The sequence below is a fragment of the Oryctolagus cuniculus genome, chromosome 1, assembly GCF_051225735.1.
Source record: "Oryctolagus cuniculus isolate XC-2025 breed Fujian yellow rabbit chromosome 1, ASM5122573v1, whole genome shotgun sequence".
NCBI classification, from domain to species: domain Eukaryota; kingdom Metazoa; phylum Chordata; class Mammalia; order Lagomorpha; family Leporidae; genus Oryctolagus; species Oryctolagus cuniculus.
The window spans coordinates 208,607,628-208,679,716 of NC_142867.1; the positions used below are offsets into that span (position 1 = coordinate 208,607,628).

General features: G+C 37.2%; 3 protein-coding genes across 3 annotated transcripts; 1 reads left to right on the forward strand and 2 right to left on the reverse strand.

Moving 5' to 3' along the window:
* Positions 1-7,408: 7,408 nt before the first annotated feature.
* LOC100358573 (olfactory receptor 13C4) lies at positions 7,409-8,467 on the reverse strand. Its single transcript, XM_089306774.1, is given in 6 exon segments — positions 7,409-7,557; positions 7,560-7,613; positions 7,616-7,756; positions 7,759-7,952; positions 7,954-8,383; positions 8,386-8,467. Coding segments are annotated over 6 exon segments (1,050 nt in total).
* An 8,890-nt stretch (positions 8,468-17,357) lies between these two features.
* LOC149128841 (olfactory receptor 13C4) lies at positions 17,358-18,311 on the reverse strand. Its single transcript, XM_089304918.1, has one exon. It carries the CDS (start codon positions 18,309-18,311, stop codon positions 17,358-17,360), a length of 954 nt encoding a protein of 317 aa, XP_089161044.1.
* A 32,007-nt stretch (positions 18,312-50,318) lies between these two features.
* Positions 50,319-51,409, forward strand: LOC100358056 (olfactory receptor 13C8). Its single transcript, XM_002708136.5, has one exon. The coding sequence runs from the start codon at positions 50,319-50,321 to the stop codon at positions 51,261-51,263; it is 945 nt and encodes a 314-aa protein (XP_002708182.1). The 3' UTR covers positions 51,264-51,409.
* The last annotated feature ends 20,680 nt before the right edge of the window (positions 51,410-72,089 follow it).

Below are 72,089 nucleotides of genomic sequence, written 5' to 3' on the forward strand. Positions count from 1 at the left end.
TTTAGAAGACTGGATTGATTTTCAGGTTACTGACTTCAGCCTGGCCCAGCCCTGGCTGCTGTGGGCATTTGGTGAGTGAAACATCAGAGAGAAGATATGACTGTGAGTCTCTATGTGTCTCTCTGTCTCTTTGCCTTTCAAACAATAAAAAAAAACTTTAATTAATTTATTTTTTAAAGATTTATTTTTTATTTGAAGGCAGAGTTATAGAGACGCAGAGACAGAGAAAGAACCATCTGCTGCTTCACTCTCCAGATGGCCGCAATGGCCAGAACTGCACCAACCTGAAACCAGGAGCCAGGAGCTTCCTTCAGGTCTCCCATGTGGTGCAGGGGCCCAAGAACTTGGGCCAACTTCTACTGCTTTCCCAGGCCATAGCAGAGAGCTGGATTGGAAGTGGAGCAGCTGAGACTAAAACTAGCACCCATAAGGGATGCCAGCACTGCAGACAGTGGCTTTACCCGCTGCATCACAGTGCCAGCCCCAAAACCAAATTTTTTAAAGAAATTTATGCCTCAAGATCAAAGTAATATTTAAGTCACTGTAATATATCAAACACATGTTAAAGGTAGATCACAAAACTCAGCACTCGATAACTTAAAGGTCAAAATAACTAGCATCCAACACTAACTTATAAAACATGCAGAAACAAAATAATCTTTTCCATAGCCAGAAAAAATAATGTCCATGAATCATAGATCTGAAAATGATAGAGACGATGAAACTAGTAAATGAATTATTATAAATTGTCTAGCATTTACAGAAAAATAAGAATATGATGAAGAGAACAGATATTAGAAATAATTTCTGAAGAAGTTGGAATATAAGATATGCAAAATGAAAATTTTACTAAATGGGATTAATAACAGAAAGTCTTGCTGAAAAATATAAGTGAATTTGAAGAGATAGTACAAAAACTATTCAAAATGAAGCATAAAGAGAAAAAATGGGAAAATAATAAAAAGCTCTAGTGTTATATAATATTACACATCTAACATAGACAGATAATATAAGTATTTGACACTTCAGTTGCTGAGAAAAAAGACGAAGACTCAAGAGAAGAAAAAAAGTCAAAAAGTTTTCAAATTTGAAGAAACCCATAGATTCCAAAATTTCAACAAACAACGAACACCACCACATACACACACACACACACACAAACTATATCACATCATAATTAAGTTGGTGAAAACAAGCACTAAAACAAAAATCTTTAAAGTAGCCAAAGGAGGCCGGTGCCGTGGCTCACTAGGCTAATCCTCCATCTAGCGGTGCCGGCACACCGGGTTCCAGTCCCAGTCGGGGCGCCAGATTCTGTCCCGGTTGCCCTCTTCCAGGCCAGCTCTCTGCTATGGCCAGGGAGTGCAGTGGAGGATGGCCCAAGTGCTTGGGCCCTGCACCCCATGGGAGACCAGGAGAAGCACCTGGCTCCTGCCATCGGATCAGCGCAGTGGCAGCGCGCCGGCCGCGGCAGCCATTGGAGGGTGAACCAACGGCGAAAGAAGACCTTTCTGTCTCTCTCTCTCACTCTCACTATCCACTCTGCCTATTAAAAAAAAAAAGTAGCCAAAGGACGAAACCATTAGAGATAATTACGGATAATTCTGGCATATAACATAATTGAAACAATGCAATACAACCCAGAGAATGCAGAAACATCTTTAATGTGCTGAAAGAAAAACAACTCTCAACCTAGTATTATGTTCAGTAAAAATACTCTTAAAGGATGAAGATGAAAAAATAAAGGCTAGAAGAAATAATTACATAAGACTATACTTAACAAAACAGTTTTTCTAATGGATAGAGAATTATATCAAAAGAAAACATGAGTCTATACCAAAAAATGAGGGTTAGAATGAAGAGTGTAACAACAAAGTTTGTGTTAACTGAATAGACTCATTTCTCATTATTTTTAGTTTCCTAAAGGTAACTGACTGAAGTGAAAGTGATAACCAATTTTGAGGTATAAAGTGGATGTACATTGACAAATAGGATTACATCAAGCTAAGAAACTCTGTACAGCAAAGGAAACCAACAAAGAGGAGAGGCAAACAACAGAATGTGAGAAAATATTTGCAAATTGTACATTTGAATAAAGATTCATATCCAGGATATGTAAGAAGCTCAAAAAACTCAACAACAACAAAACAAACAATCCAGTTGAGAAATGGGCTAAGGATATTAACAGGCATTTTTCAAAGGAGAAAAAGTCAATGACCAACAGACAAATGAAAACATGCTCAGGATCACTCAGGGAAATGCAAATAAAAACCACAGTGAGGTATTACCTCATCCCAGTCAGAATGGCTATCATCCAAAAATCAGAAAATAGCAAGTGCTGGTGAGGATGTGGAAAAAAAATATACCCTAATACACTGATGGGGGGAATGTAAACTAGTACAAATTTATGGAAGATAGTATGGAGATTCCTCCAAAATCTGAAAATAGATCTACCAAGCGACCCAGGCATCCTACTCCTGGGAATTTACCTAAACAAAATTAAATCAGTATATGACAGAATTATCTTTACCCCACATTTATAGCAGCTCAACTCACAATAGATAAGATAAAGAATCGATACAGATGTCCATCGACTGATGACTGGACAAAGAAATTATGGTATATATACATGCTGTAACTACTCAGCCATAAAAAAGAATGAAATTCTTTTACCACAAAGTAGATGCAACTGGAGACTATTATGCTCAGTGAAATGAGCCAGTTCCAAAAAGACAAATATCATGTTTTCTCTGACTTGTGGTAACTGATATATAGAGTACAAAAATGTAATGTATATGAGTGAAATTGACATTTTGAGATTCAATTATTATTTATAGCCCTTATCTATACTCTTGAGGAATGGTGGTTGCTCTACTTATCACTTGTTGAATTCTTTATGTAGTGGAGGATTAAGCTTGTGATTATAAAGTAAATTGAAAATATAGAATTGCAAAAATTAAAAGAAAAATAAGAGAGGAAAGAGGAAAGAGGAAAGAGGGTGGGAACAAGGGAGGGAGGCAGAGTAGAGTGGGATGAATCATGTTTTTAAAACTATATATGAAACATATGAAATTTGTTCCCTTTAAATAAATGAAAATTTGCACATTTAAAAATAAATGTATGATAAAATATCACAGAATATGAGGGGAGAATTGAAAATATATTGTTTTTAGGTTCATAATTATACTTAAAATAGTAAAATTTTACTAAGATTTGGTGTTATAAATTTAAAAATGCAAGTTTTAATCTCTATCAACAAAAATATAAACTGAGAGGCATAGTTAATAAATAGCAATGAAGACAAAGTGGAATTATTAAAAACTCTAAAACTTTGGCCAACGTTGTGGCACAGTAAGATAAGCTGTTTCGTTTATTGCCAGCATCCAATATCAGAGTGCCAGTTCAAGTCCTGGTCCTGCCAATTCTGATCCCACTCCCTAATAATGCACTCAGGAAAGAAGATGGCCCAGGTGCTTGGGACCTCTGCCATCCATGTAGGAGACCAGGATATTGTTCTTGGTTCCTGGATTCAGCCCAGCCCAGCTCTGGTTCTTGTAACCATTTGGGACTCACTCACTTTCTTTTTCTCCTTCTCACTCTATGTCACTTTGCCTTTCAAATTAATTAACTAATTATTTTTTAAAAGAACTGTAAAATGAATCCAAAACATTATAGGAAAAGAGAAAAAAAGAACCAAAGAGTCAAATACAAATATAGTAGAGCAGATATAAGCAAATTATAATAAATAATAATTTCATTAAATTTAAATGCTGTAAACAATAAATGACAGACCATAACAGATTGGGGTAAAAAATGAAACTTCCCCAAAGGCAAGGTGTGTGTGTGTGTGGGTGTGTGTGTGTGTGTGTGTGTATATATATATATATATATATATATATAAAATTTCCTATTAATTTTGCTGTGAGACTAAAACTACAATAAAAAATATTTTATAAAAACTGTTCAGGGGTCAGTTTGTGGGGCAAAGTTTATGCTATCAGTTGCCACGCTAGCATCCCATATGAGCTGCTCCATTTCCAATCCAGCAGCCTGCTCATATACCTGGGAAGGCAATGGATGTGGGCCCTGTCACTCATGTGGAAGACCCAGTTGGGGTTGCAGGCTTCTAGCTTGGCCCACCCCTGGCAGTTGTAGCCACTGGGGGAGTGAACTAGCTGATAAAAGACATCTCTTGGGGCTGGCACTGTGTTGTAGTAGGTAATGCTGCCATCTGCAGTGCTGGCATCCCATACATGTCAGTTTGAGTCCTGGCTGCTCAACTACCAATCCAGCTCCCTGCTAATGTGTCTGTGAAAGCAGTGCAAGATGGCCCAAGTGCTTGGGCCTATGCCATCCATGGGAGATCCAGAGGAAGTTCCTGGCTTCAGCCTTGCCCAGCCCCAACCAGTGCAGCCATTTGGGGAAGTGAACCAGCAGGTGGAAGATTCATTCTCTCTCTCCCTTTCTCTCTCTCCCTCGCTCCCTCTCTCCTTCACTATATTTCTGCCTTTCAAATAAATGAAAATAAGTCTTTAGAAAACAGATATCTCTCCATCTCTCTCTCCCTCTGTCTCTGTAATTCTGACTTTCCAAATAAACAAATTTTAATAAAAAATGTTAGAAAGAAACCTACTTTTAAGTAAACATGTAGATAGATTAAAACTAAAAGATATACCATGCCCATCTTCTCTTAGACAAAAATATTATTTCACTTCATTCAGGGAGATACTCTTCCTAAATACCAAATTCCAGTTTACAGAGTTTTTTATCCTTTCATCATCTTAAAAATATCATTCCACTGACTTCTGTCTTGCCTACATAATTTCTGACAAAAAGTCTGCATCACAGTGGGCATTGTGGCTCAGCAGTTTAACCTGCCACTTGGAACACCTGCATCTCATATCAGAGTACAAATTCAAGTTCATGCTACTCCACTCAGATCCATCTTCCTGCTGATGTTCCTGGGAAGGCAGAAAATATCAGCCCAACTACTTGGGCCTCTGACACACACATGGGAAACCGTCATAGAGCCTATGACTCTCGGCCTTGGCCTTCCTCAAACCCAGCTGTGGAGGCCATTTGGGAAGTAAACCAGTGGATAAGAAATCTTTGACTCTTTCTGTCACTCTGCCTTTCAAATAAATAAATACTTACTTAAAAATAAGTCTGCATTATTTTCTTATCAATACTTTTCTGCTATGTCTTTTTATCCTCATGGTTTCTTTAATTTTTTCTCTTTATCACTGATTTTCAGTAATACAATCATTATAATGTTTAGTTGCTGTGGTGGAGGTAGTGGTCTATCCTTCTAGTTCTTGGTCCCTGATGTCCTTCATCTTTAAACTTATAGCTTTAATAAAATCTGAGAACATTTCAGTCATAATCTTCTCAAATATTTTGTCTGCACCTTCTCTTTCTTCTCCCTCTGGGACTTCAAATATATTTATATTAGATTTTCTGATACTTTTCACAGCTCATTGAGGCTCTATTCATTTTATATTCAGCCTTCTTAGTTTTTATGGTTCATTTAGGATATATTGCATTGTTACATCTTTGCTTTCACTGATCATTACTTCGCTGTTAGCCCCATTTAGTAAAAAAAATCCACATACTCAAAAATTAAAATAAAAATAGGGTATAATGAAACTTTTAACTTTAGCTAGTGTTTGATCTTTTTCCCATCTTCCTTCACATCATATTGCTATTTTCACCTACACATATCAGCACATTTTATTGTACTAGCTCGTTTAAGTTCCTTGTCCTCTAATTCCAACCTCCCCGCCATCTCTCAGCTTCTTTCCATTGAACTAGGCTATATCAGTTAACTTCTTTGTATAACTTGATTTTTTTATGCCACATATTATGAAATTTACTGAGTACTGGGTTTTGTTGTATTCTTTTAAAGAATGTTGAATTGTATTTTGTTTTAGTAGGCAGTTACTTGCAAAGTTGCCTGAACCTTTTTCTAGACTTTTTTTAAAATTATCTATTTTAAAGGAAGAAAGAGAGAGACAGGGAGGGAGCGAGGGAGAGAATCTTCCATTCACTGGTTCACTACCCATATGCCTACAGCAGCCGAGGCTTAGCCAGATAAAATTCGGGAGCCCAGAACTCCAGCCAGGCCTCTCAAGTGTCTAGCATGGATCAAAGTACTTGGACCATTACCCAGTGAGTGCCTCCCCAGGTGCATTAGCAGGTGGCTGGATCAGAAGCGAAATAGACTGGACTTGAACCAGCATTCTAATATGGGATACAACTGTAACAAGTGGTGTCTTAAACAGCTGTGTCACAATGCTTGCCCCCTTTCTAGACTTTTTAAAATAATTTTTAGGGCAAATCATGAATAACCTATTACATAAGGATACTTTAGCCTCACAACTTAGGTAAATACTCAAGTTTAATATCCATACAATTTTCTTGTATAATCAGTATTTTTTTTAAATTTTCAGTTGTTTAAAAATGTAAACAACAGTGTTAGTTTGTGGCCTAGGTTTTTCCCAGGGTCATTTTTGCTGAATGCTAGAATAAATAATAGTATGAAATATTTCTATAAGTTGGCAATTATATTCTGGTTATGGTAAAATGATTTCTTTGATTTTAGGAAAGACAATGCAATATATTTTATGAAGACTCAAAAATTTCTGTTTTCTTTCAGCCTTAAGATACTCATCACTCAGCTCTGCTCCAGGCTAACTTCTCTGCTAGTGCACAGCCTAGAGAAACAGCTCAGCAATCCTCCATTCATAAAGCTCAATATCAGTTTCTCTTTCTTTGCAGAACCTCTATTGGTTCTTCTGAGGCACTTCCTCACTTGACTTGGATTACAACAAATTCCCAGTTTTCCAAAGGAACCATGCTCAATACTTTCTTCATAAAGATATGTAGGTCAAGGGACAAGGAAGAATGGCATTTTATTATAAGTCTATATTAATACAGACTTACAAAAAGATACCTGACCTTAATAACTGATAGATGACAAAAATTAGAAATGCTAACGTCCTTTATCTTCAATTTGGAATCTGTATCAATTCCCAAATATGGGCTCAATAACAAAACTCAATTTCAACCTTCTCTACAAAGTGGGCTACTATGAAATTGGCACTATTCTGGGAATTGTGCAATTTACTGAATCTTATCATAATAGTAGTAGTGTTTATTTACTTCCTTCTTGAAAATAACAAAACTACAGATTAGAACAATCTGACAAAAGCCAAGCTGAGCAGAGCTAATGAAAGCAAAACATAAAAACCATCTCTCCATATTTTTCTTTCCCCAAACAAGATCCCAATGATTTCCTAATGATATCATTTTTATTCTTTTTGTTTGCTTTAAGATTAAAATTTTATATACTTATGGTGTGCAACATCTCTTAATATACATGTATTAATTGTGAAATAGCTAAATCCATTTAATTATACAGCAAAGACATACATTTTCCTTTGTTATTAATTAATAGCTTTTCAGTCAGCAGATATTTCTTAATAGCTTTTACATCTTTATTTCTCAAGTTATAAAATATAGGATTTAGCACGGGGGTCACTACCCCATAAAAATAAAAACAAGTTCCTCTGTGACTTGCAAATGATCTTTTCCAATCAGGTCCTGTGACTTGCATTTGCATACATGAAGATGATCGTGCCATAAAATATGATCACCACAGTCACATGAGCTGAGCAGGTAGAAAAGGCCTTGCATCTTCCTCTAGCTAAGTTCAGTCTTAAAATGGTGTAGAGAATGAACATGTAGGAGAAAAAATTACTAAGAATGGAAGAACCAGGAAAGCCATAATTGACACTACTAGGGTAACAATGTCGATGGATATAACAGGACAAACTAACTTGAGAACAACTAAGATCTCACATAAGAAATTAATAATGTAATTCCCACAGAAAAGTAGTCTCATGGCAAGTGAGGTTTGCACAGTTGAGTTGATTCCAATGGAGAGCCACAGGTACATAAACCGCCTTGCTCATGAAGATGGGATATCTTAGAGGGTTACAGATGGCCACATAGCGATCAAAAGCCATCATGCCAAGGAGGAAACATTCTGTTGACCCCATTGCAAAGCCAAAGAACATCTGCACTGCACAGCCATAAAAGGAAATGGTTCTTTTCTTTGAAATTAAGCTCACCAAAGTTGAGGGAACTGAGGAGGATGTGTAGCAGATATCCAGAAAAGAGAGGTTTCCCAGGAAGAAGTACATGGGTGTGTGAAGACGGGAATCACAGATGCTTGCTATGATCAGAACACCATTGCCAATTAGAACCACCAGGTACATAGCTAGAATCATGGCAAAGAAAACCATTTCAAGTTTTGCGTAACCAGAGAGTCCCAGAAGAATGAATTCTTTCACAAATGTTTGGTTTAGTCTATCCATGTTCCAGCTTTCAGGTTGTCAAAGGAAGTCCAAACATAAAATCTTTTCACAGCCAAACAACAAATATAACAGACGTCTTGAATAATCATTACTCTAGGATGAAAGAGTATTTGTTTCAAAGCTCTGCCATTGTGTTATCTGCCACAACATTTGTTTCTGGAGTACAATGACCAATATATAGAAAGTTTTTTTTTTTTTTTTTTTGGACAGGCAGAGTGGACAGTGAGAGAGAGAAAAACAGAGAGAAAGGTCTTCCTTTTGCCGTTGGTTCACCCTCCAATGGCCGCTGCGGCCAGCGCACTGCGACAGGCACATCGCGCTGATCTGAAGCCAGAAGCCAGGTGCTTCTCCTGGTCACCCGTGGGGGTGCAGGGCCCAAGCACTTGGGCCATCCTCCACTGCACTCCCGGGCTACAGCAGAGAGCTGGCCTGGAAGAGGGGCAACTGGGACAGAATCCGGTGCCCCAACTGGGACTAGAACCCGGTGTGCCAGTGCCACAGGCAAAGCATTAGCCTATTGAGCCATGGTGCCGGCCCAATATATATAAAGTTTTATGTCTTGTTTTTTTTTTAAACTTTTATTAATAAATATAAATTTTGAAAGTAAAACTTTTGGATTATAGCGGCTTTTCCCCCCCTTAACCTTCCTCCTACCCACAACCATCCCACTCTCTCTCCCATCCCATTCTTCATCAAGATTCATTTTTTAATTATCTTTATATACAGAAGATCAACTTAGTATTTACTAAGTAAAGATTTCAACAGTTTACACCCACACAGATACACAAAGTATAAAGTACTGTTTGAGTAGTAGTTTTACCGTTAATTCACATAGTGCAACACATTAAGGACAGAGATCCTACATGGGAAGTAAGTGCACAGTGACTCCCCCATTGTTGATTTAACAATTGACACTCTTATTTATGATGTCAGTAATCACCTGAGTCTCTTGTCATAAGCTGTCAATACTATGGAAGCCTCTTGAGTTCACAATTCTAACCTTATTTAGACAAGGCCATAATCAAAGTGGACGTTCTCTCCTCTCTTTTAATTAACACACAATTATTCCTAGGTGTTTAACTGAAAAGTGATCCCTGTTACATATAATAGTGAGAATAAGAGAGGGAGGAGATGTACAGTTTGGCACATGCTCAATCAGACTTACCCCTAATGGCAGAGCTAGAAATGTGCCCAGGGATTCCAAATCAATCCCATTAAGGTGGCATGTACCAATGCCATCTTACTAGTCAAAGTTATCAGTTTTAGTTCATAACTGATTATAAAGACAGGATTAAGTATCAAAGAGATCACTTAAACAAGACTAGTATCTGCTAATAATAACTGATAGAATTAGAAAGGAGAGAATGATCCAATATGAGAAGTGAGAAGCGGGATACACAACAGACTCATAGAATGGCAGATGTCCTAAATAGCACTCTGCCCTCAGAATCAGCCCTTAAGGCATTTGGATCTGGCTAAAGAGCCCATGAGAGTTTCTCAGGCATGGAAAGCCACGATACTGTGGAAAAAAATGACCTAAATGAAAGATCTCTGTGAGATCCCAGTGGAAAAGACGGGCCATCAGAGAAGGAGGTACCTTTCTATGTCTTGTTTCTAAACTGTGAAGCTCCACCTAGGACTAGAAACAAATTCAGAAGCAACCTTTTCTATTTCTAAGAACAACCTAAATTGAGTTTTTTAAAATCTTTAATGTATTACAGACATCCCATATTATTTTTTTACTTATTCAAGCCCGTGGAGTATCCCAGAGGGAACAACACATTGAGCCACAATGAGGAAGAGCAGATTGGCAGTATCTATTTTCAAATAAGGGAATTTCTGTGGAGGAATGACAGCATCAACATCTGAAAATGTAAATAATTCAAGTATTCAGGGGTCTGTAGAAAATTCATATGATCTTTTAAAAAATTATTTGGAAGGCAGAGTTACACAGAGACAGGGAAAAAAAACAGAGGGAAAAAGATCTTCCATCCACTGATTCACTTCCCAAATGGCTACAATGGCTGGGACTTGGCCAGAGACAAAGCCAGGAAGCTGGAACTCTATCTGAGTTTCCCACATTGGTGGCAGGGGCCCAGGTACTCAGGTCATCTTCTACTGCTTTCTTGATCATGTTAGCAGGGAGTAGAGTAGTGGGTATTTGAAGTGGTGCTCATATGGGATGCCAGCATCACAGGTTGTGGCTTAATCCACTGAATCACAACACCAGCCACTTCATGTCATCTCTTAATTGCATTTTCCAGCAAACTTAATTGCATTTTCCAGCACCTTCCAATTGCTGTTTCATTGCTCAAATGCCTAGATTGGCTGGGGCTGGAACTGGGCTTACTCAAAGACTGGACTCAATTCAGGCCTTCCCATGTCTAAATAAGATCAGAGTTGGTGAATTCAAGAGGCTTCCATAGCCTTGGCAGCTCATGACAAGAGCCTCGGGTGATTACTGACATCATAAATACGAGTGTCAATTGTTAAATCAACAACAGGAATCACTGTGCACTTACTCCCCATGTAGAATTTCTGTCCTTAATGTGTTGTACTATGTGAATTAACGGTAAAACTACTACTCAAACAGTACTCTATACTTTGTGTGTCTGTGTGGGTGCAAACTGTTGAAATCTTTACTTAGTAAATACTAAGTTGATCTTCTGTATATAAAGATAATTGAAAATGAACCTTGGGGGCGGCGCTGTGGCACAGTGGGTTAACCCCCTGGCCTGAAGCGCCAGCACCCCATATGGGCTCCGGTTCTTGTCCTGGCTGCTCTTCCCATCCAGCTCTCTGCTATGGTGTGGGAAAGCAGTAGAAGATGGCCCAAGACCTTGGGCCCTTGCAACCATGTGGGAGACGTGAAAGAAGCTCTTGGCTCCTGGGTTCAGATGGGCGCAGCTCTGGACATTGCAGCCATCTGGGGAGTGAACCAGTGGATGGAAGACCTTTCTTTCTCTCTGCCTTTCCTCTCTCTGTGTGGCTCTTTCAAATAAATACATAAATCTTAAAAAAAAAAAAAAAGAAAATGAATCTTGATGAATAGGATGTGAGAGGGAGTGGGAGATGGGATGGTTGCAGTGGAAGGGAGTTTATGGGGGGGAGCCATTATAATCCAAAAATTGTACTTTCAAAATTTATATTTATTTATTTTTTTTAAATAAAAGTTAATAAAAGAAAAAAGAAAAATAAACATAAACATGATAATACAAGTCATTTCTGATCATGCTCTTTATTCTCGTGATAGCAAACTCTACATCTGAAATTTAGAAAATATATTTAAGCGCTCCCTTAGACACTTTGATGATCAATGGCTAAAATGATGTTTTATATTTTTATGTGCTTTTCATCAAGTAATAAAGTTGAAATTTTCTGAAAAAAAATTCAGGTATTCCACTAGCAGGGCATGAACCCAATTATTTGAGCCATCTCCAGAGCTTCCTCAGGGCTTGCATTAGCAGCAAGCTGGAGTCAGAGCTAGAGCCCAGTATCAAACCTAGATATGAGATGCAGTCACCTTAACTGCGAGGCAAACCACTCACCTCTCCACAAATTTTTGAAGTCCCCTCATATACAAAGATCCAATGGTCAGGCAAAGAAATTAATACTTTATATAAAAAGGGGACCCATTATTAGAAAACAGCAACACAAGGTTAGGGTTTAGACTCTGTGACTTTAGCTACCCTCCAAACTTGACATCATATAACTATTTTATTAGGTTTTTGAACAGATACGTGACATGAGGAATTAAGATGCTTTATTAATTAGATTACCAGTGATTAATACCTGGGACAGATACACACACACACACACACACAAACACACATACACATACACATACACAAATCAAGTTTTGTAATCACCACCAGTCTTCAGATTAACCAAAATTGCATGCTCATGTGGTCTAATATTTTTGGGAACATCCGCAGAGGGTCAACCCCCACTCTAAAACATAGCTTTTTGTACAAGAAGTGGGAAAATTTCTGTTTATGTGTAATGTCTTAGAATCAGGAGTCAAACTAAACAGTGGGATTCTCACTTCACCAACAAATTACTTAAGGACTATCAAGTGGAAAGTTCAGCCTTGAAATAAAGTATAGATGATAGAGTCCTGAATTTCCAAGTTAAGAAAATTGAACATCAATGGAATTTTTTATTTTAAATTTATTTAGTTTAAGCCAATAGTATCTTTTTAATAAAAACTTTTTTGTTAATTTAAATGGAAAAATTATGATATGGACTCTAATATGCCAGAATGGTGCTTGAAATTAGCTCACTTGGCTGAGATTACATAAACTAATAATAAGCAGCAGCAAAGTCCAATGCAAATTCTCTTTCCACTATTTCCATATCTAAAAGGTAGCATCAAACTCTATACAGAAATTATGTGTCAACAACAGAGAATTGTCATTGAGAACCTCGTTGAAATCATAAAGTCAAAACTTGACTCTATTCAATGAATGTACAAGGAAATGGTTAAGTCTTGAGGATTTAACTTTAATCATAGAAAAAAGTTCATATCTGCAGGATGCAGTCACAAGCCTCAGAACACTCCATGACATATGAAACGATTCTACACTCACCTTAGATTACTTCTTAGGCTAAATTAAAATTCTCCTCAAGTGGAGATCAGAAATTGGTCAGGGGTTGCCTTATATGGAAGTCATGAGTACACTGAGCAGCTCAGTCATGAATGTAAAAGGAAGACAACAAAACATTGACTTACTGGGACACATACAGGTGTTCCAGGTGAGGCCCTTTGGGCGTCCAGGACAGGGGAGAGCTGTTGGCTTCCCCTCCTATACAAAGGTAATGACAATGTATCCTAGGCTACCTAAAGTGCTTTTCCTTTCCACTTGATTTAAATTTCTCACTGCTAGGCAGAAATTCCTTCATCAATTCAAATACATCTTGAGTCAGGGCTATCTTGCTGCCTTTGGTTCTCTTCTGCTCCCAGCACTTGAAATTATTAACTTGTACAGTGGAAAATAACAAGAGACATGGGGAAGGAGCTTGTCTATCTTGGTCATCATCCTATACTTAAAGTCTAGCAAAGCAGCTACACATAACAGATGAAATTTGACCTAATAAGTGAAGGTTTACTTTTTAGACTCTTAAGCAATTTGCTCGTGCTGTGTAAGTGAATTAATAATCAGGACTTTAATATGCAGAAATTATTTATCTGCAGCATGTTCTCAGTTTTTTAAGGCAGCTTTTTATTAGTACTAAAAAGCTGCCATCTTATACAGAAATTAATCAGTTCATGCATTTCAAATATAGAGAGATCACCTAACAGTTGCATGGATTTGGTCTGGGACATTAAAAACAATAGATGCCTTTTTCTCTAATACATAGCTTTAGTTTTTTCATCTGTAAAATAGTCAAAGAAATACCTACCTTAATTTTTTCATAAGTTTGTTTTGGGAAAAACACAGATAGCATATGCAAACTACTTTATAGACTAGCCAACACTGTACAGATTAAAATGGTGATTATATTATCATAGGTATATTTGATAAAACCTCAGTCATTTTATTAATATTATTTACATTATACATTCATGCTTAATAATCAATTTAATTATAAATGGAAAAGTACTCTTTCATGGTATTCAGGACTTACATTTATACTGATAAATTATGTCCACCTCTTAAGGAAATCTGCTCCTTTGTTTTTAGTATTTATGTCACCACTCTGAATTAATGTCAAGTTAAAAAAATAATATTCCATTCAACTGATGCGGAAAAGTAAACATTTTTATGCAACAGTTCCCAGTTCCATCCCTTCACTTAACCTATCCTACTGATGCAGGTATTTGAGAAGTGAACCACGAAATGGGAGCACTTTGGCACATTCTTGCACTCACTTACTCTCTCATTTAAAAAAAATTGTAGGACCAGTGCTATGGCATAGCCTATTAAGCCACTTGTGATGCCAGCATCACATATTGGCACAGTTTTGATCCCAGGTGCTCCACTTCTTATCCAGCTCTTTGCTAATATGCCTTTGTAAATAGCAGAAGATGACCCCTGCCACCTACATCAGAGATGTGGATGAGGCTTTCGGCTCTTAGCTTCACCCTGGTTCAATCCCAGCTATTGCAGCCATGTGGGGAGTGAACAAGGGGAGGGAAGATCTCTCTCTGTCTCTTCTTCTGTCTCTGTCTTCAAAATAATAAACAAATATTTTAAAAAATTACAAGAGAACTTTGTTAAGGCTTCATATAAAGCAAGATCATGTTATACTTGCATTTCTGTTGTTGGCTTATTCTACTTAATGTGATGACCTCAGTTCCATGCATGTTGCTACTAATGACAGGATTTTATCCTTTTTTATGGCTGAGTAGGATTCTATCACATATATGTACCACACTTCCTTTATGCATTCATCAGTATATGGACACTTGTTTCCATTTGTTGCCTATTGTGAATGGTGCTGCTATAAACATGGGAGTACAGAAAATATCTTCATTGAAGTTAAAAATATAATGGGGGGTGCTGCTGGCCCTTTGGTATAGAAAGTTAAGCCTCTGTCTGCAGTGATGGCATCACACATGGGTGACAGTTCAAATCCCAGACATCCATTTCTTTTTTTCTAAGATTTATTTATTTATTTGAAAGTCAGAGCTACAGAGAGAGAAGGAGAGGCAAAGAGAAAGAGAGAGAGGTCTTCCATCCTTTGGCTCACTCCCCAATTGGCTGCAATGGCTGGACCTGTGCTGATCTGAAGCTAAGAGCCAGGAGGTTCCTCCGGGTCTCCCATGGGGGTGCAGGAGCCCATCTGGAGGGAGTCGGAGGACTACATATTTCTCATACTTTTTTGCATTTGTTTGAATGCCTCCAGACCCTCCCATTGTTATGTCATCAAGAGACCACCTCCAAAGACAGGATAAAGGCTACCAGTTTTTGGTACTTTTTAGGCCCTTTCTGAATTCAGAAGGGAGGCTTTATAATAGACACAAAAATGATCCACTTTAATAATCTTTCTTAAGTTCTGTAAATTAAAGTCTGTCACAACTTACCACTCTATTTATGTGTTCTTCATCTTCCAGTGTTTTAAGGCCTACATTTTCTGGCTACATTTTTTTATTCCACTAGCCATCATTTGAGAATTGATAAAAATTCATATAGTATCATTATTGTCATTATCTCTTTGATGAGTTGGGAGGTTGTTCTTGATCCTTTTTTTTTGTCTGTGTTGAAGTCATATTACCCTCACTTTTATATCCCTATGGAATGTTTACACTCTCTCATATCTATAGAATATTTATTAGTCCATCATGATCCAAGTGTACATACTTTTTGTGGGGAAAAATTGTTAGAAGCTAATAGCTGATGAGAAAAAATAATATTTTTGCATTCCCAAAGGCATGTTGTCATAAATCAAAGGTTGAAGGCATTAAACAAGGATCACATACATATGTAGCCTTTCTGTTGAGGAGGAAGGAGAGGTATCAGAAGTTCAAACGCCATCATCCACATTGTCTTACACATGCTTTTGGAAGAGAAGCAAAAGAATTGCCAATCGTGTAATCCAACCCAAAGAAGAAACCAGCATCTAGAATCTCTGTGGTGACAATATTCCAGTTCTTGTTGGACAATAGCAGGACAGCAGGGTTTAATGGCCAATAATTTAGGCAAATACCTGAGTCAACAGAAGGAAGTAGATTGGCAAAGAGTAACAATGTTTGAGAAAGAGATATGAGTTGATATAGACTCCAAAACAAATAGTAAAGAGGAAAACTGAGTTGGAAACTAATGCTGAATCCAAAAAGCTGGAATAAAATACTAAAAGACTGTGGGAAATCTAGATGTTGTAGCCTAAGGATACCTTGTGCTCAGCTCAGCATTGGCCTTCTAGAGATATAGTCTACAGAAATATGTGCATATATAAAATTATGTTATATATGTGAGTTTCAACTCATTAGAGAATGACACAAAGTAATTTCTTTCCCCAGTCATCATTGTTTTTATCACTTTGAGTCTGTGGAAATATTTTTGACCTAGAATACCCACCTTCCTTCCTCTTCCAGACTAACTTCTCTGCTAGTCTGTGGTCTCCAGAGCTCAGCAGGGTTCAATTCACCAAGACAGACACCAGACTGGCACCCAAAACTCTAAAAAGCTCTCTTGAAGCACCTCTTCATTTGGTTTGAATTGGAACAGAGTTTCCATTCTTTCACAGGAACAACAGTCAAATGCATCTCACTGTTCATTGCTCACCATAAAATAGAACATTCATTGAATACTTCTTCTCCTAGACTAACCTTTCTTTATATATGTGTGTGTGTATGTATATATATATATATATATATATACATATATATATATGAGAGGAAGGATAAGGGGAGTATGATTTTATATTAATGGAGTTATCATTAGGGAGAAATAGTATTCTAGTAATTATTAGCTTACAGTAAAAAAGGTAGCGACTTAAGTTCTCAATTTAGAGTCTGAGCTTCAGTTCTGAAATTTTAGGTCACTACACTATTTCTAAGTTAGTAGTATAGTAGGTATTTCTTCAACTTATTGGAAAGTTAAATGACACTGGAACCTGACTTTTAATATTTATCTTATTATTAATAAGATAATTAGGGGTTATAAAAGATGAACAGTATCATTTTGACAGGATAATTAGAGAGTTGTTACCCTTGCTTCTCAATTTCCATAATTTATGTGTGATTATTTTCCACTATATTTCTACACAGTCCACTGGAAATAGTGATTTCATGTATCACCAGGACTATTTTCCAATGGAATTCATTGTGGTTGTGAGATCTGGATAAGGACAGGTTAGAAGCTGAATTTGTACCAAAACTGTAGTTCTCAGTACTTCTAGCTGAGCAGGATTAGTAAAGGCAAAGAATAAAAATATCTCTTCCAAACCATGATTTCTCAAGAAAAAAAAAGTTCCTATTGATTTAGTTATGAGTCCATCTTAATAGCTGTATACAGAGATCTATACTTCCTGATGTTACCGAATAGGCTTTTGGTTAAGCAGATATTTTACAGCAGTTTTTACATCTCTATTCCTCAAGCTATAGATAATAGGATTCAGCATAGGAGTCATTATCCCATAAAATAGAGAAATGAGCTTGTCTGAAGTTTGCAGATTGTCTTCTCCCATCAGGTCTTGAGATTTGGGTTTTGCATACATGAAGAAGATGGTACCATAAAATATAATCACAACAGTCAAATGAGCTGAGCAGGTAGAAAAGGCCTTGTGTCTCCCTGTGGCTGTGTTCATTCTCAAGATGGTATAGAGGATGAACATGTAGGAGAAAAAAATGACCAAAAGTGGAATAACTAGGAAGGCTGTATTTGATATTACCATGGTGATAATATTGAGTGATATATCAGCACAGGCAAGTTTGAGAACAGCTAAGATCTCACATGTGAAATGATTGATAATATTATTCCCACAGAAAGGCAATCGCATGGCAAGTGAGGTTTGCACAACTGAATTGATTCCACCGGAGAGCCATGACACAGAAGCCATCAGTACATAAACCACCTTGCTCATGAAGATGGGATATCTTAGAGGGTTGCAGATGGCCACATAGCGATCAAAAGCCATCATGCCAAGGAGGAAACATTCTGTTGACCCCATTGCAAAGCCAAAGAACATCTGCACTGCACAGCCATAAAAGGAAATGGTTCTTTTCTTTGAAATTAAGCTCACCAAAGTTGAGGGAACTGAGGAGGATGTGTAGCAGATATCCAGAAAAGAGAGGTTTCCCAGGAAGAAGTACATGGGTGTGTGAAGACGGGAATCACAGATGCTTGCTATGATCAGAACACCATTGCCAATTAGAACCACCAGGTACATAGCTAGAATCATGGCAAAGAAAACCATTTCAAGTTTTGCGTAACCAGAGAGTCCCAGAAGAATGAATTCTTTCACAAATGTTTGGTTTAGTCTATCCATGTTCCAGCTTTCAGGTTGTCAAAGGAAGTCCAAACATAAAATCTTTTCACAGCCAAACAACAAATATAACAGACGTCTTGAATAATCATTACTCTAGGATGAAAGAGTATTTGTTTCAAAGCTCTGCCATTGTGTTATCTGCCACAACATTTGTTTCTGGAGTACAATGACCAATATATAGAAAGTTTTATGTCTTGTTTCTAAATTGTGAAGCACCACCTAAGACCAGAAACAATTTCAGAAGCAACCTTTTTTATTACTAAGAACAAGAGAGGTTTTCCAGGAAGAAGTACATGGGTATGTGAAGATGGTAATCATAGATGCTTGCTATGATCAGAACATCAGAACATCATTGCCAATTAGAATAACTAGGTACATAACTAGGATCAGAGCAAATTAAATTATCTCAATTATTGGGTATCCAGAAAGACCCAGAAGAAGAAATTCAGACACTGATGTCTGGTTACTGTCACCCATGTTATCGTCTTTCAAGCTGTTAAAGGAAGATCTAACATAAAATAAATGTACAGACAAGAATCAAATGCCACAAATTACCTGAACAATCATATTTTTAGAATGTACTAGAAGGAGTACTTACTTGATGACCTGATATCCAGTTATCTTCAATAACATCTTTCCAAAATAGTAGAATACAATGAAATTGGGAATAACAGAAGTACCTATGTCCCATTGCCAACATGTGAAGCTCTACATATGATGAGATACACATGTAGAAATAACCTTTCCTGTTGTCGATAATATATTCTTGACTTGAAATTTCCACAAACCCTGCTTAATTGTCCACTTTAAGTCTACTTCTTCATTTCAATTTCCCCAATAATAAAACAGTATAGAGGGCAAAAGACTACACAACAAGTACTGGAATTTTTAATCAGTAATTAATAAACAGGAAAACTTATCTTTTAATTAATTCTTCCACAAACTTTTAAAAGTCATCTCATATATGCTTTATTGAATATAATATATGATATAATATATCAAATATAGTCTATGCTTTAATCAAATATAATATCTCAAATATTATCCCCATTCTTTCTATTAGCAAGATGGAGCTTGACAACAGGTAACGAGATAAGTAAATAAGAAAGTGGATTAGAAAATAAGGTCTTTGACACTAAGTTTGGCTCATGGCTTTACTTTTTACATATACATGTGAAGCTCTTGAAAACCTTCAGATTTTGTTTTGGTGTTTAGAGAAAGGCCAGTGAATCTGCATTCCTTATAAACACCTAGCTGATGCTGACATAACTAGTTTTGAAAGCACTTGATTCACAAAACTTTATCCTAAGCTGGCAGACCATCTAAGTGTTTCTGGTTTAAATCAATTCTCTTTTGCCTTATTAAATAAGTTGGTATAACAACCTAAAAAAAGTTCAAGAACATAATTATTATATTTTAGAGAAAATCTATATTGACATCATACTGTTAAATATTCTTTAAAATATTGTTGAAGGACACATATTTTAAAAACAGAATAATAGTTTAAGAGTATTTCTGATAGTCTAGCTTACACCTAGTCATGTTCAGATCCCAATAAGAATAAATAGAAGAGTAATGTAAAGTGTTGCCATTACAAAGTCTACAATCAGGATTATGAGAAAATATATATTAAAACACATGTCATAGATATAATTACATTTGTGACTTTGGTGAAAATCATTGATTTTTCTCAGAAAGAAGACGTATATGAGAAATAAATCATGTAAGGGGGAATTTAGGAAGACTGAAGCTAGATCTAGAATCTAGAAGTATCGATAGGATTAGACATATTTGAAGACAAGATGGTATGTCAAAAGTGAGTCAAGTCAAAATTATCATTAAGCAGATTAGCCGAATACTGTTTTTGAATAGGGGAATTTCAGGGAAGGGTTGATGGCAAGTACATCTGAGAAAGTGTACCAGGCATGGAAGAAAACTCTAAAATGAAGTAGAAAATTTGGAATACCTTTAGATGGGAGGTGGGTCCATAATTAGAAAACACAAAACATCAAGTTCTTAGCTCTGTGCCTTTAGCAACCATCCAAACTCAACAACATAATTTATGATTTTATGAGATTTTGGAGCAGGAATATAACTCAAAGAATTAAGATATTTAGATTAGTAGGGTTGTCACTGATTGCTCACTACATGTGAAAACTTTTCTTTGCATAATTGTTACCAAATCTGGCTTTAGTAAAAACCACAAGTTTAGGCCTTATGTGGGTAAACAGTTCTTGAGAATTTCGGCATAGCAACTCTGTGCTGTGACTCATTATTCCATGATGACTGTTGGATAAGTTACCATAGACTAGATATTACTTAGAGTCATAAGTCCAATGAATGAAAGTATTCCCACTAATAATTTAGTTATTAATACATAGTAGAAATAAGTCAACTGTGAATAGAAAGGAAAGCAAGGAAATATACAAAGTAAACCTTAGAGATGAAAAATTTACCTCCCCCCCAAAAGCGTAATTTTGATTTCTTCAGTCTAAGGCCAGAATTTCCCTTTTGAGACAGGGAAGAAGCTCCTGGCTCCCGGCTTCGATTGGCTCCACTCCAGCCTTTGCGGCCATTTGGGGAGTAAACCAATGGATGGAAGACCTTTCTCTCTGCTTCTACCTCTCACTGTCTGTCACTCTACCTCTCAAAAAAATAAATAAAATATTAAAAAAAACTTTCCTTTCAAAGTGAGAAAAAGGAAGGAAGAATCTTTGTGCTTTAAGTTCTCTAGGACAAGATCACATGGATTATACAGGACAGTGGAGAAATCCAAAGCCTATTTGCCTCTTTAACAATTACTATCCTGACTGACTGATAGCACTAGAATCTGTATAGAAATTACACTCCAACAATAAGGAATAATCAGTGAGGACGACACACATGCACACACACACACAAACTGGGATCACAAAGAATTGATTGTGCTCATTCAACAGTGCTCATAAAAAAAGGGTCAATGGGCCGGCGCCCGTGGCTCACTAGGCTAATCCTCCGCCTAGCGGCGCCGGCACACCGGGTTCTAGTCCCAGTCGGGGCGCCAGATTCTGTCCCGGTTGCCCCTCTTCCAGGCCAGCCCTCTGCTGTGGCCAGGGAGTGCAGTGGAGGATGGCCCAAGTGCTTGGGCCCTGCACCCCATGGGAGACCAGGAAAAGCACCTGGCTCCTGGCTCCTGCCTTCGGATCAGCGCGGTGCGCCAGCCGCAGCGCACCGGCCGCGGCGGCCATTGGAGGGTGAACCAACGGCAAAGGAAAACCTTTCTCTCTGTCTCTCTCTCTCTCACTGTCCACTCTGCCTGCCAAAAAAAAAGGGGGGGGGGGGTTAATGATCCTGTCCTTATTCCACCATTATTCTACACTTCTTGTGATAAGTCAAAATTCTCAACAGGAGTTCAGAAATTAGTCAGGGAGTACATTGGATACGGGACATGAGCACTCTGATCAATCCAGTCACAAATGCAAAAGGAAGAAGACAGCAAGATAGTGAGAGACTGGGACAAATGCAGATGTTCCAAGTCAAGCACCTTTGGGTGCAGTCCTGGGAAGCCTGTTGACTTCCCTTTCCAAACAATGTAATAACATTGAGTCTTGGGCTTTCAAAACTGTTTTCCTAATGTTTTCTCCAAACTTTCTCTTTCTAGGCAGAAATTCCCTCACCAATTCAAGTCCAATTTGATCCACACCAGTCTTGCTGCCTTTGATCTGCTTCCAACACTTTAAATTGATTAACCTCTCTCAAGAGACAAGATACATAGGGAAGCAGTTGTCTTTCCCATTTTTCTACACTAAGGTATAACTCAACAGCTATACAAAATAAGCTTGCTGTGACTGAATTGGTGAAGGTTTACCTTATAGACTCAGTCTTTCCCTGTGCAGTATTTATGGATTCAAACAGAGCAACTTAATATTCACAAAAGGTGCATTTATATCAGTCTTTATCTTTTATTAGAGCATCTTTCCATCAATACTAACAGGCTTCATTCTTATATAGACAATTAACAGCTTAAGCACTATATATACAAATGGGTCACATAATGCTCACCTGAAAATAAATTTATATATCACATGGTTTATCATGGTGAAAAATGTCTCAAAGAATCAGCCTTTGGTTAAAGGCTCATTGCTTATAAATTTTAGCATCAGTTTTTTTTATTTGCAGAGACATTATACAAAAATAATAAGATACTATATGGAAATTGCCTTAAAGAAAAACAGGCATTATAAAAATAATAATGAACTACTAATTCACAGTTGTTTATGGTCAAAATAAATTGGTACCTGTATTGCTTGAAGTTATTCATATCACAAATACATGTTCACTAATGGCTTTAACTATACCTTGAGTTTAATTAAAGTACAGTTTTCAGCATTCAGGTCTTACCTTTATACAAATAAATTATTTCTACCTCTTGGAAGAACCAAGTGCTTTTTCCTATTATTTATGTTAGCATTCTGAATTGAGGTCAAATACAACAAATGATGCCCAATTCCACAGATGTGGAAGAGTAAATATTTGCTATGCAACAGTTACTGTAATTGTTCCCCAATTCCCAAAGCAATTTAAAGTTGGAGTGAGAGATCCGTGAAATGGTGAAACTTCTGATGCATCAGGGACAGTGTCCCACAAACACAATTAAGAGCGGTATTTGGAATGTATTGTGACTGAACTAAAGCTCAAAAAGGAAGAAATATCTTCTTTCTATGTACCTTTTAAAAACAAGCAAATGTTCATCAAACTTCATGAAATATGAGAGCTTTTAGTTCAAAAATTTGAGTGCATCTATGAAAGGAAAGTTAATTCAAAGTAAGAACTTTAAAACACATTTGTTAAATGTCTTTAGCTAATTGCTAAAATGAAATGTTACAACTTAAATGATCTTAGCAGATAGTATAAATGGAATAAAATAGATATTTGCTGGGAACTAAATGTATAATCATTAACTTATGCTTACTTTATCTATACTCTTTTTGATAAATTAATTCCATGCAAGATGATATCACTAACCTTTTGTGGAATGCAAAATATGGATACATAATGAAATGAAATAAATCCACAGAACAAAAATAAGCATTTATATAAGGTTGCTGAAGTTTAAAAAGTTCATGACTGAGTAATATTTCTTTCTGTCTATTACAACATTTTCTATATACACTCATCAGTGGATGGACATTTAGTATGTTTCCATTTCTTGGCTATTGTGAATAGTGATACAATAAACATGAGAGTGCAGATGTCTCTTTTATAGATGGATTGCATTTCCTTTGGATATGCAATCTGGAGTGTGATTGATGGATCATAGAGTGGTTCTATTTTCAATTTTTTGACAAATCCCCATACTGTTTTCCATGATAACTGTACTAATATATATTCCCACCCACAAAGTGCAGTCCTTTACCTCCATATTCTCACAAACACTTGCTATCTTTTGTCTTTTTTATAATAGTCAATCTAACTGAAATGAGGTAATATCATGATTTTGATTTGCACTTCCATGATGACTAGTGATACTGAGCACTTTTTCATGTATCTGTTGGTCATTTTTTGTCTACCTTTTAGAAATATCTGATTAGATCTACTGTCCAGTTTATTTAAATGGACAAAATCTTGTCATTTGCAACGACATGGATGGACTGGTGATCATTATTTAAAATGAAATGAAGCAAGCACAGAAAGATACCACTCTTATGTGGTGTGAATCTGGAAAACATCATGCTGAGTGAAATAAGCCAGTCCCAAAGGGACAAATATCATATGTTCTCCCTGATCGGTGACAACTAACTGAGCACCAAAAAGAAAACCTGTTGAAGTGAAATGGACACTACGAGAAACAGTGACTTGATCAGCCCTTATCCTGACTGTTGATGAATAACTTAATACTTTATCCCTTTTAGTATTTTTTTGTCCTTTTTAATACTATTGATTGAACTCTGTAATTAACACACGATTATTCTTAGGTGTTTAAATTTAACTGAAAAGTGATATCTGTTAAATATAAGAGTGGGAATAAGAGAGGGAGGAGAGGTACAATTTGGGACATGCTCAATCAGACTTGCCCCAAACGGTAGAGTTAGAAACATGCCAGGGGATTCCAATTCAATCCCATTAAGGTGGCATGTACCAATGCCATCTCACTAGTCAAAGTGATCAGTTTCAGTTTATAATTAATCATAATGATAGGTCTAAGAGTCAAAGAGATCACATAAACAAGACTGGCAGTATGCTATGAGCAACTCCCATGGCTAACAGCCAGTGGGTAGATAATATTTTGGGTAAGCTGAGAGGAAGCTACAGTGGCCAGTGCACTGCTGATGCTTTTGTCTGAGGGAAAACTTCACAGTTCCCACTGACTTTGAATCCAGCCTGAAGAGCCAGTGGGGGGCAGAGTATCCACTTAACTCTATGAAGAGAGGCCACACTCTTCCCTTCCCTCCCCTCAGCCAACTGACCTCTGTGGGGTGGGTGGCTCACTCCAGGGATGATGCGCTGTACTCTGTGATTGCAGGATCCTTGCATCCTGTGACTACAAGATCTGCATAGGTCACAAACTGAGAAAGGCATAAGATGTGGTTGGGTCCATGGGCACTTGCCCAGTCTCACTCTAGAAGCTCAGAACTCCTTGAGTGTTGGGAAGGGCCCTTGGGTAAGGCTCAGCACTCACACTACAGAGTGATTAGATGCTATGTGCAGTTCATACACCTGAGTGGGTGTGGTGTGCAGGCCCTTCGAACTTACTGTTGGCAGTGAATTTGTTGGCTCAAATGGGTAAAGAAAAGGACTGAGGATGTGAATACACCGGTCAGCATAGTCACTCCCTACCACAACTGATAATAGTCCGAAGAAATCTACATGCCCAACTTGGCTGTCATTCTGGACTCCTGCCCCACCCAAAAATGCTGGACAGAGCTCCCTGATCCAACTCAGCACACACCTCTGGATATCTGCTGTAAAATGTAGGCATTCCATCAGAGGCATATTTCCAAAAATCAAAGCCTTCAGAGGAGATAGCAACAAGTAGTTCCTCAGATGTATAAAAATAACCATAGAAATACAAAAGGCATGAACAAAGAAGACAATATGAATCCCCAAAAGGAACACAACTATACATCAAAATTAGACAGTGAACATGAAGACACTGGCAAAATGCCTGAAAAAGAACTCAAAAGAAGATTGTAAGATTACTCAAAAACACAGAGAAGCAGTTACATGAAATAAAGAAATCTGTACATGACATGAATGAGAAATAATTCAGGGAGATAGAGATATTAAAGAAAAATCAAATTAAAGTATTATAAATGAAGTATTCAATATGTCAAATAAAAAATACAGTGGAAAGCCAAAACAACAGATTTGGTGAGGCAAAAGAAAGAATACTCAAAATCAAAAACAAATCTTTTGAAATATCTCAGACAAAAAAAAGAAAAAATTAGAAAAACTGAAAACAGAGTTCAGGATCTATGGGATCCAAACAGCAACCAACAAAATATATGTGTCTTCGGAGTTCCTGAAGAGATGGGGAAAAAAGATGCCTAAGAAAACTTATTCAGTGAAATTACAGCAGAAAATTTCCCCAATTTGAAGTAAGATATGGACATTGAAGTATAGGAAGCATATAGAACCCAAGTGGATGTGACAGAAAATAGGCATAATAGAAAAGATCTTCACTACAACCCTTTATAGTCAAACGTTCAGAAGTAAAACATGAAGAAAATATCCTAAAATGTTCGAGAGAAATGGCAGATGAAAGGATCCTCAATTAAACTGACAGCAGAATTCTCATAGAAACACTACAGGCTAGGAGGGAATGTAAAGATATTGTCCAAGTCCTAAAAGAAAAAAAAAATTTCAATCCAGGATACTGTATGCAGTGAATCTCACATTTATAAATGAAAGTGGAATAAAGAACTTCCAAGACAAACAAAAATTGAAAGAATTTGTCACCAGCCATAAAAGATGTCAGCATCATAAAAGATGCTTAAGGATGCACTACACACAGAAACAAAGATAATAAACATCATAAAAGAATGTGGAGGCCGAAAACATCCTAGTAAAGGTACAAAGGAGATCCCAAACAAATAATAGGAATATTTACAGGAAAATGGCAGGATCAAGTCATTTTATATCAATAATAACCTTGAAATATAAATAACCTTGAATATAAATGGACTAAATTCTCCAATTAAAAGGACAGACTGGCTGAATGGATTAGAAAGCAAAAAACATCTTTATGCTGCCTACAAGAAATATACCTCACCAACAAATATACACATAGGCTGAAATTGAAAGAATGGAAACAGATATTTCATGCAAATGTAAATCGAGAGCAAAAATATATATCTTCATATCAAAGTAGAAGTAGAATTTAAGACAAAATCTGTTAAAAGAGACAAATAAGGTCATTATATAAAAGTTAAGGAATAAATTCAACAGGAAGATGTTACTGCAGTAAATACATATACACCCAATTTTTGGCATCCAGCTACTTAAAACAAATGCTAATGGATCTAAAGGAAGATATGTGTACCAATATAATAATAATGGGGAACTGCTAGTCTCCACTTTCATCAATGAACCAATCAACCATACAAAAAAGAACAAAGTTAATCCACACTATTGACCAAATGGACCTAGTTGATAGCTATAAAACATTTTATCCTACAGTTACACAATAAACATTCTTTTCATTAGGATATGAAACATTCTCTAGGATAGACCATATACTATGTTATAAAACAAGCCTCAACAGACTCAAAAAAACTGAAATTGTACCATGTATCTTTTCTGACCACAATGGAATCAAGCTGATAATTAACAAAATAAGAAACTCTAGGAAATACAAAAATTTATGGGACTGAACAACACATTCCTGAATAAACAGTGGGTCATAGAAGAAATCAAATGGGGAATGAAAAAATTCCTTTAAACAAATGAAGATGACACAACAACATATCGAAACCTGTGGGATACAGCAAAAGCAGCGTTAAGAGGAAACTATATAGCAATTAATGTCTACGTCAAGAAATTGGAAAGTTATCAAATAAATGATATAACAATGTATCTCAAGGACCTAGAAAGATAAGTATAAACCACAGACAAAGTTCATAGGAGTAAAGAAATAGTAGAAATTAGGGAATAAGCAAAATTTAAAAAATACAAAAGATCAGTGAAATGAAACGCTGTTTTCTGAAAAAAAAAAAAAACGAACAAAATCAATAAAACATTGGTTTAACTAACAAAAAAAGAAGACCCAAATTAACAAAATCAAAGATGAAAAGGGAGATGTTATAACTGATACCACAGAAATATAAAGAAACTACAGGAATTACTACAAACAGCTATAAACCAACAATAATCTTGATGTGAATGGAAGGGGAGAGGGAGTGGGAAAGGGGAGGGCTGCGGGTGGGAGGGACGTTATCGGGAGGGAAGCCATTGTAATCCATAAGCTGTACTTTGGAAATTTATATTCATTAAATAAAAGTTTAAAAAATAAAGAAATTTAAAAATTAAAAAAAGAAAACCTAGAAGAAATAGGTACATTTCTGGATACGTGTATCATTTATCAAAATTGAGGCATGAAGACATAGAAAACCTGAATAGAACAAAACAGAGATTGAAACAATAATAAAGACCCTCCCAACATAAAAGCCTTGGGCTGGATGGCTTTAATGTTGAATTCTACCAAACTTTTAAAAAAGAACTAATGCCAATTCTTCTCTAAACATTCAAAACAATTTAAAAGGTGGGAATCCTCCCAAACACCTTCTAGGAGACCAACATCACTTTAACTCCATAACCAGAAAAAGAAGAGAACTATAGACTAATATCTCTGATGAACATAGAGCAGAAATTGTCAACAAAATACCAGGTAATCAACTCCAACAACACGTCAAAAAAGACGATACACCCAGACCAAGCAGGATTTATTCCAGGGATATAGGGATGTTTCAACATATGGAAATCAATAACCTGATATATCACATTAACAAATGAAGAATAAAAATATGATTATCTCAACACAGAAAAACCATTTGTAAAATACAACACCATTTCATGCTATAAAACTTAAACATATTGGGTATAAAAGGAAAATACTTCAGCACAACCAAGGCAATATAAGACAAAACCGCAGCCAGTATCATATCGAATGGGGAAAAGCTGGAAGTGTTTTCACTAATATCCAGAGCCAGAAAAGGATGCCCACTCTCACCATTACCATTCAGTATAGTTCTAGAAGTTTTAGTTAGAGCCATTAGGCAAGATAAAGAAATCAAAGGAATAGAAATTGGAAAAGAGGATGTAAATTATCCCTGTTTGCAGATTAGGGGAACCAAAAGACTCCACTAAAACTAGTGTAACTCATAAAAGTTTAGCAAAGTTAAATGATATAAAATCAGTGTTGTAGAGTAGTGGGTAAAGCTGCAGCCTGTGCCACCAGTATCCCATATGGGATCTCTTCAATGAAAATTACAAAACATTTAGGAGAGAAATAGAAGACACCAAAAAATGGGAAAACCTTCCATGTTCATGGATCAAAAGAAATAATATCATTAAAATGTACATAATACCCAAGGCAACTTACAGATTCAGTGAATCAAAATACCAAATACCAACCCTAAAAGTCATATGTAAACACAAGAGATCCTTAATAGCTAAAGCAATCTTAAACAATGAAAATAAAGCTAGAGGCAACACAATACTAGATTCAAGTCCTACTATAGGCTGTAATAATCAAAATAGCCTGATACTGGCACAAAAATAGACAGGTAGGCCAATGGAACAGAATAAAAACACCAGAAATTCATTCACCTCTTTGTCCTCATTTTAGTCATCTTTTACACCATGGCCAATGTTTTTAATTTCTCCTTTTATCATTATAATCATAATGCTCCTATTTCTAACATGTGTAACAAACATATTTCAAACATCATTACAGGAATGAATGCCTGCTATATCAGCCAGCCTGCAGGAGCAACACAAGACTGCTTGCTTTTCTTCTTCAATCAATCTGATCCAGAGTATACATACCTGGCCTATATCCACGTCACACATCAGCAGGAAGTTGCCAGAAAGAAACCGGCTCCCCATCTCCTTATCTATATTCAGAGTCAGGATTGGTGGAACAAGGGCATAAGCTTCAGCCATTTTAAGTTCTTGTTACCCCTGCCTTCTTTCAAGAGACCAATTCAGTCTTACATTCTGTATTCTTCCTCACCTCACCCCCTGCATTCCTCCCCAGGTTTGGAAGCCAGTGGGTCAAAATTGAAGAACTAGTATGGAGTAGTCCACCTCCATGTACTGTCCCCAACCCCCATCTAGCCCACCAAAGATATAAAAATGTCCATCCTGCTGGAGTCTGGGCCTTCTATCACATGTTCAGTCTGTGTGCATACTGGCAGTTGGTTGACTTCTGAGAGTTTATTTTCTTTGCATAAACTTGGTCTGTCTGTGAGTTCATATTCTGTCTCCTCTCTGTTTCTGTTCCCTCTTTCTTACAGATAAGACCACAAAAGCATAGACAATAGAGTAAATTAAAAATATGTTATCCCAAATGTTAAAAAAAAAAAAAAGGAAGTAGGATGGAAGGAGGGAGGGAGAGAAGTATTATGTTCTGGGGTTGATGTTGTGGCATAGTGGGTAAAGCTGCCACCTACAATGCTGGCATCCCATATGGGCACTGATTCAAGACTCAGCTGCTCCAATTCTGATCCAGCTCTCTACTATGGCCTGGGAAAGCAGTGGAAGGTAGCCCAAGTGCTTGGGCCCTTGAACCCAAATAGGAAGACCCAGAGGAAGCTCCTGGCTTCAGATCGGTGCAGCTCCAGCTATTGTAGCCAATTGGTGAGTGAACCAGCAGATAGAAGACCTCTCTCTCTCTCTCTCTCTCTCTCCTCTCTCTCTCCTCTCTCTCCTCTCTCTCCTCTCTCTCTCTGCCTCTCCTTCTCTCTCTGTGTAACTCTGACTTTCAAATAGATAAATAAACTTTTTAAAAAAAAGAAGTATTATGTAATTGGAATTTTATCCATGAACTGAGTGAAATTTAGTTTTTATGTTAACAAAAAATGAAGAAAAAACATAAGAATTGGAAAAAATTGTTTATTTAAACACATGCATTTTATCATATATTAAGAATACCCCCAATAAAGCTGTTACCAGGAAAAGAAAGTATATTATCTAAGCAATGCATTTCTCTGGTACTGTATTTTTAAATAAGATATTAATAAGGAGGTAGATTATCCCTTTCACATCTTGCTTATCAACTCAAACACTAGCAGGAATGGTAAATTAAAAAAAGTGTGACATAAAGAAAAGAGGGGAAGAAAGTGGAGAATACCATGAAAGAAAAAATAAAATTATTACTCAAGAATGCTTCAAATGGTTTCAAAGACCAAAGTACTACTACTTGGGATTTCATCAAGCAATTTTTGTTTTATTTCTATTCTCAACTGGTAAAATAATTAAGCATACAAAGACTTTTAAATTCCAATGCAATCCAATTAAATCTGCATAAAACTGATAAAAAAAAATGTGTGGTCAGTCTTTGTATTACATTACCTTTGGTCTAAAACTGTATAATTTAAGTCTGAAACTTGGCTGGAGGCACTCTGTACTAGCTCATTTATGATAGCTATTTACAGGTGGCTTATTTTTTTATATGCCAGGTTTTAGCTACATGGCCAGTGAAGTATAAAATATCTCTTATCAAACTTGAGCTTTGGTTCTCCTGAGACCAAACTGTTTTCATACACTTCTCAATGTTTCATAATCCAAAGATAAAGTGCATCCTGTGTGACTTAGAAAGGGCTCGGAGAACTGTGACTATATATCGCTGCTTTTTTATATGCCAAATGGATAATATCCTTTATCTTTATTAAAATCTTGTGTGTGTAGTCTCTTTAGAGTATTCCCTATTATCCTAACCTGTGTAATGATTACAATACATGATATGAACAGAAAATTACCCTAAACTCCATAATTTAAATGAAGGCTAAAGATTTGTTTGAAGAACAAAAGCAAAATCAAAGGAAAATGACAAACTTTTAATGATATGCTGACTCTCAGACTACCATATGTTAATGTTATTCAAGCCCTGCAACAACTGAGGGAGGGCCTGCGCCGCGGCTCACTAGGCTAATCCTCCGCCTTGCGGCGCCAGCACACCAGGTTCTAGTCCCGGTTGGGCCGCCGGATTCTGTCCCAGTTGCCCCTCTTCCAGGCCAGCTCTTTGCTGTGGCCAGGGAGTGCAGTGGAGGATGGCCCAAGTGCTTGGGCCCTGTACCCCATAGGAGACCAGGAGAAGCACTTGGCTCCTGCCTTCGGATCAGCATGGTGCGCCGGCCTCAGCACGCCGGCTGCGACGGCCATTGGAGGAAGGAAGACCTTTCTGTCTCTCTCTCTCACTCTCACTGTCCACTCTGCCTGTCAAAAAAAAAAAAAAAAAACCTGAGGCAATGAAAAACTTATCAGTAGAAATTGTAGGTTATATCCCAAAGCCAAGGAAAAATCTCATTATTAACAGGAAACTCTGGCTGATGGGAGGTCAGTCAAAAATCTGGTAATTTGGCTGCTTTGGGCTGCTCTAGAAAAAAATGCCTGGTCTACCAAGTTATAACTAAGCAATCTCTCTGTAATGGAAAAGGACATGAAACCAAAAGGGAGATAGGAAAATATTTCACTGATTGTAATTTGACTCTCCTTCATCCAGTTATCACTCTAAAGATCCTGCCAAGTTGTAGGGGATGGTGACTGAGAGCCAACTGACATAGGAGATGTTTATACAATGAGCTAAGTCACACAGTGAGTCATCATAAACAGGTTCTACCTAACCCATTGTTAACTTGGACTTCATACACCAGAAAACAGGCAGCTACTTCCATTACGTTAGATACTGCTGAATGGAAGGGTATGTTACAGTCTTGGAATCCTCAATTATCTATCAATTTAAAAGGTCTAGATAAACGGACGACTTTTCCATCTGTTGGGGTAGATAAGTATATGAATACATGAAATAAGCCTTGAATGTGGAATAGTCAAATTTAACCTCCTAAAATATTGGCAATTCAAGCAAATTCACACTGGTTATGTGATAACATGAAAGCATCCCCTAATATAATACATTTGATTCAGGTGATAAAGGGCTACAAATCCCTAAGGTGCATTTGTGAACTCATTTGGAGAAAACTGGAATGATAGAACAATGCTGTATGAAATACTAGCTTAACTACTCCAAATGGGATTTAATAGTGGAGGAAAATCTATCAGGATCATTCAGGAGAAGGCAAAATTTAAATAAGAAAGATAAATAATCCTCAGGTCCACTAAACCAAGTGAAAAAGTTCAGATGCTTAATTATAAGTGAAATGAACTCAGAGCAACACTGCATTCATAAAATGAATTTGGAAATGATTCCCCTCTCCTCAAATTTTTTAGAAAGGACTGGCATTAATTCTTCTTAAAATGTTTGGTAAAACTTTTATTTTTAGAGAGTTTTTTAATTCATTCTTCTTATTTGTTATTGATCTTTTCAGATTTTCCATTTCCTCGTGATTTGGTCTTGGTAGATAGTACATTTCTAGGAATATATCTACTTCTTCAAAGCTAGAAAATTTGTGGCATAAAATTGTTCACAGTACTTCCTTATGTTCCTTTGTATCTCTGTGGTATCAGTTGTACTATACTCTCTTTAATAATCTACCAATTTGAATCCTGTATATTTCCTAGTCTAGTGAAGGTTTTGCTAATTTTATTTATCTTATCAAAAACTACTACTACCACTGACCTGTTTTAATTTTATAGTCATATTTCATGTGTTTTATCCTGATTTTTATTAGTACATGAATGTCGCTGATGAACTTAGATGCCAAAATCCTCAATAAAATATTAACAAACTAAATCCAATAGCACATTAGAAGAATCATGCACCATGAGCAAAGCTAATTTATCCAAGGAATGTAAGGATGGTTTAATAGATGCAAAAGTGATAATGAAATGAAATGAAAGATTAGAATCAGGAGATCATCTCTATAAACAAAAAAAAATGCATTGGGAAAAACTAACATGTTTCAATGATAAAAATACCTGTCAAATAATTAAGTATAGAAAGAATATGCCTCAATATAGCAAAGATCATATGTGGACTGCCAATAGCTAACATCATACAAAATAGTGAAAAGTTGAAAGGTTTTCCTCTAGAAACAACAAGATAAGAATATTCACTCATATCACTTCTATTCAACATAGTTCTAGAAGTACTAGCCAAGGCATTTAAACATGAAAAAATAAGTGAACGTATTCAAATCAGAAAGGAAGAAGTAAAATTATCTCTGCCTGCAGGTGACATGTTCTTATTTATAGAAAATCCTAAAAACTGCACCAAAATACTGGTAAAATTAATATATTTAGTAAAGTGGCAGGATAAAAAATCCACACACTAAAATCAGTTGCATTTTCACACAGTAATAATGAATGATGAGTAAAATAAACTGAGAAAACAATCCCATTAAAAATAGCATAAAAATAAGATAAATGTAATCAAGAAGGTAAAAATTTTGTGCATTGAAAATTATAAAACATTGAAATGAAATTTGAGATACAAGTAAATGGAAAGACACCATATGTTCATGGATTGAAAGAATTAATATTGTTAAACTATTCATACTACCCAACGTATATTATACTTCATATATATTATGTATCAACCAATAATAAAATCATTAAAAAAAACAAGATTTTAGATATCTATTTAATTTCCAAATATACCACAAAGCCATGATATTCAAGAGTATGGTAGTGGTATATAAATAGACATATAGATCAATGGACCATAATAGAGAGCCAGGAAATGACCACATAATTCATGTTCAATTTGCTTTTCCACAAAGGTGTTAAGAACACACAGTGGAAAAAGAAAATCTCTTCAATAAATGAGTGTTGGGAAAACTGTATAGCCCTACACAGAAGAATGAAATTGGACCCTTATACCCATCATATATGAACATTACCTCAAAAATGGATTAAAGACTTAAATTAAGACCTTAAACTGTAAAACTACTAGAAGAAAATGGGGGGAAACTATACAACTGTAGTCTGGACAATGTTTTTTAAATTTGACCCAAAGAAAAAATAACAATTGAGACTACAGAAAGCTACAGAGCTTCTTCATGACAAATAATTAACACAGAAAAGAGACAATGTATAGACAGAGAAAATACCTGCAAGCCATATACCAAATAAAGAGCTAATATCACAAATAAATAAGGAACTCAACTCAGAGCAAGAAAACAATTTGACTCAAATTAAAAATGGGTAAACAGGAAAAGATGCTTTGTCATAGTGGGTATAGCTGCCTGCAGTGCCAGCATCTCATATGGATGCCAGTTCAAGTTCCAGCCACTCCACTTCTTATCCAGCTCCCTGCCACATACCTGGAAAAGCAGTGGAATATGGCCCAAGTACTTGGGTCCCTGAATGCTTGTGGGACACCCAGAAGAAGCTCCTGGCTCCTAGCTTCAGAATATAAGAGAATAAATATGTAATCTTATTGCCATATCCTCTCTTCAGAATATAATGTCTGTAACAATTGCCTTATTTTGTCAGGCTTCATGAAATCTAAAACAAATGATGACATAGGAAAATTCTATAATCTCTTCAGAACCAGTGCCAATTAAAATGCTATGAGACAAAAGATGGGGTTATGATTCTAAGTGACAGCATGGCCAGGTTCTCCCAGCAGAGCATTTTGAGTTGGTACATAAAATTGCCTAGAGGTGGTATAGAAACTTTTTGGGAATTTCTGCACACTGAAAACAATGTAGTAATAATGAAACCTGCTAATAAAGTTTTAAAATGTAATGTAAGTTGGGAGTGATAAAATGATGCAATTATAGAAAGGTTAAAAGTAAAAAGCCTTAGATTACGGATTTTAAATGAAACTTAGGCATGGTTATTGAATCCCCTCTACCAGAAAGTAACTCTGGAAAGTATTTTATGTCTGAGTAGAGAACACTGCCTTTTACCCAAGTTAGTGGGCATTCCAAATCTTGTCTTTATTCTTTTTAATGGAGTTTGTGACATGGGAGCCTTTGCTTGTGCAGTCATTCAATATGCAATCAATGGGAACTAAACTGTCAACCACTGGGAACGAAATCATGTGGCTACTCCAACAGCTTCAACTGCAACTGACATGGTGTTAACAACTCGAGACTTGCTACAAGCTGGAGAAGTTGCTATTTTGTTATCTATTTAGTCAATATAGTCTCCTCTATATCTATTGCAGGAGAAATCCGAAGCCAGTAAAAATGGATTCCAATACTAATTGCTAAGCTCCTAAAGGACATTTAAAATTGTCCTGTTTATTGCTGCATTCTGCTGAGGAGACAGTTTATATTCAATTGAAAATTTCTGTTATTATACTGAAAATATAATGCTAATATCTTAATCTAAACATTAAACTAAGACTGAATTACAAATGATGGTAAATAATATGACCACCAGGGGATGGCTAATTAAGCCTGCTAATATACACAGCCAAGCCTGTACAGTAATTTTTGAGGAATTATTTGGGTTATTATTATTACCCAAACAATTAAAAATCCATGATTGAATGTATAAATTACTTGAAGCTACTGTTAACTTCAAAAACAAGAGGCCATAAAATTGGTTGTGTTATTTGATTTATACAAAAATCATATATCATATTTGAATACGTTATTATTCTCTATTCACAAAGCTGCCAGAGGGCAGTGAAAAGTTGAATTTCAATGGCATTCTGAACAGCAGCAGATGCACTTGGAGCTAAAAAGAGCCATTGTCCTTTTGGTGCTTCTGGGATCATAAAATCCCAATTCTTAGAAACTATTTGAAATGTCAACAACACACAAGCACACTAATGGGAGCTGTTGGCCAAATCCCAACACTGCTACCCTGGGGCAATCATTGGGATTTTGGCATGGATAATCACTGGAAGAAGTCTCCAGTTTTATGCCCATGACAACAGTTGGCATGGTTAGCATTAATTTAGGCTTTTTCTGTTAATAATGCACATGAAGGGATCACCGCTGTGGTACAGCGGGTAAGGTTGATGTCTGCAGTGCCAGGCACTGGTTCAATTCCTGGTTGCTCCGTTACAATCCAGCTCACTGCTATGGCCTGGGAAGGCAGTACAAAATGGCCCATGTCCTTAGGCTCCTGCACCCACGTGGGAGACCTGAAGGAAGCTCCTGGCTCCTGGCTTCTGGCTTCAGATCAGCACAGCTCCAGCCGTTGCAGGAAACTGGGAAGTGAACCAGCAGATGAAAGATCAATCGATCGATATCTCTCTCTCTCTCTCTCTCTCTCTCTCTCTGCCTCTCCTTCTCTCTCTGTGTAACTCTTTCAAATAAATAAATCTTTTTTTTTTTTGACAGGCAGAGTGGACAGTGAGAGAGAGAGACAGAGAGAAAGGTCTTCCTTTTGCTGTTGGTTCACCCTCCAATGGCCGCCACAGCCGGCACACTGCGGCCGGCGCATCACGCTGATCCGAAGCCAGGAGCCAGGTGCTTCTCCTGGTCTCCCACTTGGGCCATCCTCCACTGCACTCCTGGGCCACAGCAGAGAGCTGGCCTGGAATAGGGGCAACCGGTACAGAATCTGGCACCCCGACCGGGACTAGAACCCGGTGTGCTGGTGCTGCAAGGCAGAGGATTAGCCTAGTGAGCCGCGGCGCCGGCCCCAGATAAATAAATCTTAAAAAAAGAATTAAAAAAATAATGCACATAAAACTTGAAAACTGAAATATGCATATTATGGTTTATATGGGAAGAACATTCCAAAAGAATGAAATGCATACAAGCATTTCCTATTAAATGGAAATGACACAGTTAGGAATGTGAGATGAGAAAATGGAGGTATATATAGCACATGAAAAAGCTTGCTATATCTTTTGTCCTTTAATTAATCTCCATACGGAGCTACTTACCTCATAGACAAATAAGGCCTGCCTCTTAACCAGTTATCAGAGGATGCCAAACAAGCAACATCATGTCTACTGTTGGTAGGTCAGGAATAAAAATCTGACACTCAACTTCCAAAGAAGCAACACTTAGCAGCAGCCATAACTGGAATCCAGGCTCTGATGCTCTGATTTATGAGGTTGAAGTCCCATACAGCTTCTTAACCAATGTGCCAATTGCTTCCCCCTCTTTACTCTTTAACCACCTTCTTGGAATCCTAAGTTAATCAAATCCTGAGTTAATCAAGCCCCATTCCATTTTCTATCCTGTCTTTTATCATCTGTAGTTAATCACTGTATTTATTTGAATTAAACCATGTACAAAAAAAAAAAAAAAACACTTTGTTTCTTCTTTGTATAATTGTTTACTCAAAACCTATTTTTCTATTAAACCTTAAGTTTATTGTATGCCGAGAGCTATCTTCCATGTCTGATATTTGTTAAGGATCAACTATCAAACATGACATTGTGACAGTATCTGTAAATATGTGTTCATTATTCCATCAGAATAGGTCTTTTCTTTTTTCTTCATCTTTTTAAGGTAGGATTAGTAGGTTTTGTCTCCTGTTCCACGGATTAGTCAGGCCTACATGTTTGTGTTTGTCTAATTTTACTCCATATGACTAGGAATAAATGAAGAGGAAATCATTGGCTTGATTTATGTTTCTGCCAGTTTTATGGGTCAGTCTTCTTGCTGACCTTAATAGTCCAACACCAAGGAAAATGATCTGAGTAATAAATTATGAAAAAAAGAGGGTGAATATTTGCTGATATATAGGGAGTTAAGAAAAGGAATTACACAAAAGGAACAAAGTAATTTTAACTTGCTACCCCAGGTAGCAAGAATGTTACTTCACAGGTGTATCCAAAGGTGTCATTCACAAGGGTGAGAGTATTCTGTTGTAGAAACCTCCTTCTTCGTTCAAACTGAAGCATAAAGGGTCATGTGCCCTAGTGCTTACAATAACTCCACAAATACCTGGCAAACTGAAACCATGGTTAGGTTATAGAAACTTGTTGGGCTTATATACTTACCACTGTATTTCCAGAAGGTGCCTATGGAAAGTTCGTTGGCATGCTCATACTAAAGTGAATTGGAGATTACTGCTACCTGTATGATACCTATATGATAGTATCCTTGGAAAATCAACTTTTGGTACCCTAATTTTTGGTCAACTTTGAAAATCACTGTTAGAAAATCAACTTTTGGTACTCTAATTTTATTCAAGCAATAAATCATTACTGACAACATGTTCAGTATATAAATAACTTGGGCCAAACATTCTAAGAGACTTAGGCACAGGTCTAGGAGTCTTAGAATGAGCCAGCATTTTGGATAATTCATTCATATTGGCTGCTGAAAAAGGATGAATTCACTAGGATGGAGAGTGATGGAAATTGGCCTAGAAAGATAATATGGTTTTCCAAAACAGAGAAATAAAGTTAATAGTAAAACAACATTCAAGGGTACAAAAGAAAAGATCCACACTGACCCAGGAGGGACTATTACCTATGCTCCTCCAGGTCGAGGAGGAATTAAAAATGTCAAAAGAATGTCAAGGGAGAGCCCAAGAAATGAACTTATGAGAGACATATTGTCTCCCAAGTTTATAGAAATCAAAAAATGGAAAATGCATGGCCAATGCAACACACTTATGGGTAGGGGGAAGTGTAGGGGGAACAGACTGTTCCTAATAATAAAACATGTCAAAAGAATAAGCCAAATAAACTTGATTAAGATTTTTATTCAGGGGCAGAGGGTGGATAAATGGACATCATTTAGTTGATAAAACCCATTAACTAGAGGTTGTGGAGCCCTCTATTCCTGAATTGTTTCCCTACCAGACTACATCTTTAACCTTTATTAAAGCCTATGTGACAATATATGCTCCAGAGTTTTGTAAATTATCCAAACTTATGTAATTGTTGAGATATTTTGTTCAAACTTTCTGGACCACTTTAAAAAACTACAATATTAGGGATGATGTAGTCTATATTATCTCATGGCAAAAGTCCATAGGAACTCAGACTCTTTGCCCCTTAAATTACATATCATTCCCATTATTTTCTAAAAATTCTGCCCTATTGCTCAAGTACAGGGGGCTTCTTTAATATCATAGTTTATGTGCTCTAAGAGGTTCATTGCCATAAACCACATTATGAATGGTGGCTCTCAGCTTTGAACTACTTAGTAAGTTCTAAGTCCTAACCAATTCTTATTATCTCCTGACTCAAGGTGAGTGTAACTGGCCATTCATCCCAAATAGTCCCCATTCTGTCATACTACCTGTCAGGATCTTTCATCATTTCAATGTCTAACCCTGCCTTCAAGTCTGTATCATATTCATTTCAATTTCCCAAGGATGCTTTATATATATGTCACTTCAACTAAGAAGTCATCTATTTGAAGGCATCATTATATCTTACTCAGTTTTTATTGTCCATAAACCACTCACAAGGTCTTGCATGAAATATGTGTCAAATACATATTTGTCAAATTGAATTAAATATATTTGGAAATGAAAGGTGAATTATTCTCAACACATATGTTTATATGTGTGATATAACTTAAATTTTTCATTGATAGGAATTAAATGTTTTCACAAAGAAAAAAAAAATATCGACCTTGGATTTTCAAACATTGTTAGACTGTTCAGACAGATCTTCACATGCATGCTAATTTGGAATAGCACACAAAAAACATAGATTCAATGTTTTTCTGAATTAAGGAATACAGAAAGAGGTTAGTAAAGAAATATCCTTCATTCTTTCTAGGGTCCTTTAGCAAAAAGTATAAATGCAACCAATAAGGAAAAATTATTAAAGTAACACATAATTTCATAACATACAAACTATAGAGCAACACTTAAAAAGCTAACTATAGGGCTGGCGCCATGGCTCACTTGGTTAATCCTATGCTTGCAGCGCCGGCATCCCATATGGGCGCCGGTTCTAGTCCCGGTTGCTCCTCTCCCAGTCCAGCTCTCTGCTGTGGCCCGGGAGGGCAGTGGAGAATGGCCCAGGTGCTTGGGCCCTACAGCCACACGGGAAAACAGGAGAAAGCACCTGGCTCCTGGCTTCGGATCGGTACAGCGCGCCGGCCGTAGTGGCCACTTGGGGGGTGAACCAACGGAAGGAAGACCTTTCTCTCTGCTCTCTCTCTCACTATCTATATCTCTACCTGTCAAATAAGAAAAAAAAAAGTAAAAAATAAAAGCTAACTATACGTGATATAATTATCCATCCACCCACAAGTTTGTTCTGAATGCTCACTGTACCCAAGGTACATCTTAAGATACTGCTGTGATACCAAAGAGTAAAAAAAGAGGTTTTCTGTATATGCATTTGTTGAATCAGCACATGGTACCTCACACATATGTCTAGTTTTGTGTCTTTGTTTATTTAAAAAGGTATCATTCACATTCAGCGCTTTTCAGTCCTTTAAGGAAAATTGGTATACAAACATATCATGAACAATGAATATCACAGAACAAAGGCGAAAGAAAGAGCCTAGAAGCATCGATAAACAGAACCATAAGGGCAAGCTCTCCGATATGTTTTACATTATATTGTAAGAGTTAACATAAATACCCAAGCCCCAGTGTGGGGAGCAACTGGGAGCAACTCGGACTAGACTAAGTTACTGGAATTAAGACTTATTCTATGCATCTGCTCTCCCACAATATGGCGCTGGGAGAGGAGGAAACAGCTTCTACACAGCTGCCTCCAGTTCAACCAATAAACTGTAGGACCTGCTCCTGATTGGAGGAGAGCAGCGTACTCGGCGTGTGGGTAGCAGAGTTGGGATTAGTGGAAGAGGACTATAAAGGAGGAGAGAGACAACATGCACCAGGAACATCTAGCTGAAGGAACACCTGAGCAGCCCCCGAGAGAGCCGGCCGGCGGTGTGCCACTCCCCCGTGGAAGTGGGGAAGGTGGCAGGGGGAACCGCCCTTCCACGGAGGTGGAAGGGTCGGTAGCCAACCCGGGAAGAACCAGCAGCAAACCCGGGGAGGGCCGAGCAGACAGAAAAACAGCGCAGGGTCCTGTGTCGTTCTCCATGAAGAGGGGGAGCAACACCCCAAAGCTAGTACGAGTGAATTTCAATCTGTTCAAATTCTGTATGACCTGGTAATTTCTTCTTTTTTAAAAGATTTATTTATTCATTTATTTATTTATTCAGAAAGTCAGAGTGACAGAGAGAGGGAAAGGGTGATCTTCCAACCACTAGTTCACTACCCAGATGGCTACAACAGTCAGCACTAGGCTAGGCTAGGGCCAAGTGCCCAGAGCTTCAACCGAGTCTACATGTGGTGGCAGGGACCCAGCCAAACAGTCGGATGGGTTATCTGCTTCTGCTTTTCCCAGGCTATTAACAAGGAGCTGGATCAAAAGTGGAGCAGCCAGGACATGAACTGGTGCCCAAATGGGACACCAGCCTTGCAGGTGGGGGAATTGCCTGCCACAACACAACACTGGCCTAGCAATTTCTTATTTTACAAAGGAATGTGTCAGGAGCAGACAATTAGCATAGCATTCACAGATACCTGCATCCCACATCGGACGCCCTGTGTTCAATCTGCAGCTCCAGCTCCTGACTCCAGCTTTCCACCAGTGCAGCAGAGGAGGCAGCAGTGGTAGTTCAAGTGCTCTTGAATCCAGTTTCTGGCTCCTGGCTTCAGTCCTGGCACAGTCATGGCTGTTGTAGGCATTTAGGGAGCACATATACTCTGTCTCTATCTCTCAAACTAAAATAAAATATAACAGAGTGTATCTACCTTAAGAGATTTTTAGCAATGGAAATGGGAGAGAGGGGAGATCATAGTTTTCTCAAGAACATATAAATATTAGCAATTAAAAACTTTCTTTATGTGTTCTGTAATAAATAATTTTATATTAATTGGAACCAGTTTCTTTATTCTCTAAGAAGGTAAAACTGTGAAGGAAAGATACAGTGAAATATTTTGTGATGGATTAAAATTAAATATATCCATATAAGTTTTTAATAAAAACATACATAGACAAAGATATTGTTAGGTATATAGATATTAAAACAAGTATGAGTACTAGTTATAGCATTAAATCTCAATGTACAGCACACTAAGGACAAAGATCCTACATGAGGAGTAAATGCACAGTGACTCCTGTTGTTGACTTAACAAATTGACACTCTTGTTTATGGCATCAGTAATCAACCTAGGCTCTTGTCATGAGCTGCCTAGGCTATGGAAGCCCCCTAAGTTCACTGACTCTAATAATTTTTAGACAAGGCCATGGTCAAACTGGAAGTTCTTTTCTCCTTTCAGAGAAAGGTACCTCCTTCTTTGATGACCCTTTCTTTCCACTGGGATCTCACTCGCGGAGATCTTTCATTTAGGTTTTCTTTTTCCCCCAGAGTGTCTTGGCTTTCCGTGCCTGAAATACTCTCATAGGCTTTTCAGCCAGATCCGCATGCCTTAAGGGCTGATTCTGAGGCCAGATGCTATAACTAGTACTGAAACAGTATTTTTCACTTTATGTTTCTGTGTGGGAGCAAACTGTTGAAATCTTTACTTAATGTATGCTAAACTGATCTTCTGTATATAAAGAGAAACGAAAATGAATCTTGAGGTGAATGGAAGGGGAGAGGGAGTGGGAAAGGGGAGGGTTGCGGGTGGGAGGGACGTTATGGGGGGGGGAAGCCATTGTAATCCATAAGCTGTACTTTGGAAATTTATATTCATTAAATAAAAGTTTAAAAAAAACTTGATTTTGGGGGAATTAATATAGGTACCCTCAGCAAAAAGTTTCCATTTCATTTTCCAAAACACAAAAACTCTGGGTCGTGTTGCCTGTAGATATCTAAGCATGAAACGCCAATTTGTATTTTTTTTTTTATTTCATAATGGCACTCTGTCTCAACTCTTGTTTGTATTGCGTCAGAATACAAAATTTGGGAAGGAAGAAGAAAAAAAAAAACAAGTATGTACATATGTTTATACATATACTTGCATTATAATAGTGATTGCTGAGAGGGCCTAAGAAGAATAGCACTCTGGTAGCAACAGCATACCTAATAAGATCTTAGTGTATAAATATACTGTCTAATATAAGAAAACAATGACCAATTGGAGGATTTGGAATTATGAAAAGAAGTAGAAACAACCTGGTCAACAAAAGAAAAGAAATTTCAAAGAACCATGGATATCTGTTCAAAGGAAATATAGTGTAAGCTTTTATTAAAGATTTTTTTACTTATTTGAAAGAGAGAGAGAGAAAGACAGAGATCTTCATCTGCAGGTTCACTCCCGAAATGGACACAATGACCAGGGCTAGGCCAGGCTGAAGCCAGGAGCCAGGAACCAGAAGCTTCCTCTGAGTTTCCCATTTCTGTGCAGGGGCCAAAGGACTTGGACTTTCTTCCACTGCTTTCCCAGACACATTACCAGGGAGCTAGATTGGAAGAGGAGCAGCGAGGACTCAAACCAGTGCCCATACGGGATGCAGGCCATGGTTTAACCCACGGTGCCACAGCATCAGCCCCATGTACTGTAACTTGAATTATTTGCCACTGTCAAGGTGTAGAGCAAACTGAGCTCTAGAATTAATGCTGTAATGAAGTATTATACTGCAATGAACAAGCCTTGAGTCCAAATGAATTTAAATTAGAAAAAGAAGAAAAAAATTGTAATACATTTACCAAGGAGTTTCAACTCATTGGAGAGTAACAGTATTGATTTTCTTTCCCCAGTCACTGCTTTTTAGCATTCTTTCTAAACCTGTGGGAGCATCTCAAGCAGATTTGAAATGTTTCTTTTTATTTTGGTCTAGAATGTCCACCCCTCTCCTCCTCTGAGACTAGCTCATCTGCTCACACACAGCCTCAGGAGCTAAGCAGCCCCCCTCCATTCACTGGGTCAAATGCTTTCTTCTTCAGTGGTACCCAAAGTCTCAAAAAGCTGTCTTGTAGAACTGTCCCACTGGCTTGGATTGGAACAAACATCATCAACAGTGTTTCAAAGGGTAGTAGTGAAATGCTTTTCTCCACTCATTGTGCACCCCTCTTCAGGTACAACACTCCCTTGATTCTTACTCTGGGTTGATCTTCTTTTTCTAAAGATATGTGGTAGGGGTGGGATATTATTAATATTCACAGGGTGACTCTAAGCAGAGGAGATATTGGTAGTTTAGATTAATAAGATTAATAAGAAGAGCTAAGTAACAGTTTTTAGTCCTTACCTGAGTCTTAGCTATATATCTGCTTACATGAAAATATAGATGTTTAGAAATACTGATATGCTTGTTGATAAACACAGGTGACGTTTCATAGCATCAGTGACATCCACTCTTCAATCTGCTCCAGTGCACTTTTTTTTTTTTAATTTGACAGGTAGAGTTATAGACAGTGAGAGAGAGAGAGACAGAGAGAAAGGTCTTCCTTCGATTGGTTCACCCCCCAAATGTCTGCCACGGCCGGCGCTGTGCTGATCCAAAGCCAGGAGCCAGGTGCTTCTTCCTGGTCTCCCACGCAGGTGCAGGGGCCCAAGCACCTGGGCCATCCTCCACTGCCTTCCCGGGCCACAGCAGAGAGCTGGCCTGGAAGAGGAGCAACCAGAACCAGAACCGGCGCCCATATAGGGATGCCGGCGCTGCAAGCGTAGGATTAACCAAGTGAGCCACTGTGCTGGCCCCTTCAGTGCACTTCTAATCACACAGAAAGCAAGTACACCTTCACACCTCTACTTCTTCTAATCCTGTTGTTCTTTTGTTTGAGGATATTAAGGTTAAGACTTAGACCCTGGTACTAGACTGTCTAAAGTTCTATCCAGATCTCACCACCCATAATTGACAGAATCTTAGAGAAGGAAAAATCATTGTTTCCACAGTCATCCAAAATGTAAAATGAAGATAATAATAGTACAAATCTCATAAGATTATAATAAGGATTAAATACATGTGATCTGCATAGAGGGAAAAAAAAGGTCCCCTTTCCCCACTCAGCTGATGTTAGCTATTACTGTTTGTCACTAAACGACAGGTTTTTGAACAGCATAATTTACTGCATCTGGAGTGGAACCAGTGAAGAATAAATACATAAGGGGTACAGGAGAAATTACCAATTTGAAAAAGATTGCTAAACAAAGCTTTGATAGGAAAATTTTGAGAAAAGAGGACTCACTTCTGTGCCAAATATGAGTTGGAACACAAACATTTGGTGTTAAAGAGGAAGTGCTTTTGATGAAAGTTTATATTCTGCACCATGTGCTTCAATGCTTAACTTTGATCTAGAGAGAAAACAAAGTTCAGTTTTAATTTATTTGATATTTCAACATCAGCTTAAATTGTTTTCATTCTTTTAAGCCTGACATTCCTAGCGTCAGGATGCAGTGTGCTTTAAAGCTTGTTAGAGACTTTGGTGAGAAATGGAGCTGCAGACGGAATACAGGTACAGAATCAAGAAGGCTGGAGGTGAGCTCTTCTGTACTATCTCAGGTACTGGCTAGACAACCTTCAGCAAAATATCTCATATTTCAGAGTCTTAGGCTATATGTCTACATAACAGGAATGAAAAATTGTACTAACTCAAGATAATATTCTCAGGATCACATTAGATATTTGAAGTCATTCTGCAAATGAGAACAATTTATGTTGTTAATCATGGGATTTTTTTAGGTAATTTAAAAAAAAGAAAAAAATGCTTATTAGAAACTTACTATTTGGTCTCAAAATCTTCAAATATTGTGACAATGTAGATGCCAATATATTTCTCATTTGAATAACATTAGAATACATATTAATCAATTATATAATATAATTGGGTCTTAACAACATTCTCCCTGGAGTTTTGGAAAGTTTCCAAACCTCCATGTTTACATTCCTACCTTTAATTTGTTGTAAATATTGGACCCCTCCCTGGATTGCCCTCCCCCCCAAAAATTTTAATTGCTTGGCTCTGCTAATGATGTGTTCTCTGGATGATTTTTCTGAATCTCAAAATGTAGAGAAACACTGAAGTCAGCACAAAGGACCTGAGAACATACAAGCCGCCTTCTTCTTTTTTTTCCTGGTAATAACTAGTGACTCTGTGCCTGAGAGTCAAAATATCTTAGATAGTTTCACCTATCAGCTTTTCCTGAGGAATAAACTATAGGTAAGTGAATACTTGAAGAAAATAATTACAGCATGCTTCTTGCTATCAAATTCTCACTTACATCCCCTCACTTTATCTTTCAAATTAATAAATAAAATGTAAAGAATTTCATGAGATTGTAAGCAACAAATCTTTTTAAGGTTGGAGACTTGTCTCAAATAAAGGAAAGGAAATCATTTCTCAATTCAGAAGTACATAAATGACACATTTTCCTGGTTTTAAAAATACCATTTTTCAAATTCTGGATGTCAATTTTACCCACTTTACCTTGATCTCTTTTTTTAAGATTTATTTATTTATTCGAAAGCCAGAGCAACAGAGACAGAGACAGAGACTGGGGGAAGGTGGGGGAGGACAGAAGGGAGAATCTTCCATCTATTGGTTCACTCCCCAAATGGCCACAACAACTGGTGCTGGGCCAGGTCGAAGCCAGGAGCCTGGAACTTCATCCAGGTCTCCCACATGGGTGACATGGGCCCAAGTACTTGGTCCATCTGCTGTTGCTTTCCCAGGCACACAAACAGGAGCTGGATAGCAAGTGGCATAGTTGGGACTTGAACCAGTGGAACAGCCTGGAGTTGAACCAGCGTTCATATGGGCTGATGGCATGGCAGGCAGCAGCTTAACCTGCTGTGCCCTTTGATCTCACTTTTTCATTCATCAACTTTTCATGAGTTAGTGTGATACAGATTTACATTATAACTTACACTGGTGTCTGAGAAATGTTCACAACAAAACTGTTAAGTAGAAATCAGCCTCATTTAAAGAAAAAGGAAGTGCTAAGCTTTTGAGTTTCAAATAGAAGTGCTCTCAAATCAAGTTCAATGTGCTTTTCCAAGCTATTTCTGCTTCTTCTCTGGCTTCACCTTTTCAAATCAAGTGAGAACAATAGATATCTCTGTTTAGTGCTCTAACCTAGCAACATGGTTGTAAAACACGTGTTCTCTCTCATTTTCTTCAATAGCCAAGGAATTTGAATACTTTCACTGAATTTATAATTACTGAAAAAATTCTCTGTTCCAAATGTGTGGAACTGCAATACTATAATTTTGGCATATTCAGCTGTTGTTATAACTCCTGCGTTTGAAAAGATGGTTTAAAATAGCTTAGATATCACCTGTGTGGTCATAATTCAAAATAATGTTCAAAATATATATGACAGAAAATAATATTCTTAAATCTAAATATGAATGTAATTCAGAGTTCCTATAAAAATGAATGGATATATACTACTGCATCCATTAATCCTTTCTAGAAGCCTCCTGGACCAGGATGATTATGACCAGTGATCTCTGTATCTTTTATTTATTCTCTACCTAAGAATGTAACTCTGCATCTGACACTTTTTAATTGCAACTAATTATGACTCAAGGAAAACTAAATTGTGTTTTTAGTTCCTATTATTTGCCATAGACGTAGCATGTGTGATAATAATTAAAACCATAGCAGGTGAATGAGCCTCTGTGAGATCAAACATACAGGTGAGCGCACGGGAGCTGAAAGAAGCTAGAAATGCAGGAAAGTGGCACAGAGCTCTGCGGAGGTACAGTAAGATTCTTCTCAGCAACAGTTGACTCAGATGACTTGGAATTTCCAATACACCACAGGGCTTCTGTAGAAAAACTGAAGACAAAATAAGTGTGTAATTGTTTCACCCACTAAGCCACACCTTAAGGTATTTACTATTTTTAGAAGACAAATTTTCAGTGAGATGAGAAACCTTTCTTATGGAAAAGAAAAAAGACATGAATAGCAATAGGGCTAGGTTCCCTTGAACCCCAGGCCATCAACCCTTTAAGTTATTAACTTTTTTTTTCACTTTTCTCCAAGTTTCCGGTGAACTAAATTTCATACTGAGAAATGAAAGAAACTAGGAAACCCACGCATAATAAGGTCGATCATGTAATGATTTTAGTTAGTTTAACTAAAGAAATGAGTTAAAACCTAACTATGAAGGATCAAAGAAAACTTTGGTCATACCAAAACTAGATACACTTTAATTTCCATTGACTATTACAAGACTGAACTGAGAACTCAGAGGAAATAGGAGGAATGGTTTACTTTTTGACAAGTGAAATAAAACTTCTTACTATCAATTTGCCCTAGAATGAACTACTATTTTCAAAAGAAAATTAATTTTAAGTCAGAATTCTCTATAAGCCAAAGAAACCAATGATTGACCTTAAAAGCAATGATTACAGAGCTACAAAGCGTATGTCACAGTTGAATATTGGCTAGAAAAGTGTACAACCCTGAAAAGCGCCCCTACATTAATCTTTTTTTTCTGTGTTGTCAAATTTACTATCCTCTGGTCAGAACTCCAAAGGTTTCCAACTGCCTGGAGAACAAATTATAATTCCTTATTACAGTTCACAAATCTGCAAACTCAAGTCCCCCTTTATTTTCAGAATATTGTATTTCTATACATTGTTTTCTCATCTTGCAACTCCACTGATGTATTCTGGCTACAACCCATTGCCTATGACTATCCTCTGCAATTCATCAGGATCAAATTCAACTGATGAATCTTATGCTGAAATCCTATGCTAGCACTCTCTCAGAAGATAATTCCTTGTTTGAAGTCAGTCCAGGTTGTATCCAGATATATAACCACTACAACGCCACTGTCAAGCCAGGTTGCCCTTTAAAAAGATACTTAACATACAGGACAACATTATGGGTTTTTAATAGGTCCTAGATATTTTTTGACTTCATGGACCCTTTCATCCCTTAATAAAATATTCAAAGTTGCATTTATTTCAGAATTGGCATTAAAACCAACATATTATATATTAAAACTTAGAAGTTCACCTTTGTATTCAGATTTTTTTTCTGGGAAAATGGGTATATATATTTATTTGGAGGGGTCTCAGCTTATTTTTTATTTTTATTAATATAAAAAGAACAGATTTCATGTATTTCATAGGCTCAATTCTACAAACATAACCATATTTTCCCTACCTGCATCTGTCCCTCCCTAAACCCCCTTCTTCCTTCCTTTTAATTTTTGCAAACACATAATTTCAATCCACTCTATAATCATAGGCTTAATGTACTACTAACCATAATATTCAACAAGCAAAAATTGGAAATACCACAGTTCCATAGGAGTATGAACAGGGGCTAAAAACAACAATCAAATCACAAGATGTCTGTTTTGCTTTTATTCAGATTTTAAAAGAAATCAAAATATTTTCCTGGACTTCTCACAATATAGAAGGCCTATTGTACATAATGAATAAGTTGGATAAGATCCTGTTAGGTAATACAAATGTTGAATTAAAACTAATTGAGGATAACATGTCACTTGACAACCTCTATTCACCTCCAGTGACAAGAGAAAAAAGAGTGAGAAGACTCTGGTACGGAGAAATCTGCTTCAAATCTAATGGGTTAGCTGCAACTTACCTCTACCGTGAAAACAGGCCCAAGGTTTTCAAACATTCTAATATGAGCTGAAAGCACCAATTTTTATTTCATGTTGCCTAATTTTAAAATGTTGACCTCTAATTCAAATGTAAAACACAGTGTGGACAATCATTGCCAAAAAAAGACATCTGTGTGTTGAATCCAGGTTATAGGCCATTGATTTGCAGCCACTGCATTAAGAGGCAGAACTTAGAGAAATGGCAATAAAATTAATTGAGGTCCAAAGATCATATAATCACATATTCTCTGTATTAACCCTGAAAAAGTCAGGTTAGAATTCCTGCTCTTGTGATCTGGGTTCACAGTAAAAAAATTTCCCCAGAGAGATGTTGTTGTAGCCAAATGCAAAACCGTAGTTCACACAGATTGTGAATCTTAAAAATGTAACTCTCACAGACACTGTATTAATACACTTTTGTTCTATCATCCACAGAGTTCTACTGGAGAAAGTATATATATATATATGGAAATGGCCAATGATTCCACGTTGACAGAATTTGTCCTGGTGGGGCTTTCTGCCCACCCAAGGGTGCAGATAGTTTTGTTTGTGGTTGTTTTATGTATGTACCTGATGATCCTACTTGGAAATGGAGTCCTTATCTCAGTAATCATCTATGATTCTCACCTACACACCCCCATGTATTTCTTCCTCTGTAATCTTTCTTTTCTGGACATTTGCTACACAAGCTCTTCTGTCCCACTCATTCTTGACAGCTTTCTGACAATTAGAAAAAGGGTTTCCTTCTCTGGATGCATGGTGCAAATGTTTCTCTCCTTTGCAATGGGGGCCACAGAGTGTGTGCTTCTTGGCATGATGGCACTTGACCGCTATGTAGCCATTTGTTTCCCACTGAGGTACCCAGCCATCATGAACAAGGGTGCCTATGTGCCCATGGCAGCTGGATCCTGGGTCTCTGGGCTTGCTGACTCAGTGGTACAGACATCTCTTGCAATGCAACTACCATTCTGTGCTAATAATGCCATTAACCATTTTGTCTGTGAAATCCTTGCTATTCTGAAACTGGCTTGTGCTGATATTTCAATCAATGTGATCAGCATGGCAGGGTCAAACCTCATTGTCTTGGTTATTCCAGTGCTAGTAATTTTCATCTCTTACATTTTTATTGTTGCCACCATCCTGAGGATCCCTACCACTGAAGGAAAACATAAGGCTTTCTCTACTTGCTCTGCCCACCTGACGGTGGTGGTTATATTCTATGGAACCATCTTCTTCATGTATGCAAAGCCTGAGTCTAAGACCTCTGTTGGTATGGATAATAAAGACATCATTGAGGCCCTCATCTCCCTCTTCTACGGAGTGCTGATTCCCATGCTCAATCCTCTCATCTACAGTTTGCGGAACAAGGATGTAAAGGCTGCTGTGAAGAACATGTTGGACAGAAAATAAACTAATTGGCATTTTGTAATGTGAACATTCTTTACTTTCTGATGGAATATGAATGTGGACTTATATTGTGTGACTCAGTATTCAGACCCACTGACGACACAAAATTCAGAAAGAAAATTACCGTGCGAAAACAAATTCATCCTATGTCATTCAAAACCATATGACAGATATTTTGGTTGCTGCTGTTACTATTAGTTTTTTTGTCCTAACTGTGGAACTGAAGCATGCTATTGGTTTCAAAATATGCTTTTATGGAAATGCAAACTGTTAAAATAAAAAATATCTCAGGGCCAGCGCTGTGGCATAGCAGGTGAAGCCACCGCCTACAGTGCCAGCATACCATATGAGTGCTGGAGACCCAGCTGCTCCACTTCTGATCCAGCTCTCTGCTACTGCCTGGGAAAGCAGTGGAATATGGTCCAAGTCCTTGGGCCACTGCACCCACATGGGAGACCCAGAGGAAGTTCCTGGTTCCTGGATTCAGATCAGCACAGCTGCACCATTGCAGATATCTGGGGAGTATACCAGTGGATGGAAGACTCTCTCTCTCTCTTTCTCTCTCTGCTTCTTCCACTCTGTAACTCTGCCTTTCAAATAATAAATAAATAAATCTAAAAAAAATCTCTTAGCAAGCTCCAACAAGAAAGTACATGAATCACTCTTAAACATTCAGAAAATAATAAAGACAAAATTATTCTGAAAAACAATTAATTATAGTGGGTACATCAATTACTATATGAAGTGAATATTAATACATGATGTATTTTTACTTTTAATGTGTTCATATATTTACTATTTATATATACATGTATAGCTCACTGAATAGGATCTTTTCCTTTTATTATTCTACAGTATCCTAAAGACTTATATAATAGGAAAAATATGCACATTATTGATAAAACAGATGACTTGCATTTAAGACCAGAGATGTATGTTTGTCACATTTGAGACAGTTATTCAAAAAAGAAAATTAATTGAATAAAAGATTCTACATAAACTATATTAGCATTTTGTCATTTAAACATTCTTAAACATATAAACTCTTGTTTTTATTTTCTATGTATGTATTTTTATGTACATATATTTTTTTAATTTCTATGTATATATGTATGTGCATTAAAATGTGGAGGAACAAGTTTTCTAAGGCAGTTTCAAAAATTTTTCTGAGATTTAGTATACAGGGAGACTAAACAAGATTAAACAGTCCCTGATAACACATGTTAAGCTTTAACTTGTTATAATATGGGTAACCTAGTAGCATAGAGTTCCTCTTGGTCTTTTACAAAAGACCAGCCTGAAATGAGGACATATTTCTACTCTGCACTGGGCCACATAGCTCCTAAGCAATGAAAGAAATACAAGTAGTAGGCCGAAGCCATGGCTCACTAGGCTAATCCTCTGCCTGCGTGCCAGCACCCCGGGTTCTAGTCCAGGCTGGGGCACTGGTTTTGTCCCGGTTGCTCCTCTTCCAGTCCAGCTCTCTGCTGTGGCCTGGGAGTGCAGTGTAGGATGGCCCAAGTGCTTGGGCCCTGGACCCTCATGGGAGACCAGGAGAAGCACCTGGCTCCGGGCTTCAGATCAGCGCAGTGCGCCCACCGCAGCGCTCTGGCCACAGCGGCCACTAGGGGGTGAACCAACAGAAAAGGAAGACCTTTCTCTCTCTCTCTCTCTCTCTCTCTCTCTCTCTCTCTCACTGTCCACTCTGCCTTTCAAAAAAAGAAAAAAAGAAATACAAGTAGTAACTAAGAAAAATTGCAATATGCAGAGATGGTCAAGATGTCCAATGCACTGAGGAGCTACAGGGTTTAGGGCTTTGTGGGATAAAACTGAGATGGACTTTGAGATGATCTCTACTACACATCCATATGGGGCAGCACCCATGTGAGGAATGGAAGCCTCTCCTCCACTGAGGAATCTGAGTCAAATACAGTCCAAAGGAAAGCACTTCCTCTACCTGGCTCTTCAAGAAATCTGCAGCAATCAACATAAAGAAATCTAAAGTTAAAAACTATAACCATTTACATGTTATGAATAATTCCATAATAGCTTCCTTTCTTGTTAATAATTATTGTTATTTGATATGATTAAATAAGCTACACCATACATAGAACTTAACAGTATTATGCCTGGGATATCCTAAATGCACAATAAACATTGAGTATTTTATAATTTATTATGTTTAGTATACCCTGATAAATCATAAAACTTTCGGTTGGGAGGGCAGTGCTGTGGTACACAAGGTAAAGCTGCCTCCTCCAGTGCCAGCATCCCATATGGGCGCCAGTTCAAGTCCCAGCTGCTCCATTTCCCATCCAGCTCTGTGATAATGAGCCTGGGAAGGCAGAGGAAGATGGAAGATCTCTCTTTGTCTCTCCCTTTCTCTCTAAAACTCTGCCTTTCAAAGAAATAAATAAATCTTAAAAAAAAAAAAGCACTTTGAGTTGGCACAGAATTTTCATCATTATTTTCTAGGGAGTAACTTTGATGCTATTAAACTATAGTCTCTTAGCTTGAAATCTACTTTTCTATGTTCTGCTTTGTGAGTTAGGGTTAGGACACTAAAAACCACATTTCTGCTTTGTTAGCTAGCTTCTGTTAGACTCTGCTGAAAGAGATGACTGAATGAAGAAAAGGTACTTGACCCACCCTATTTGCTTCCTGACCCAGTTGTGGTTCTACAGCATGACAATTAGTTACTGCCAATCCTGGTTTCAAAATTTTATTTATTTATTTATTTTTAGGTATTTATTTGAGAGTCAGAGTTGCAGACAGAAAGAGGGGGGAAACAGAAAGGTCTTCCATCCACGGGTTCACTCCCCAAATGGCTTCATTGGCTGGAGCTAATCCTTTCCGAACCCAGGAGCATCTTCCAGATCCCCTACATAGTGTAGGGATCCAAGCACCTTGGCCATCTTTCATTGCTTTCTCAGGCCATTAGCAGAGAGCTGGATAAAACAGGAGTAGCTGGAACAAAAGCCCATATGGAATGCTGGAGCTGCAGGAGGAGGCTTAGCCCACTATGCCACAGTGCTAGCCCCTCAAATTTTTTTAAAAATCAAAAAACAAAAAAAGGAAAGAAACAAATACTGTGTGTATCAGTATTGCTGCAAATATAGCTTTATAAAGCTTTGTTTTATACCTTTGATTATACTACTAGAATTTTAATAATCTATGGTTTTATAGTTTACTGTATATGAGTGGAATGGTCATTGCTTTCATTCGATTATTGGTTATAGTCACTGTACATATTCGCACTAAACTAGTCTTTTGCCTATTTTACTTGTTAAACTTCTTATCAAGTGAAGCATTAAGCCTGTTAATATAATGTAAATTTAAAATACATTATCTCTTTTTTTTTTTTTTTTTGGACAGGCAGAGTGGACAGTGAGAGAGAGAGACAGAGAGAAAGGTCTTCCTTTGCCGTTGGTTCACCCTCCAATGGCCGCCGCGGCCAGTGCGCTGCGGCCAGCGCACCGCGCTGATCCGATGGCAGGAGCCAGGAGCCAGGTGCTTTTCCTGGTCTCCCATGGGGTGCAGGGCCCAAGCACCTGGGCCATCCTCCACTGCACTCCTGGGCCACAGCAGAGGGCTGGCCTGGAAGAGGGGCAACCGGGACAGAATCCGGCGCCCCAACCGGGACTAGAACCCGGTGTGCCAGCGCCGCTAGGCGGAGGATTAGCCTAGTGAGCCGCGGCGCCGGCAAAATACATTATCTCAAAAATTAAAAAAAGAGAAAAAGGGAGAGGGAGGGAGGGAGGAGGAGAGATGGAGGGAGGGAGAAAATGTCATATTCTTAGAAGTTTATCTATGAACTATATAAAGTCTGTTAAAAACCAATTAAATTTTTAAAAAATAAAAATCCTTTTAAAAAAATACTGGTTTTAGTTTCATTTCTTTTACTCTATAGCCCAGAACCAACAAGGATCCCCACAAAAGACTGAATCTGTTGCTTTGCTTTTATATATTGGTGAATTAAAAACCCTGTCTTTAGTCTCTCTTGAGGTATCTTTAGAAACAATGAGGTATAAAACTGCTGACATAAAAAAATGCTCAGGATCACTAGCCATCAGGGAAATGCAAACAAAACCGCAATGAGGTTTCACCTCATGTCAGTTAGAATGACTATTATACAAAAATCAAAAACAATAAATGCTCAGGAGAATGTGGAGGGAAGGGTACTCTAATAATACACTGTTGGTGAAAATGTAAACTAGTTCAACTATTATAGAAGACATTATAGAGACACCTCAGGAATCTGAAAATAGATCTACCATATGACCTAGCCATCCCACTCCTGGGAATTTACCCAAAGGAAATGAAATCAGTATATGAAAGAATTATTTGAATCCACATGTTTATTGCAGATCAATTTACAATAGCTAAGATATGGAATCAACCCAGATATCCATCAACACATGAACAAAGAAAATGTGGCATTTATACATCATGTGACACTATTCAACTATAAAAAAGAATTAAAGCCCGTCTTTTGCAACAAAATGGATGCAACTAGAAACCATTATGCTTAGTGAAATAAACCAGTTCCAAAAAAACAAATATCATTTTTAAGGAATTTATTTACAGAATTGTTCTATTAACCTACTTATAGTAATGTCAACATTTGGCTCTAGGAGAATATGCAGATATTCTTGTTTCACTAAAACCGAAAGCACACTGCCTTTCCCTACCCTGTCATTTTTCTTTCTTGCTCTGCTTCCAAGCATAGGCAGCTTCATAGTCAGTGTTCATCAGTAGAAAATGTCAGTCCCTTGAATTTTAAGGAGCTCTGTGAATAACCCAATTGAAATATTACCCTACCTTGTGGGTAGCAATAGGGTGGGAGTGAAGAAGAGATTATGGTGATGGTGGAATGCACAACATAATCATCTTAAACCATAGAAAATCAAACAACTGATCTTCAAATTCTACTACATCCTTCCCCCTGTCATATAGATCCTAGGGGTAGAAGACAAGCTAATTTGTGAACAGAAGTGGTTTCACAATTTTGTAGCATATCCTGAAAAGGAGTTTAAGGTACCTATTGTAGTGTTCTGTATTGGAGCATCTGCCACAACATGAAATGCAAAACACAAAAGTATATCCATATAATAATCATAAATATTTAAGCCAGCTCTATAAAAAGGTTTCTCTGATCAAGCCTATATCCTGATTTGATATTGATTCTCATCCATAGTCCCCACATACTATTAATTTTATGAATGGTTACCTTGCCAAGGCTCCCTAATAATGTTTCAATCACAGTTTTCTGCCTCGTGACAGAAGAGCTTAAAAGGAAGAATAATAATATGGCTAAAGCCAAACAAATATAAGGGGGAAATTCTAGCACTCTTCTAACGTATTTAATCTTTTGATCTTTAAGTGTTGGCTAGAATTCTCCTGAGTCTCCACTTCACATGGAACAAATTCAAGAAAACATAAACTGACATCCATGAAAGGAAATTTTAAAAAATATTACTTCACTCTTGTGATTCCTGTGAGAAATATTAGAATGAAATAGAACTTTTTAATCAATTCTACCTTAATGAAATCTAGACTACATTCAATCTTACTGAAATCTAGACTACATTCAATCTCCACTTTGCTTTAGTGCATGGAACGCTGGATTCCACAGAGTCTCTCCTATTGTAATACAAGTGGATATAAAATAAGATTTACCTATTGCTATGTATTTACCATTATAAAAGTGTATTTTCCTCCTAAGAAATCCCTATTTCATTCCCTTCGGTATTTGTTAGTATTGTGAACTGCAAATTCTGGTTCCGTTCTTCCAGGAATATAGAAAGCTTACCATACCCTTGAAGCTGAGCCAAATTTTCTGTGCTTTGATCAATGAAATCCAAGTACAATACTTAACATTTCCAGACATACTTTTTTTTAAAGATTTGTGTATTTGAAAGGCAAAGTGATAGAGAGTGGGAAGAGAGATACAGATTGAAATACTTCCATACACTGGTTCATTCCTCAAGTGGCTACAGCAGCCAGGTGTGGGTCAGACTGGAGCCTGGAGTCAGTATCCCCATCCAAACAGCACATAAGGGTTCAACCACTTGGTCCATCTTCCATTGCCTTCCAGGTACATTAATTAGCAAGGAGCTGGATAGGAAGCCCTGTGGCTGGGACTCAAACTGGAACTCTGATATGGGATGCTGGCCTTGCAAGTGGCAGCTTAATCCACTACACCATCGTGGCAGCATAGCAGGTAGAAACATTTATTTGCCAGGATGTGACACTGTCACTGTCTCTTTCCCTTGCCAAAATAGGCAAGTACGTAATAAAATGGAGCCACCACTAGCCCAAGTCCTTAAGTAACTTGGTCAGAGCCTCCATGTCACTCATGACACTTTATACATGGAGCAGGGACAATAAATACAGTTTTATTTTGATAACCTATAGAGGTTCAGAGGCTACTTACTAATACATCTTAGCCATCCTAATCAAGCATATCCTGGGACACAAGCACACAAATACCCTCAAATAAAAGGAAGAGCTAGGAGATGAAAGTAAGCTGGAAGATCTTCAAGAAGTCAATAATGATAAAACCAGCCTGGTGGAAAAGGCAAGTATCTGCTGTGTGAATGGACCCTACAACTTGTGAAAAATTTAGATATGTGAACTTTGAAATTCTCCATTAAATTGTAACTTTCTAATGGTTCTAAAGGGGCATGCCAGTCACATCTTAGAAAGCACAGATTGAATATTCATCATAACAATTTTCCAAGGAGGTGGCAGAAAAATATTTTCTTCTAACAATATTGTCAGTTATTTTTCAAAATCTGGAGATCAGTTATCCAGATGAAGCATGCTTCCCAGTATTCACTCATACCCATATGGGATAGCAACAGTCCTTATTGTTTCAGATCAGTACTATTTCCTTGTCAGCAAAAAAAAAAAAAAAGAAGCAGATCCAAATACTTTCTGAAGCAAATCATCTCCTATTTAATCATAGTATTCCCTCAGAAAAAATGAATTTATAATGAAAAATCACTAAACATATATAGAAGCAAATAGCCATTAGTGGAAGTCCACACACACAATATGTATTAGCAATGTAAATAGACTAATGATTTAAATAATAGTATTATCATACTGGATATATAATATTTTATCTTAAAAGGATATTTAACTTTCATTGCATTTTAATTTGGATATTTACAAGAATCATATATAATATATAGAACAGATTAAAATAGAGATAGAAAATGTGTACTAGGCAAATAACTGAAAGGTTATTTTGCTTTATTACATGCAACACAATAATTAAAACCAAAAACTCATTAGCAGAAGTAAAAGAAGCAGTTGCATTATGATAAAAGTTTCATTTAACAAGAAATATCTGTAACTTTGTTTTATTATCCTAACAACATAGCTATATATATAAAGGAAAACAATGTAACTACATATCCTTCTCAAACATTCAAATAAACAGTTATAATGCTATAAAAAGGATTTGAAAAAATAAAAAGCTTAACAATCCAACTATCATGGAATACACATTTTTCTGAATCACATGTGGCACATATGTAAAAGTTGATATTAGATTGAATACAAGAATAAGCAAGCAAATTTCAAAAATGATTAACTACATGGGAAGCAGGATACACAACAGGCTCATAAAATGGCAGATGCCCTAAACAACATTCTGGCCTCAGAATCAGCCCTTAATGCATTCAGATTCAACTAAAAAGCCCATGAGAATTTCTCAGGCATGGAAAGCCAAGACACTGTGGGAAAAAAAAAAAAAAACCTAAATGAAAGATCTCTGTGAGTAAAATCCCAGAGGAAAGAGTGGGCCATCAAAGAAGGAGGTACCTTTCTCTGAAGGGAGGAGAGAACTTCCACTATGAATATGGCCTTGTTTAAATAAGGTCAGAGTTTGTGAACTCAAGAGGCTTCCATAGCCTTGGCAGCTCATGACAAGAGCCTCGGGTGATTACTGACATCATAAGTAAGAGTGTCAATTGTTAAATCAACAACAGGAGTCACTGTGCACTTACTCCCCATTTAGGATCTTTGTCCTTAATATGTTGTACAATGTGAATTAACAGTAAAACTAGTATTCAAACAGTACTTCATACTTTGTGTGTCTGTGTGGGAGTAAACTGCTGAAATCTTTACTTAGTATATAGTATATACTAAGTTGATCTTCTGTATATAAAGATAATTGAAAATGAATCTTAATGAAGAATAGGATGAGAGAGGGAGTAGGAGTTGTAATGATTTTCAGATAGGAGGGAAGTTAAGGGGAAAAAACCGCTATAATCCAAAAGTTGTACTTTTTTTTGGTTTTGAAACAATTGTTTCATTTTTTTTATTTAGTAAATATAAATTTCCAAAGTACAGTTTATGGATTACAATGGCTTCCCCCCCACCATAATTTCCCTTGCACTCGCACCCCTCCCATCTCCCGCTCCCTCTCCCATTCCATTCACATCAGGATTCATTTTCAATTATCTTTATATACAGAAGATTGATTTAGTCTATATTAAGTAAAGATTTCATCAGTTTGCACCCACACAGAAACACAAAGTGTAAAATAATGTTTCAGTGCTAGTTATAGCATTAATTCATATTGGACAACACACTAAGGACAGATCCCACATGAGAAGTAAGTACAGAGTGACTCCTGTTGTTGGCTTAACAATTTGACACTCTTGTTTATGCTGTCAGTAATCTCCCTAGGCTCCGTCATGAGTTTCCAAGGCTATGGAAGCCTTTTGAGTTTGCCGACTTTGATCTTATTCAGACCAGGTCATACTCAAAGTGGAAGTTCTCTCCTCCCTTCAGAGAAAGGTACCTCCTTCTTTGATGGCCCCATTCTTTCCACTGGGATCTCACTCGCAGAGATATTTCATTTAGGTTGTTGTGTTTTTTGTTTGTTTGTTTGTTTGTTTTTTTCCAGAGTGTCTTGGCTTTCCATGCCTAAAATACTCTCATGGGCTCTTCAGCCAGAGCCTAATGCCTTAAGGGCTGATTCTGAGGCCAGAGTGCTATTTGGGACATCTGCCATTCTATGAGTCTGCTGTGTATCTCGCTTCCCATGATGGATCGTTCTCTCCCTTTTCGATTCTATCAGCTATTATTAGCAGACACTAGTCTTGTTTGTGTGATCCCTTTGACTCTTAGACCTATCAGTGTGATCAATTGTGAACTGAAATTGATCACTTGGACTAGTGAGATGGCATTGGTACATGCCACCTTGATGGGATTGTATTGAAATCCCCTGGCATGATTCTAACTCTACCATTTGGGGCAAGTCCGATTGAGCATGTCCCAAATTGTACATCTCCTCCTTTATTCCCATGAAATTTATATTTATTAAATAAATAAAAAAAGAAAAAAAATGATTAACTATTTCATATTCTCTCTTCCACATACAATCAAGGCAAATTTAATCAATAGATAAATAAGCTTTATAATCTGGTACAATTAAAACACACTTCTAATTGACCAATGAGAAACAGTGTAATCAAAATACTTCTATGGTAATTGTTCCAATAAATTAGAGTGAATGCCTGCCATAAAAAAACAGTATGGCCATAGCAATGTGTGCCATCAAAATATAGGCTCATTCTTATATATCAATGAAAAAAATCAAACTCAAATTGAAATTATAACCAAAAATACTGAAATCTCATAAAACCAGGCCTGAGACTGTAACCACTGGTACAGTTATATTGATTGTTGATAATGCCCATTCTGACTGGTTAATAGTCACATCATATCTCTGTAAAACATTTTCAATACCAATCCTACCAACAAATGAAATATGATGGAATAATTAATATTAAAGTTTACTAGTCTTAGAAAAAGTGTAAAATACTTGTACTTAAATTATTTAGAAAATAGCTTTTTTAAGTTTTTATTTAATGAATGTATTTTTTCATAGATACAACTTTAGGAATATAGTGGTTCTTTCCCCATACACACCCTCCCATCCCAAATCCCATCCCACCTTTCCTCTCCCTCTCCCATCTCCTTTTTCATTATGGCTCATTTTTAGCTTGATTTTTTATACAGAGAACCAACTCCATGTTAATCATAGATTTCATCAATTTGTACTCACGCACACACACAATATATAGAGTATAATTTGGAAACAAAATTTGCAGTCAGTTCTCACAGTACAACTTATTAGGGATGGAGGTCCTACATGAGGAGTAAGTGCACAGTGACTCCTGTTGTTCCTTTAACAATTAACACTCTTATTTATGACATGATCACTTGAGGCTCTTGCCATGGGCTGCCAAGGCTATGGGAGCCTTTTGTGACCATAGTCTCCATCGGTATTTGGATATGGCCATAAGCAAAGTAGATGTTCTCTCCTCCCTTCAGAAAAGAGTATATCCTTCTTTGAAGACCCTTTCTTTCCACTGAGGTCTCACAGAGATCCTCTGTGTAGGATATTCTTTTTGCCACAGAGTCTTGGCTTTCCATGCCTGAAATGCTCTCACAGGCCTTTCAGCCACACCAGGAAGCCTTAAGGGTTGATTCTGAGGTCAGAGTGTTATTTACAGCAAATGTCATTCTAGGACTCTGCTGTGTGGATTGCTTCCCATATTGGACTTTCCTTCCTTTTTAATTCTATTACTATTACTAGGCATTTATTTATACGATCACTTTTTACACTTAAACCTATCTATATGTTGACATAACATTCAATATGATCATTTTAACAGTTAAGATGGCATTTATACCACCGATTTTTATGGGTTTGGAGTTCTATGACTAGTTTTTAGGCTGTACCCTTAGAAGTAAGTCTGTAGGACTGTATGTAGAACTATACTGCTTTACAATTATAGACTACCTCCTCCCTCTTATTCCCCCTCTTATTTTTAACTGGGATCTTTTTCCAATTGACTTAAAATACATATGATTAATTCTATGTTACATAAAGAGTTCATCAGCCGGCACGGCGGCTCAATAGGCTAATTCACCGCCTGCAGCGCTGGCACCCCGAGTTCTAGTCCCAGTCGGGGCACTGGATTCTGTCCCAGTTGCTCCTCTTCCATTCTAGCTCTCTGCTTTGGTCTGGGAGTGCAGTGGAGGATGGCCCAAGTGCTTGGGCCCTGCACCCGCAAGGGAGACCAGGAGAAACACCTGGCTCCTGGCTACAGATCAGCGCGGTGCGCCGGCCACCCAGCCACAGCGGCCATTGGGGGGTGAACCAATGGAAAAAGGAAGACCTTTCTCTTTGTCTCTCTCTCTCACTGTCCACTAGCCTGTCCAAAAAAAAAAAAAAAAGTTCATCATATGGTATGAAGAAAAGAGAAAGAAAGAAAGAAAGAAAGAAAGAAAGAAAGAAAGAAAGAAAGAAAGAAAGAAAGAAAGAAAGAAAGAAAGAAGGAAGGAAGGAAAGAAGGAAAGAAGGAAGGAAAGAAGGAAGGAAAGAAAGAAAGAAGGAAAGAAGGAAGGAAAGAAAGAAAGAAGGAAAGAAAGAAAGAAGGAAGGAAAGAAAGAAGGAAGGAAAGAAAGAAGAAAAGAAAGAAAACAAAAAAAAGGATAATAAAAGGTAACAATAATAAACTGTCCCTTGACAGGTCAAGGACTATTCAAGTCATTGATTCTAAAAGTGTCAATTTCACTTCTATAGCTTTCATTTTAGGAGCACTATTAATTCTCCCAAATCAGGGAGAGGAAATAGCTTTATAAGAAAAAAAGGAAGAAAACAAAAAAAGAAAGACAATGCAAAAAAACTAGCTAGCATTTTAATTAAGAGCCAACATGCCAGACATTTTGTGTGTGTACGTGTGTGTGTTTGTATCACATATTATTCCTTATTAAGTCTTCATAATAACATTAAAATATATTTAAACTCTACTCATGTATAAGCTTTAACAACATAAAACATAGTATTTCCAAAGAGGCCAACTAACACAGGAAAATACCACGTTTTTGCTACTTGTTATCTCATAGCCTAGTAATCTCCTCCCATAGGAATACAAAACACAGTCTAATATTTACACATGAGCAGGGAACTACATCTCAGAGGACATCATTAAAAGTTGACTGACCTACTTCTTTCTGATACCAAGGTACAAATAGGTTACACAGGGATGGGATCCCATGTGCCTGTTAACACTTGGAAGTCAAGCTTGTTAAAGTGAACTTGTAACTTTTTAACAAAACCCCTCTTTCCCTAAGTTTTCTACAGGGAATCTGAGACTGTTGAAAGAGGTTCATTTCTCCTCCTTAGTTTCAACTAAACAAGTGGGGAAAAGTATGTAAGATCACATGGGAAAATTCTGAAAGTATAATCACTTTATTCTGGAAAAAGAAACCAGTCCTCTACGTATTATCATCATCAAAGCCATTCAAAAACATAACTAGGATAAAAAAATTCCAATAAAAATAGAGACAATGACAAACTAGTAAAGAAAAATATAAAACATGCATTTTGTCACAGGAAATAAAATATTGCCACAGTCCTCACCCTTCCATATTGGGTCTGTTTTAATCATCTACAATAGTCAACTACAATAGTTAGTCTAGTTAGTCAACTACCATAATTACATCTCAGCAAAGATATTGTTGAGTTTGTAATCCACAGAAAACATTAAATTATACAGGTCATTCATTTTCATCCCAGGAAATTAATTAGGGACTCACATAAATAAAATGATTTCAAGAAATTTATATTTGGCGATAGAATGGATCCAATTTTTAGAATGGAAAATTCTTTTTCTTGCGATGTCACATAAATTCAGGACAAATACAGAGCAGGATACCTAGGTAAGAATTCAATAAGTATTAATATTATTTATTCTAACTTTTAGTGACATAATCTAAATGACATTTAAAGTGACATGAAACAAGAGCTCAGGGACAATAAGATGATTAAAAGCAAATAAACAAAGAATGGTAAACACATGATCATACTAATCAATTCTCCTTTATGACAGGAGTATCATGTTGAATCTGAATCACTGTGGAATAATGACCTCCCCTAAGAACAGACTATTTGTTCATCTGAGTCTAGACATGTGAGCACCTATTACAGAAATTTTAGGACATGGATGCTTAAGCTGTCTAACAATGGCTATACCAATAGCTGTCCATAAAATGACCCACTTAAAATAAGTGAGTCATTTGCATTGACTGTAACGTAAATATAGCCAAGGGTACTTGTTAGTCTGTTTTAGTTTTTGTTGAAGATTTTTCATAATTGCTTAAATTTGTGATATATTTTAGAGAACTCAAATTCCACTACTCATAAATATATAGCTTTAACATTAGTTGACATTAATTACGACTAAAAATCCTTTTGACATCTGGTAGCAGTAGACACAGACATCCTTAGTGAGAAGCGAATTGGATCATACTGACCAACCCAATCCAGTGTTTCTGTCACATTGTAATTCTCACATACCCCTACTACATACAAATCTCCAGAAGAAACAGGACTCTAGATCAGGCCTTGCTGCAAATGAAATACCCTAAGACAAGTGTTGGAATGATCTGAAAGATCTCATATCTTGAGATGGAAATAGGGAATTGAAGGAAAAGCATGGAGTGGGAGGTTTGACTGAGTCCAGTTTTCCAGGCGAATGAGGAGAAAGGGGTTGGTGGAGGGTTGGTGTTTTAGTGGGGAGATTAGGAAATGTTAACATATTCCTCTGCAAGGCCCATCACCATTTGTCAGTTATTGTAAATATGTGTATTTTAAGCAATAGCATTCAGCCAGACTTTTCTGGGCAGACTCGGTGGCACAATTCCTGTGCTATAATTATTATCAAGACAGAATGGCTCTTACCACTGTGAGAAGCCCAAATAAAAATCAATCCTTAAAAAAAAAAAACTTGTATCTTCAGGGAATTGAGGTTCAAGGATACACTAAATGTTACTGTAGTGACAGCTCTGATCCTTGGAAGTATTAGCCCTGCTTCAACTACTTTCCAGCTTTTCTTTTTTTTTTTTTAATTTCTTCATTGTTTTCTTAATTTTAGCCCCCACATGAAAGGGAGAACATGTAGTATTTCTCTTTCTGTGTCGGCTTATTTCACTCAACATGATGCCCTCCAGTTGTGTACATTTTGCTGCAAATAATATAATTTCATTATTTTTATAGCTGAATAATAGTCCATGGTGAAAGTATCACATTTATATATATATATATATATCCTATCTATCTATATATATATATACATACATATATATACATACACATATATATGCATACATTTTCTCTATCATTTTTATCTTTATCCATTTATCTGATGATATATACTTTGGTTGATTCCAAATGTTGGTTATTATGAACAATGCTGCTATAAACATAGTGGTATAGATATCTCTTTGATACAATGTGTTCATGTCTTTTGGGTATATACCTAGTAGTGGGATTGGTGGATCATATGGCTAGCCTATTTCTAGTATTTTAAGAAATCTCAACACTGTTTTCTACAGTGGTTGTACTAATTTACATCTCCACCAGCAGTGTATAAGTTGCTTTCACCACATCCTGATCATTCTCTGTGTTTTGGATTTTAGCTATTCTGTCAGGGGTGAGGTGATATCTCATTATGGTTTTGTTTTACATTTCCCTGATGGCTAGTGATGTTGGGCAATTTTTCATATATTTGTTGGCCACTTGTATTTCTTCTCTTGAGAACTCTCTTGAAGTCCTTTATCCATTTCTTAACTAGATTGATTGTTTGCTGTTGTTGTTGAGCTTTTTAAGTTGCTAATATATCCGGGATATTAATCCTTTATCACATAGGTAGCTTGTAAATATTTTTACCATTCTCTTCTCTCTATTGACTGTTTCCTTTGCTTGCAGAAGCTTCTGAGTTTGGTATTGTCCGATTTATTTAGTTTTGTTTTGTTGACTATGCTTTGGGGGGGTCTTGCCCAAGAAGTTATCCCCTATTCCAATGTTGGAGAATTTCCTCTACATTTTCTTGCAGCAACTTCAGTATGAGGTCTAAAATTTAGGTCTTTAATCCATCTTGAGTTGATTTTTGTGTATGGTGAAAGGTATAGATCTAATTTATTCTTCTGCATATATACATCCAGCTTTCCCCATTCAGTATGAAACTGGCTATTGGTTTATCATATATAGCCTGTAAAATTGTATGGTTTTTTTTTTTTTTTTTTGGACAGGCAGAGTGGACAGTGAGAGAGAGAGACAGAGAGAAAGGTCTTCCTTTGCCGTTGGTTCACCCCCACAATGGCCACCATGGCCTGCGCGCTGCAGCGGGTGCATCGCGCTGATCCGAAGGCAGGAGCCAGGTGCTTCTCCTGGTCTCCCATGGGGTGCAGGGCCCAAGCACTTGGGCCATTCTCCACTGCACTCCCGGGCCAGAGCAGAGAGCTGGCCTGGAAGAGGGGCAACTGAAAGCGAATACAGCGCCCTGACCGGGACTAGAACCCGGTGTGTCGGCACCGCAAGGTGGAGGATTAGCCTATTGAGCCACAGTGCCAGCCTGTATGTTCCTTTTATACATAATTTGTTGAGGGTTTTTATCATAAAGGGGTGTTCAATCTTATCTAATGCTTTCTCTGTATCTATTGAAATAAGATTTTTGTTTTTCATTCTATTGATGTGAATTACAGCATTTATTTATTTGCAAATATTGAACCATCATTTCACTTGTGGGATAAATCCAACTTTATTGTGATGTGATGTTGATCTTTTTTTAAAGAAGTTACTGATTTATTTGAGAGGTAGAGTTACAGACAGAGGGAGAGACAGAGAGAAAAGTCTTCCATCCACTGGTTCACTCCCCAAATGGCCACAACATCCAGAGCTGGGCCCATCTGAAGCCAGGATTCAGGAGCTTCTTCTGGGGGTCTCACACAGGTACAGGGTCCCAAGCACTTGGGCCATATTCCACTGCTTTCCCAGGCACATTAGCAAAGAGCCGGATCAAAAGAGGAGCAGCTAGAACATGAACCTGTGCCTACAAGGAATGCCAGTGCAGGAGGTGGAGGGATAGCCCACTGTCCCGTCCCGCGGGACAGCAACTGGGGCCGAGCACCTAGAAGGAGAAATGAAAGGGACAGGAGACACAAGGATGGCAGCAAGACAGGTGCCGATCAAGCTGCGACTTTATTTTTCAACCACACACTTATATATCATCGAGGCAGGGTATCGGGAGGGGGAAGGAGGGGGGGCTTATCTTGTAGCTGCAATGCTAATGCAAGTAGGGGAAAGGTTACAAGGCCTTAAGGCACAAGGTCACACAAGGTTGCGTTATCAGTACTATCAGGTCTGGCCTGTCCAGCCCTGTCTCTCAACTAAGAGGTCACATGCTGCGTGGTCCCCGACAGCCCACCACGCCATAGCAATGGCCCTAATGTATGATCGTTCTGATATGGTTTTTTATTCGATTTGCTAGTATTTTATTGAGAATCTTTGCATCTAAGTTCATCAAGGATATAGGTCTGTAGTTTCCGTGTCTTTGGAAAATAGAACTGAAACCTAAGTTTCGAGTTGGTGCTGTGACATAACAGGTTAAGCCGCTGCCTTCAGTGCTGGTATTCCCATGACAGCAGTTCTATTCCAGCTGTTCCACTGCCAATCCAGCTCCCTGCTAATGTACCCATGCAAGCAGCAGAAGATGGCCCAGCCCTGCACCAACATGGGAGACCCAGATGAAGCTCTTGGCCATTGCAGTCATTCAGGGAGTAAATCAATGGACAGAAGCTTGCTCACTTGCTCGCTTGCTCGCTCTTTCTCTTCCTGTAATTTTGACTTTCAAATAAATTAATCAATATTTTTTAAAAGAAGCCCAAGTTTATTTTTATGCAACAATGTTTGAAATCCATGTATAATTTTTCATAATATAAATTCCCATGAACTTCCATTTCCATGAAGATCCTTTGTTTTTTTCCTTTATGCATATATATTTTAGAAACTTAGGTAATTCAGAAAAGTAGGGGGAAAGTTCTAAAATAATCATTGGCATTTTGGATATTTCTTTCTAACATTTCTACTCTGTCGAGGTTATCTTGGTTTAGTACTGGTTTTGCAAGTAATCCTGTATACTGTTCGTTTCTACTTTCTTGGCTATTTTAAAATAATGTAAACATTGCTTTCCCATTAATACAATTTTTTACAAATATGTTAATAGATGCATAATAAGACATCAGCCAAGTGTACTATAACTACATATCAATTCCCTTAGCATTATAAAAGTATAAAATGTTGTTTGAAAAGACACAGTCCAATAATTGCAAAATTTGAGTTAAAATGGAATTATCTGGCATGATAAATCCCATAGAAGGTAATTGGAAACAATCATTTCCCATCAAAGTCTGAGAAATCCATTTTAGAGAAGAAAACTTCAGAGCAGAAGAAATATCAGGCACAATGCTCTTCAGCAGGGTGTTTGTTGATTCCATACTATAAATTACACTAGCATTACAAGAGTAATGTAAATAATTTGCTTTACACTTTTTAATTATCCTTTCTTCCCATTTGAAAGCATCAAACAAGTTAATTTCTTTTATAAATCATACAAGTGAAAACTTTATTGCAGCAACTGGCATAGGGTTGTTAGAATACCAAATGTATGTAACAGTTTTCTGAAATTAATTCAAATAGGTATAATTTTTTAGTTATTCCCAGAAAAAAGGAGACATTCTACCTGATTCATATCTTCCCAGAAAAATGTACAGTACAGACCTCTGACAGCTGATGCTCTTTTAAAGGTAGGATCCAAATTTTTCTGACATACTCAGAATAAGTTGATAGTTATATATGTAGTTATAGTCAATCCAGTTCCAATCTTAACACCCAAAGAAATGAATGTTGACCAAACCAACACTTCTTACCAGTTTTCAAATATATGCATACAAAGTAAGGTACACCTCTAACTGGATAAGAATCCTCATTTCCATGGCTAATAGAATTATAAACAGCCTTTTATGCTGATTGAATTCTATGACTATTGTAAACTGGAGTTTTCATAGGAAGTGGCATAACCTGTTAACAAATGACTTTTACATACAGAAAGCAAATGTTTAACAGAAACACAACCATATTTTTTTGAAAACACTAACTAGAAACTCACCTATTGGATCCACTTTTTTTTTCCTCTGAGGAAATATTTTAAGGCTGGGTAGAATACCATAAGGATGAAGAGGTGTTTTCAAATGATGCTCTGTGATACATTACTACAAACAAGAAAGTCACCTGTTACTGTCTACCCTTTCAAAATCTTTCAAACTAAAGTCCTCTGTTCCATATTCTTTGCTGTACACGTTAGCTGATCAAACTAAACAGAATTCCTTCTTTACGAATATATTTCATGTAAGAGAAATAAAGGGAAAATTCTTTTGTGAGCAACTTTATTGCTTGTATGTCAAATGTAAAGAACAAAGAACTGACTGCAATAAACTACACAGAAGTTTTACCTCCAAGCTTCCACAGTGTTCAGCATAACATCATCTGCCATTTGACTGCTTTCATACACGTGTAGTGGCACCAAGAGAGCACTCACCAATGCACAGTATTCAAAGGAAGTACCCCAAGGGTCCTATGCTGTGGCATGAATTAATCTTTTGCCTCTGGTGCTGGCATCCCATATCGGCCTCGATTCTAGTCCTGGCTGCTCCTCTTCCGATCCAGCTCTCTGCTATGGCCTGGGAAAGCAGTGGAAGATGGCCCAAGTGCCTGGGCCCCTGCATCCACCTGAAAGAAGCTCCTGGCTCCTGGCTTTGGATCAGTCCAGCTCTAGCCTTTGCAGCCATGTGGGGAGTGAACCAGCAAATGGACGACCTTTCTTTCTGTCATTCCCTCTCACTGTCTGTTACTCTATTTCTCAAATAAATAAAATCTTCAAAGGAAGAAGCTCGAAAGTCCTTGCAGTTCTATTGACAAGCAACATCAGCATCACCTGGAAAGATGTTAATAAATGCGGATTTCAGATGCACTGAATCAGAATATTTTTCAAAGATTCTTCATGTGATTTGCCTGACTATCAGCATTTGGAAGATCTCCACAAGATAGACAGGTGAGTCTCTTCCTCAGTTGCCCATTAAAAACACCTGGAGAGCATTCTTTTTAAAATGTCCGATCCTAACCCTTAAAATCACTTGCATAATTTTTGGAGGGCAATAAACTATAGTTTCAAAAAATGGAATTTTAATGTCAGAAAGTGAAGATTTACATAGCAACTTTCTTACTTATCCTGACTTAGGTGAATTTCTCTCGACTTCATTTTCATCGAAGAATTATATTGATGATAAAATGAGTTGCATTGTGAACATGTTTGTAAATTATAAAACTCTAAATCCTTGGTATTGTTTATAATTTGCCTAGTATTAATTGAAATAAATAAATGTTTGTTGAACAGATTAAAGAATGCTGTCTCCAAAATATTAATTTTCAATGTGGGGTCTGTAGATCCAACTACCTCAGAAACAACAGATAATCGTTAAAAATTCAAAGGGCTTTCCCCTGCTCATACCTTTGTCATTACAATCACTCAAAATGAAATACAGAAGCTTGAATTTTTAATAAGTTACCAATATATTTATCATGTGTCTTCCATTGATTGACATAACATAGAAGAGGAATCCCAAAAGCTAAACTCACAGCTGTTACTACCACTCCAGCTGCTGCTGGCATACTTGTTATCTCTCTCACCACAATTTCTTTCACTTCATATGGTAATACTGTACAGACTCATTAAACTGTACTGGAAAGAACCAGTAGGACAGAGATTGAGTTTATTCTGAATGGACTTTCCTAAGTATGCAAGAACTGAAAAACAATTTTTTGTTATGTGCTTAGTGATTTACCTAATAATCTTCCTGAGAAACAGCACCTTGATCATCCTAAATGTTGCAGATTCCTGCCTTCACAAATCCATGTACTTCTTCTTGGTAATCTTTCCTTCCTAGATATTTAGTACATATCTTCCATTCCCCATCCATGTTGATTCACTTTCTATAAGACAACATATCTCCTTCACTAGTTGTAATGTTCACAAGTCTGTTCCTTGCACTTTGGAATCTGTGGACTGTGTGCTCCTGGCAGTGATGGCATATGACCATCACCTGGCAGTCTGCAGCCCTGTGAGATACTCCATCATCATGAGCAAGTGAACTTTGTGTTCACTTGGCAGCTCTCTCCTGGAGATTGGACTTTTGCAACTCATTAACAGAAATGATTCTTACAATATGGCATTCTATGGGAAAATACCATTAATCACTTTGTATAACTATTGGCTTTTGCCAAGCTGGTAGGCACTGAATGAGGCTATTACAATGTTGAGCTTTCATCATTTCTACTGTACCTAAAAGGCAGTTCAGCTGAAGGAAGAAAAAAGGCCTTTCCATCTGCTCCAGCCACATGACAGAAGTGATTATGTCATGGGTCAGTCCCCTTCATAAATGTCCAAATCCTCTGCTGTTGATGAGTTGATTGCCTGTTCTGTGGTGTAGTCATCCCCATGTTCAATCCTATCATTTATACTGTGAGGAATTTGGATGTGTATGGAGCCATGAAAAAATTGATGAGTAGGTACTAACTCTGGAGGAAATGACACATTCACACCGTCGAGTTTATGCACCAAATAAACTCACAAATTTGAGTCAAGTGTTTTAAATATAGAAAAGAAAATGAAGTTCATATTCTCTCATAGAATTTTAAAATGAATTGCCTACGTATATCACCTAATGAAAATGAACATGATCTCATTAAAATGTAGGGACAAGTGTTCTAAGAAATAAGATTAAATGTTTGGGAAAAAAAAAAACTTTGCTTTCCCAAGAATACCCAGTCCATTTTTCTAGTTAACAAATAAAACATATTTTTCAGCCCTCTTTTCTAGAAAACTGTCTCATAGAGAGTGGGGA

Excerpts from the sequence above, each read along its gene's own strand:
- LOC149128841 (XM_089304918.1), bottom strand. The coding sequence starts at position 18,311 with ATGGATAGACTAAACCAAACATTTGTGAAAGAATTCATTCTTCTGGGA.
- LOC100358056 (XM_002708136.5), top strand. The coding sequence starts at position 50,319 with ATGGAAATGGCCAATGATTCCACGTTGACAGAATTTGTCCTGGTGGGG.